At 49.8% G+C, this 70,816-nt stretch overlaps 2 protein-coding genes and 2 gene segments (V, D, J or C); 1 reads left to right on the forward strand and 3 right to left on the reverse strand.

Moving 5' to 3' along the window:
- Positions 1–312: 312 nt before the first annotated feature.
- Positions 313–37,349, reverse strand: LOC115642246. The gene is made up of 9 exons (XM_030545704.1): positions 37,234–37,349; positions 35,768–35,781; positions 23,215–23,221; positions 15,010–15,137; positions 14,826–14,865; positions 14,224–14,444; positions 1,189–1,321; positions 716–1,006; positions 313–365 (listed from the first exon to the last, which is right to left on the reverse strand). Exons 1-9 carry the CDS (start codon positions 37,277–37,279, stop codon positions 313–315), a joined length of 933 nt encoding a protein of 310 aa, XP_030401564.1. The 5' UTR covers positions 37,280–37,349.
- A 3,641-nt stretch (positions 37,350–40,990) lies between these two features.
- Positions 40,991–41,844, reverse strand: LOC115642247. The segment is given in 2 exon segments: positions 40,991–41,307; positions 41,762–41,844. Coding segments are annotated over 2 exon segments (360 nt in total).
- A 5,570-nt stretch (positions 41,845–47,414) lies between these two features.
- Positions 47,415–48,305, reverse strand: LOC115642248. The segment is given in 2 exon segments: positions 47,415–47,833; positions 48,221–48,305. Coding segments are annotated over 2 exon segments (468 nt in total).
- Positions 48,306–68,337: 20,032 nt separating this feature from the next.
- LOC115642249 (olfactory receptor 6M1-like) lies at positions 68,338–69,336 on the forward strand. The gene has a single exon (XM_030545705.1). The coding sequence runs from the start codon at positions 68,338–68,340 to the stop codon at positions 69,334–69,336; it is 999 nt and encodes a 332-aa protein (XP_030401565.1).
- The last annotated feature ends 1,480 nt before the right edge of the window (positions 69,337–70,816 follow it).

Raw genomic sequence — 70,816 nt, forward strand, 5'->3', positions numbered from 1 at the left:
TCAGTAGACAGATACTAGGCTAGATGGACCTTTGGTCTGACCCAGTACGGACGTTCTTATGTTCTTATGTTCACCTGGCACAGGCCTAAGTGTGGACAGAAGGGAGAAGGCAGGGGAACCAGGATTGTGCACTTCAAAACTGCTGCGTGGGGTGAAGAGATTCCTCTGGCTAGGCAGAGCACAGTACAGGCAGGGGCCCTTGTGTAAGGCCTTCCACTCGGGGTGAATTTCACCCACACAGAATTATCCATGGGCTGAGGGAGGAGGTCACCTCTGGATTAGTGACCCCCCCTTCCAGTCAATCATCTTCATTCAGGGATCTGCACTGCCATTGACCTTCCCTCGGGGCTCAGCTTCTCCGTTCACTGGGAGACGGAGGGAGCCTCGCACTGGAGACTGGCTGACCAGAAAGCCCTGGTGAGTCAGTGGGGGCATCGCACAGTGAGGGTGGATGCACCTGCTCCTTCTTCACTAAAATAGCCACTGAGCATCTGCTCCCTGCGCTCCCCGGGGCAGATGGAGTCAGCAGAGCCTCTCCCTCCCCTGGTAGTTGTGTGAGATCCCATCAAGGGGAGATACTTTGTGTCTCTCTCTCTTTTCATTGCTATGGAGCGACAGCGCCACCCCCAGGAAATTCCTTCCTTGGTCTCTCCAGGGCTAGATTTTTGTCTGAGCCTAGGTCGGTTTCCCCCTTGCTGTGTGTCTCGTCTCGCACAGTAATACATGGTGGTGTCCTCGGGTCTCAGGCCGGTCATGTGCAGGTAGAAGTTGGAGCTGTCCTTGGAGACTGTGAATCGCCCCTTGATGGTGGGAGAATAATACTCGCTCTGCCTTGGTTTCCAGTAGTGGACCAGCCACTCCAGCTCCTTTCCCGGCTCCTGTCTGACCCAGTCCATATAATAGTCGGTGATAGTGAACCCGCTCGCGGAGCATTTCAGCCGAGTGGATTCTCCGGGCTTCTTCAGTTCTGGACCGGACTGGGTCAGAGCCACCTGTGACCGGGCCCCTGTGGGAAAGGGGAGGGAGAAAAGCGACCAATGAGGGAACCGGTCACATGAAACCCGATTCCCCGTCATTTAACAGGAGACGAATATCAATAAAAGCAGGTTACAAAATACGTTTTTAGCTCAGTGCAGAAAACCAGGAACGCTCGCCCCCTTCCCCAGTGCATCTATGGGGAGAAAATACCTTCCAGAGCCGCCGCAAGGAAAAGTAAATGAAGCCAAAGTCTCATTTTCCCTGGTGCTGGAGGGGAAAGTCCTCGGTGGAGAGTGGCTGGTAACTGCAGAGACCCAGGGGCTGCGGATTGTCTGTCCGGGGCCTGCTGGGACAGAGAGAGATTTAAACAGGAAACCCTCGCCTATTTGCATATCCCTCTCCCTATGAGAGACAAACTTCTTCCTGAGCCGTCTCGTTATCTTTTCTGGGGTTCAGAGAAAACGGACGAGTCCTTTGTTCTTGCTCTGGGCCTGACCCAAAGCTCATAGAACTCGGTGGGAATCTTTCTGTTCTAAGGCCATGGCTACACTTACAGTTTTGCAGCGCTGGTAGTTACAGCTGTGTTCGTACAGCTGTGTAGGGCCAGCGCTGCAGTGTGGCCACACTGACAGCTACCAGCGCTGCAGTGTGGCCACATTTGCAGCACTTGCAGCGCTGTTGGGAGTGGTGCATTGTGGGCAGCTATCCCAGAGAGCACCTCGTCCCATTTTGGCGCTGTGGCTTGTGGGAAGGGGAAGGAAGTGTGCGGGTCTTTCCGCTTCCTGTTCCAATGCCGCGTGGTGCTTTGCTACACATTCCGAGCAGTTTGGCGGCATTGTGAGTCTGCAGCGCGATTTCTGAGATTTCTGTTACAAATGGAGCCTGAGCTGCTGAGGACCTTGCTGATGAATGTTGCCAGCACATCACGCATGGCAGTGGAGCTATTCCTTCATCTGCAAAGTGACAGTGAGGAGTCAGACGATGATATTGAAACGCCTGATGCTCAAGACACTCAATTGCTTGTGGCAGTTACAGACGTGCTCAGCACCATGGAACGGTGCCTTTGGCCTCGGAAAACCAGCACTGAGTGGTGGGATCACATCGTCCTGCAAGCCTGGGATGACGAGCAGTGGCTGCAGAACTTTAGGATGAGAAAAGCCACTTTCATGGGACTGTGTGCTGAGCTCGCCCCTACCCTGCAGCGCAGGGACACGAGATTGAGAGCTGCCCTGCCAGTGGAGAAGCGGGAGGCTATTGCAATCTGGAAGCTGGCAACTCCAGACTGCTTCAGATCGGTGGCGAACCAGTTTGTAGTGGGAAAGTCCACCGTTGGAATGGTGCTGATGCAAGTTTGCACAGCCATTAATCGCACCCTGCTAAGAAGAACTGCGACTCTGGGGAACATGCAGGACATTGTGGATGACTTTGCAGAAATGGGGTTCCCTAACTTTGGAGTGGCAATAGATGGGACGCATATTCCTATTCTGTCACCACCCCACCTGGCATCAGAGTACGTGAATCGCAAGGGGTATTTCTCCGTGGTTCTGCAAGAGCTTGTGGATCACCGTGGGCGTTTCACTGACATTTACTCAGGATGGCCTGGAAAGGTGCAGGATGCACGCATCTTTCGGAACAGTGCCCGGTTCAGGAAGCTGAGGGCCGGGACTTTTTTCCCAGACCGCAAGATCACAGTAGGGGACGTCGAAATGCCCACTATGATCCTTGGAGACCTCGCTTACCCCTTAATGCCCTGGCTCATGAAACCATATACAGGGAAGCTTGACAGGAGCAAGAACCGGTTCAACTACAGGCTGAGCCGGTGCAGAATGACTGTGGAGTGTGCTTTTGGCCGTTTGAAAGCCCGCTGGAGGTGTCTTTATGGGAAGCTAGATTTGGGGGAAAGCAGCATCTCCGCTGTTATATCCGTGTGCTGTACCCTCCATAATATTTGTGAAGGGAAGGGTGAAAGATTCAGTGAGGAATGGACCTCCGAGGTTCGACGCCTAGAGGATGAATTTGCACAGCCAGAGAGCAGGGCTACTAGAGAGGCCCAGGAAAGGACTTCAAGGATTAGGGATGCCTTAAGGGAGCAATCTGATGCTGAGAGCCAACAGTAATGTTTGGTGCTTTTCTGTGCTCCTTTCTACCTTGGGGTACAGTATTTACCACTTCCTGCAATAATAAAAAGTATTGTAAAAGCCATAAAATCCTTTATTCAAAGTACAGTACATAGAAGGCCAGGGGGGTTAGGGTGGTGGACTGTACATTCAGAGGTTTGAATATGTCCTGTTTGGATTGCTGTTCAATGTCTGCTGCACTTCAGGATTACTATGCTGCAGGGTAATGGGGGTGGAGTGCACAGGGTAAGAACTGTAGTTATCAGGTCTGGAAGGTGATGGTACAGGTGTTGGGGGCAGCTGGGGGTAGTAAGAAACTGGCTGCTGGAGAAAGGTGTTTTGTGCAATACTGGGGAACAAGAAAGAGAGCTTTGGGCGGGGTGTGGGTTACCACGGTACAGATCTGCCTGCATGGCTACGAGAGACTCGAAAGAGTCAGTTTGGCGAGCCAGGAGGCTTATCAGGTGCTTTGAGGTTTTTTTGGTAGCCAATTCCTTTCTCCTGCTTTCTGTTTGCCTCCACTCATACATTTTCTCTCTCCATTCTTGTGTCTTCCTACTTTCTCTGTTGTAGTGAATCATAACTGCTTTGATCAATTCTTCTTTTGATTTTCGCGGATTTTTTCTCAAGTTCTGCAAGCGACGTGAGGCCGGTGATCCGGCTGCATTAGTCAAGGTCACTAAAAAAAACATAGATAGAAACATGTAATACACAGAGGCTACATTGTTTATTATCACACAGTGAAGGAGTTTTTAGACTTTTTGTAGCATCCTTCCCACATACCTAACATAACACAGAGAGGCCAGGGAAGCGAAGGCATGGCGAGCAATGGGGTGAGAGTTTCTGCCCCGACTTCACCTGGGAGGGGGAACTGACTGGGAGGGGGAACTCACTGGGGTTTATCTGCACTGGGTACAGGAGGTAGCCAGTGGCCTGCACAGGGGACAGTAGGGAACATGAAGCTGGCGAGCTGCTGGCGGGGGGGGAGGAGGGTGGTCCGCGGAACTGCTGGCCTGCTGCTGGTGGTGGTGGGGGAACGCACTGCGGTGCTGGCTGCCTGCTGTTGGGTGGGGGGAACGTACCGTGAGGCTGGCTACCTGCTGGAAGGGGGTGGGGAGACCGGAACACACCGTGGGGCTGGCTCCTGCTGGAAGGGGGGGGAGACCGGAACGCACCGCGGGGCTGGCTCCTGCTGGAAGGGGGTGGGGAGACCGGAACGCACCGCGGGGCTGGCTCCTGCTGGAAGGGGGTGGGGAGACCGGAACGCACCGCGGGGCTGGCTCCTGCTGGAAGGGGGGGGGGGGGGGAGACCGGAACGCACCGCGGGGCTGGCTCCTGCGGGAAGGGGGGGGGAGACCGGAAACGCACCGCGGGGCTGGCTCCTGCTGGAAGGGGGGGGGAGACCGGAACGCACCGCGGGGCTGGCTCCTGCTGGAAGGGGGGGGGAGACCGGAACGCACCGCGGGGCTGGCTACCTGCTGGAAGGGGGTGGGGGAGACCGGAACGCACCGCGGGGCTGGCTCCTGCTGGAAGGGGGTGGGGAGACCGGAACGCACCGCGGGGCTGGCTACCTGCTGGAAGGGGGTGGGGAGACCGGAACGCACCGCGGGGCTGGCTACCTGCTGGAAGGGGGGGGGAGACCGGAACGCACCGCGGGGCTGGCTCCTGCTGGAAGGGGGTGGGGAGACCGGAACGCACCGCGGGGCTGGCTACCTGCTGGAAGGGGGGGGGAGACCAGAATGCACCGTGGGGCTGGCTGCCTGCTGGAAGTGGGGGGGGACCGCGAACCTGGCGTCCTGCACTCAAGTATCCCTAAATTCTCAACAGAGTTTCCTACTGTCAGATATATCACTGCTGCGTGTTACCTGGGAAGAGAGGGAGGGTCTTCTACAGCAATGTGGATTCCGCCCTGGCCCCTATGCAGCTTGCCTGTGTGCAACCATGGTCCCCCCACCCCTCGCTGCACAGTGGATCGGACAAGTTAGCCTGACCGGGACAAGGACCACGGTAGCTCTCCCTATAAACTTGCGAAAGCACATTGCCCACGCCCTGGCTGCAACTTTTCAAGAGATTACTGAGGCCGATTACAGAGACGTGATAGAGCAAATCAATGGGCTATTCCACGTTTAGGCATGCATGCAGGCAGCCATAACCCCAACCCTCCTCTCCCAAAACATAAAATCTGCTTACCCCGAGCACGTTCTTCTGCTTCTTCCTCACCAGCAACTTCCAGCTGCTGCGACTGGCTAGCCTCCTCCTGGCTTGAGAAGAGCTCCTGGCTGCATGCCTCCTGGGACTCCGGGGTGTCTCCCTCCACGCCAGTAGCCTCACTCTCGGCTTCCTCTACACCCTCCTCCACTTCTCCCTGCTCTGAACTCTCCATTGTGCTCCTAGGATTGGCAGTGGGGTCACACCCAAGTATGGCATCCAGCTCCTTGTAAAAACGGCAGGTCGTGGGGGCAGCTCCTGAGCGGTGATTTCCCTCACGGGCTTTGCAGTAAGCACTGCGCAGCTCCTTTACTTTTACCCTGCACTGCAATGCATCCCGTTCATGGCCCCTTCTCAGCAAGGACTGTGATATCTCCCATAGGTATCATAATTTCTCCTGCTGGAGCGCAGCTGTGCTTGCACAGCTTCCTCACCCCAAACACTGATGAGGTCCTGCAGCTCGGAACTGTTCCATGCTGGTGCTCATCTGGGGCGTGGAGGCATGGTCACTGATTGATTGATTGATTGCACTCCACACCTGGCTGGGCAAACAGGAAGGGGATTTTTAAAATTCCCGGGGCATTTAAAGGTGGAGTCAGCTGAGCCCAGGGCAGTGAAGTGTGCAGGATTACCAGAGAGGCTTAAAAGGTATGCTGGGATACCTCCTTATACCCCGGAGGTCAATAAAAGTGCTGGTGGGTGTCCACACTTGCTGACCAGCGCTGGATCACCAGCGCTGGAATCGCTACACCCGAGGTTCGACCGGGTGTACAGCCAGCGCTGCAACCAGGGAGTTGCAGCGCTGGCCGTGCTTTGCAAGTGTGGCCACATCCTAAGTTGCAGCGCTGTAACCCCCTCATCAGCGCTGCAACTCTCTAGTGTAGCCATGAAGCATTGGATGTGACACTCTGCTAACAGCAATGCTCGAAATAGCTAGAGTCATATTTTCCAGCCTGTTTTAGGTACATCTGGGTGCACCCCTCACCACAGCATCTCAGCTCCTCACCAGATTCAGTATATTCAGCCTCACCATACTCCAGCGATGTAAAGAAGTGCAATTGTGTTAAAGCAGGGACCCAGAGTCAGTGCGGGAGATTTTGAAAGGTATTTGAGTGTCCTCAAATGCAGGAAAACACCTTGTGGGATCTACAGAAGTGACTAGGACTCTAACGCCTCTTGATTTCAATGGAATTCAGGAGAAATTTTAGGAGCCTTCATAGTGTCATTAGGGATCAATGTCCTTCTTTGGGAACCTAATTCACTTTTCAATCTGGCTGTACGGGACTTGCCCAAGCTTCCAAAGGCAGACAGACCTATAATAATAACATGGTTCCAACGGAACAGGCGGACCTTAATTTCAGCTTCATCTCATGTTGATTGGATGACGCAGGGGTTGGATCTGAGGGGAACCTCAGGGTGCAGTTTTGTGGCTGCTTTTCTTTGAAAACTGTTACCCGTTATTTTTCTCACAGATTTCAGGGGGATTGATGGGGTTAAAGTGCAAACGCAGTTTGTGTGTGTAACGGAGCAGGGTAGGTAGGTAACCCACCGCCCCTTGTCAGTCTTGTCCCCAAGGCCCTGCTGTGCCGCATTCCTCATTGCTGCCCCCTCGTGGTACATGGGAGAAGCGGACTCTGCAGCCCACCCCCCTCTCTGTTTTCACTTTTTGTGTTATTAGTCATATTAAATCCGAAAACGAATGTTTTGAGCCATCTGTTCAGTTATTCTTTTAAACCAGGCTTTTTTTTCTCCTAGGAAAATGGCCCTTGTGCCAGAGCCACATTTGGTAGAAAAAAACATTGAACTGGAAAACAAATAAAGAAGCAAACAAACAAGCTAGTGCCCAAAGCTGAGAGATCGGTGTCTTGCTGCTGGAATGTGCCACTGGCCGTGGTGACACTGGGTGGAATCCCAGCGCGGTGAATTAACGAGGGTGATAGCACCAGAATGAACCAGGTGGAGGATCTATGGCCTGTGCTATGCAGGAGCCCAGACTAGGTTGTCACACTGCTCCCTTGAGGTTTATGAATCTGTGACTATCTGGGAGGCTTTTGTGTGGGCTCCGAATTTGTTCCAGGCAGAATAATAAGAATTTCCCTGACACGACTTCAGGGCCCGATTGCTGTCAGTTTGTGTGTCTGTGTGTGTGTGGGGGGGGGTAAGAAAGATTCGCTTTCCTGCTCTCTCTGCCCAGCATGTATCCCCAGCCAGGCGCCTAGCGGATTTCGGTCCTTACAGGGTGCCGGCTTTCAGGGTCTCGCTGGCATGTCCGATTTAGGCACATCAGGCGGCAGGTAGGTGCTGAATTCACCTTGTGGATCTAGCCCTGAACACACATGGAAAGCCCCTGGCAGGTGGCTGTCCAGCGCTCCTAGGATCCATCCGGAATCCAAACCTGTCTGCCCAGGCTGAGATTTTCTAGAGCTCCCGAGGGGTTAGAATAGGCACGAGGTGTCCGGATCTCTAGGGCAGCCTGGGGACCCCCCGCCTGGCTGCTGGGGGGGGGTTGAACTAACGTGTTTTCATTCACTGTAATGTCGCTTCTGTCAGTGAATATTGGGGGGTGGGGGGGGGCTGAGGGGCGGAGTGAGGGGCACAGAGTGTCCTGGGGAAAGGGGGAGTTGCGGGCTGGTCTCTGCTAACAGCGCGGTGTCACAGAGTGTGGGGGAGTCCGGCCCTGCACCCCTCTTCCTGGGACCCTGTGATGCAGTAGGGACAGTCTGTGTGGGGAGTGGGAGAGCAGGGGAGGACTTTAGGGGATGGACGATGCCAGGGCCTGCAACCTGAGCTAGGTAAGGGAGGGGAAAGGTCAACACCTTTGCCCGGGAAGGGGACAAAGGAAGGGAGTGGCAGGAGGGAAGCAGTTTGAGTTTGGGCTTGGGGCTGTGTGGGCGGAATTCAGGGTATCCTAGCTAGGATCCAAGCACCTTGAAAGCCCAGAAGGACTCGGTGGAGGGGTCCTGACTGTGCCTGCAAGCTCTGCTGTAACCGGTGTTCCTGTTGTCCAATAAACCTTCTGTTTTACTGGCTGGCTGAGAGTCACTGTGGGTCCCAGGAGGAGGGGTGCAGGGCCGGACTCCCCCACACTGCGTGACAACTGGTGCCAGCGGTGGGATATACTGCACCCCGTGGACGGCGCTTCCTGCAGTAAGTGACTGGGGAGCAGTAAAACGAAGGGGTGATTAACCCCTGGGAGTGTGTGCCCAGTGAGAAGGACTTTGCAGTAACAGGGTCCCCAGGGGGATTGCAGCGAGCGGTCCCAGGGGCGAAGGAGTCGGCAGCTTGACCCTGGCAGAGAGGTGGTGACCTCATGAAGGGCTGGTGCACTAGGGGTCCCCCTGGAAACCGTGGGGAGCGGCGAGCACCCCGGCCTGTGAGTGGCCAGCAGGAAGATGTATGCCAAGCGGCGCAAGTGTGACCTGGTGGAGCTGTGCAAGCAGAGGGGGTTGCGCCCAGGGAGACGCACCAAGGACGAGCTGATTGCCCAGCTGGAGCAGGGAGACCGCATGAATGAACGGAGCCCTGTCTCTGAGGGAAGCAGCCGAGCAGATGCAGAGCAGGCACCAGTGTCTGTCCCCACTGGGAGTGGTCAGCCAGCGGACGAGGGCTTCCCGAGACCCCCCCTTCCTAGGCGAAGGGGAAGGGCGGGGAGGAGCCCAGTGTATACCGAGGGCACCGTGACACCCCCGGCCAGCAGGGGATCTGCCCAGCGAAGCTCACCCCCCAGCAGGGGATCCTCCCGGCAACGCTCGGCATCCGTGGAGCAGATGCGGCTGGAATATGAAAGGGAGCTGAGATGGAAAGAGCTCGAGTTAAAGAGGCGAGAGCTGGAGGAGAAGGCGAAACAGCGTGAACATGAGGAGAACCAGCATAAACATGAGGAGAACCAGTGCCAGCGTGAGTGGGAGGAGAAGGAGAAACAGCGTAAACATGAGCTGGACCTGGCCCGGCTGAGGAGCAGTGAGGCTCCGGCTGTGGTGAGTGAGGGGGGGCCCAAGCCTACAAAGAGCTGTGATAAGCACTTGCTGCCCCGGCGTAAGGAGGGGGAGGACATAGATACCTTCCTGACAGCCTTTGAGAATGCCTGCGAGCTGCACAGGGTTGACCCTGCAGACAGGATCGCAGTTCTCACCCCCTTACTGGACTCCACAGCCGTGGAGGTGTACAGCCGACTGAAAGGGGCGGAGGCAGGGGACTACGAACTGTTCAAACAGGCCCTGCTCCGCGAGTTTGGGCTGACTCCTGAGATGTACCGGAAAAAGTTCCGGAGCCAGCGTAAAACCCGTGAGGTCACATACCTACAACTGGTCAACCGGGCGCAGGGGTATGCCCGCAAGTGGACAGCTGGGGCCCAAACTAAAGAGGACCTGCTTGACTTATTCATACTGGAGCACCTAGTACGAGCAGTGCCCGTCCGACCTTGAGGCTGTGGTTGATGGACCAGAAGCCGGAGAACCCGCAGCATGCACGGTCAGCTGGCCGACCAATTTGTGGACAGTCAGGCAGGGGATGGCAGGGAGGAGTCTCGAAGGAGCAGGCCTGCCTCAACGCAGAGAGAGAGACATCATGGGACCTCCCAAAGGGGGCCTATGGAGAACCCCCCCAAAAGGGGAACATCCAACGGCAGGTCCCTCCGACCCACTCAAGGGGACCCACGAGACTATGGGCTGCTATCGCTGTGGCCAACGAGGTCACATACGGGCCCAGTGCCCCAAGCTCAGGGACAGACCAAGCAGACCCAACCCGCAGAGGGTGGACTGGGTAAAAACCCAATCGGAGGAGGGGCTACATTCCCAGGAAAGGGGGGTTGGCAACATACCACCTGTGGATGCTCCAGGTTCCGGGTTTTTGGTTTACCGGGTGGGTGCGGGGCTGCCCCTCCGGAAAGAGTGCATTGTTTCCCTGGAAGTGGATGGGAGGAAGGTCACTGGGTACTGGGACACAGGTAGCAGAGGTGATGCTGGCCCGGCCCGAGGTGGTGGCCTCAGATCGGATGGTGCCCGACACCTACCTGACCCTGATGGGCGTGGGCGAGACCCCATTCAAGGTACCCGTGGCAAGGGTACACCTGAAATGGCGGGCCAAGGAGGGCCCCAAGGATGTGGGGGTACACCAATATTTGCCCACCTGACGTGTTAATGGGAGGGGACCTTGAGGACTGGCCTAGTAACACCCAGGGTAGCCCTGGTCAGTGACTCGTAGTCAGAGTCGGCAAATGGCACTGCATCCCCGACAACGGGGAAGGTACTCGACCCTGAGGTGCAGGACCCTAACTCAGGGAGTGGGGAACGCCCAGGGGCACGGTGCAGAGAGGCTGCGGCCTCAGACCCAGCCAGCAAAGAGTGAGCCGGTCCCCATCCCTGTCCCAGCTGCTGAGTTCCAGGCCGAAGTTGCAGAAAGATCCCTCCTTGCGGAAGCACAGGGACCGGGCTGACCTTAGTGCGGTGCAGACCATGAGGAAAGGTTGCAAGGAGAGGTTCCTGTGGGAGAAAGGGGTTCCTGTACCGAGAATGGGCTCCCCCAGGGGAAGTAGAGTCATGGGGAATCAGGAGGCAGCTGGTGGTTCCCCAGAAGTTCGTCACAAGCTGTTGTACCTGGCCCATGACATCCCTCTCGCAGGGCACCAGGGAATCCGGCGCACCAGGCAGAGGCTGCTACAGAACTTTTACTGGCCTGGGGTCTTTATCCCATGTCCGACAGTACTGCCAATCCTGTGACCCCTGCCAGAGGGTGGGGAAGGCCCGGGACAAGGGGAAAGCGGCTTTGAGGCCTTTACCTATCATAGAAGAACCTTTCCAGAAGGTGGCCATGAACATAGTGGGACCCCTCAGCAAGACGACCTGGTCAGGGAAGAAATACATCCTGGTGGTGGTGGACTTTGCCACTCGCTACCCCTAGGCGGTGGCCTTGTCCTCTATTGAAGCAGACACAGTGGCAGATGTGCTGCTGACAATTTTCAGCCGGGTGGGGTTCCCACAGGAGGTCTTAACGGACCAGGGGTCCAACTTCATGTCGGCTCTGCTCCGGTCCTTATGGCAGAAATGTGGGGTCCAGCACGACTGGGCCTCAGCGTATCACCCCCAGTCCAACGGGCTGGTAGAAAGGTTCAACGGGACGCTAAAAAGGATGCTAAAAACATTTATGAACCAGCATCCGCAAGATTGGGACAAGTACTTACCTCACCTGCTGTTTGCGTACAGGGAGGTACCCCAGAAATCTACCAGGTTTTCACCTTTCGAACTGTTGTATGGAAGACGGGTGAGGGGGCCCCTAGACCTGATGAGGGACGAATGGGAGGGGAAGGCCGCTCCCGAGGGAGAGTCAGTGGTGGAGTATGTCCTGACCTTCTGGGAAAGACTGGCCTGAGCTCATGGGCCTGGCCAGGGAGAATCTGGCCCGAGCCCAGAGGAGGCAGAAGGTCTGGTATGACCGCACAGCACGAGCCTGTGCCTTCGCCACCGGGGATCAGATGATGGTTCTTATCCCCGTGAGGAGAAACAAACTCCAGACCGCCTGGGAAGGGCCCTTCAAGGTTATCAAGCAACTGAATGAGGTAAACTATGTGGTGGAGCTGTCAAACTGGGCACATCACCGTCGGGTGTACCATGTGAACATGATAAACCATACTATAACAGGGGGAATGTGGTGTTGGCCAGTGTGTGGACATTGGGAGGGGTAGGGAGATGACCCCTTAGTGAATCTATTCCCTGGGACAAAAGCTGGTTCTCCCCTGGAGGCGATTCCCCTCTGTGATCAGCTGACCCCGGGCCAGCACGCTGAGATCAGAGGGGTGCTGCATCTGTACCGACAGCTGTTTTCCAACCAGCCTGGACGCACTAATTTGACTGTCCACCGGGTGGAGACCGGGTCACATGCCCCTATAAGATGCTCCCCTTTTCGGGTCACTGGGAAAACTGCCCAGGATCTTGAAAGAGAGGTCAGGGACATGCTGGCTTTGGGGGTGATCCAGCCGTCTTCCAGCCCTTGGGCCTCGCCAGTGGTGCTAGTCCCCAAGAAGGATGGGTCAATCCGGTTCTGTGTGGACTATCGAAAGCTCAATGCCATCACCGTATCTAATGCCTACCCTATGCCCAGGCCTGACGAGCTCCTACACAAGCTGGGAGGTGCTCGGTACCTCACCACCATGGATCTTACCAAAGGCTACTGGCAAGTGCCGCTGGACGCAGATGCCAGGCTGAAATCGGCCTTTATCACCCCTCTGGGGCTCTATGAGTTTCTGACCCTGCCCTTCGGCCTCAAGGGAGCACCGGCCACCTTCCAGCGCCTGGTGGATCAGCTACTGAGGGGGATGGAGAGTTTTGCCATGGCGTATATTGACGACATCTGCGTCTTCAGCCAGACCTGGGAGGACCACATGTCCCAGGTTAAACAAGTCCTAGACCAACTCCGAAAGGCTGGGTTAACAGTAAAGGCTGAGAAGTGCAAGATGAGCGTGGCTGAAGTATCTTACCTGGGCCATCGAGTGGGGAGCGGCTGCCTGAAGCCGGAACCAGCCAAGGTGGAGGTGATCAGAGACTGGCCTGCTCCGCAAACCAAAAAGCAGGTCCAGGCCTTTATTGGGATGGCGGGGTACTATCGAAGGTTCATGCCCCACTTTAGTGCCATAGCCGGCCCCATCACTGAACTGTGCAAAAAGGGGAAGCCAAACAAGGTGATCCGGACTGAGCAGTGCCAGGAGGCTTTCCGAGCGCTGAAGGAGGCTCTGGTTAGTGGCCCAGTTCTGGCAAAACCAGATTTTGACAAACCCTTTATGGTGTTCACTGATGCCTCAGACACGGGACTGGGGGCAGTGTTAATGCAGAAGGATGAAAAGGGGGAGAGACACCCCATCGTGTACCTGAGTAAGAAGCTGCTACCCCGGGAACAAAGCTACGCAGCCATCGAGAAGGAATGCCTGGCCATGGTGTGGGCCCTTAAGAAGCTAGAGCCATATCTCTTTGGGCGACACTTCACCGTGTACACCGACCACTCTCCCCTGACCTGGCTGCACCAGATGAAAGGAGCCAACGCCAAGCTCCTGAGGTGGAGCCTGCTCCTGCAGGACTATGACATGGACGTGGTCCATGTGAAGGGAAGTGCCAACCTGACAGCGGATGCATTGTCCCGGAGAGGGGGACCCTGAACTTCCCCAGGTCACTGGGCAGAGTGACCCCTGCTCAGTTCAGTCTCGAAGGGGGGAGAGATGTGATGCAGTAGGGGCTGTCTGTGTGGGGAGTGGGAGAGCAGGGGAGGACTTTAGGGGATGGACGATGCCAGGGCCTGTAACCTGAGCTAGGTAAGGGAGGGGAAAGGTCAACACCTTTGCCCGGGAAGGGGAACAAAGGAAGGGAGTGGCAGGAAGAGGGGTGCAGGGCCGGACTCCCCCACACTATGTGACAGACCCACAGTGACTCTCAGCCAGCCAGTAAAACAGAAGGTTTATTGGACAACAGGAACACCGGTTACAGCAGAGCTTGCAGGCACAGTCAGGACCCCTCCACCGAGTCCATCTGGGCTTTCAGGGTGCTTGGATCCTAGCTAGGATCCCCTGAATTCTGCCCACCCAGCCCCAAGCCCAAACTCAAACTGCTTCCCTCCTGCCACTCCCTTCCTTTGTTCCCCCTTCCCGGGCAAAGGTGTTGACCTTTCCCCTCCCTTACCTAGCTCAGGTTACAGGTTCTGGCATCATCCATCCCCTAAAGTCCTCCCCTGCTCTCCCACTCCCCACACAGACAGTCCCTACTGCATCACAGTGAGGAAAGGCGGTGAGGAGCGGAGTGAGGGGCACAGAGTGTCCTGGGGAAAAGGGGGAGTTGGGGCTGGTCTCTGCTAACAGCGCCGTCAGTCCGTGTCTGTATCTGTGTGTGTGTGGGGGGGGGGTCACAGGCGGGCAGCTGCGGACAGGAGTTTTCTCGCTCACGGTCTCTGCGCTGCGAGCTGTAGAACTGCAGCGCCCCCCAGCGGAGAGTTTGTGCTTAGCCAGAGAGGGCGGGTTTCTGTCTGAGCTCAGCCCGGCGCCCCGCACTGTGTGTCCCGCACAGTAATAGCGGGCGGCGTCCTCGGGCTTCAGGCCGATCATGTCCAAATGCAGCAGGTTGTTGGGGTTGTCTCTGGAGATGGTGAATCGGCCTTTCACTGAGTCTGCGTAAAACTGTTGGCTCCCATCAGCAGGCCCGGCTTTAGAAAGTGCCGGGCCCAATTCAAACAGTTTTGACTGGGCCCCGGCAGGGGTGACTTAAAAAAAAACACAAAGAAAAAACACGTGGGGCTTGGGCCTTCCCTAGCTAGAGATGCCTTTTTAATTTTTACTCACTCAGCAGTGCTCTTAGTCTTTGGTGACACTTTGGCAGTGGGTCCTTCACTCATTCCAGGTCTTCGATGGCACTGAAGGACCCACCACCGAAGTGCTGCCAAAGACCCAGAGCGAGCAAAGTACCCGCCACCGAAGTGCCGCCGAAGACCCGGAGCGAGCAAAGTACCCGCCACCGAAGTGCCGCCGAAGACCCGGAGCGAGCAAAGTACCCGCCACCGAAGTGCCGCCGAAGACCTGGAACGCCGCTGGCTGAGTAACAATTAAAAAGGCGCCTCTGGCCAGGGAAGGGATTCTCACTGGGTGCGGGGCCCTCTTCGATGCGTGGGCCGATTCGGAGGAATTGGTGGAATAAGACTAAAGCCGGCCCTGCCCATCAGTGTAAATGAGAGAGACCCACTCCAGGCCCTTCCCGGGCGCCTGCCGGACCCAGCTCATGTGGTAGCTGCTGAAGGTGAACCCGGAGGCTTTGCAGGAGAGGCGGAGAGATCCCCCAGGCTTCTGAATTCCACCTCCGGACTCCACTAGAAGAACCTGGGATCGGACATCTGGGGGCAGGGGGAGGAAGAAGGAAAAAAGCTACTAGGAATCCCTGTTAACACGCGACCTGAGCCAAAGCTCACAGAAGCCGTTGGGAAGTTGCCCATTCATTTCACTGCGCTTTGGGTTGGGGCAGGAATGTGCAAACTTCCCTGGAGTCTCTCACCAGTATTGAGGGCGGGGGAGGGGAGAATTACCTGGAAGGGCCGCTAGAGCAAAGAGAAGATTCAGCCACAATATCATGCTGCTGACGCTGGAGGGGTTTCTGATGGTAACTGCAAGATCTTGGCCTGCTCCCGTTCATACTCTGCCGTCCAGGAGAACACTAGATTTATGCAGGGCCCTGAGACACTGAATTTGGATCTCCCCTCTTTAAAAATCACACCCCAGACCGCAGCCCTCATTAAACTCAGGCCTCCTGGAGACGGGTTCGGAGGAAGAAGATATTCGGTGGGAGAAGGAGAGTTAGAGTCTCTCTGATAGGCTCATTTCTGCAGTGACCTCTAGGGATGCTTGCTGCCTCTGAGAGCACGTCTACACTACAGGATTATTCCGATTTTACATAAACCGGTTTTGTAAAACAGATTGTATAAAGTCGAATGCACGCGGCCACACAAAGCACAATAATTTCGTGGTGTGTGTCCATGTACAGAGGCTAGCGTCGATTTCTGGAGCGTTGCATTGTGGGTAGCTACCCCATAGCTATCCCATAGTTCCCACAGTCACCCCCACCCATTGGAATTCTGGTTGAGATCCCAATGCATGATGGTGCAAAAACAGTGTAGCGAGTGTTTCTAGGTAAATGTCGTTGCTCATTCCTTCCTCCGTGAAAGCAACGACAGACAATCATTTCGCGCCCTTTTTCCCTGGATTGCCCTGGCAGACGCCATAGCACGGCAACCATGGAGCCTGTTTTGCCTTTTGTCACTGTCACCGTATGTGTACTGCATGCTGCTGACAGAGGCAGTACTGCAGCGCTACACAGCAGCATTCATTTGCCTTTGCAAGGTAGCACAGTTGGTTACCAGTCGTTCTGTACGGTCTGCTGTGCCATTGTAAATTGGAGATGAGATGAGATGAGGGTTATCAGTCGTTCTGTACCATCTGCTGCTGTCATGGATGCTCCTGGCTGGCCTTCGCTGAGGTCGGCTGGGGACGCAAAGACAAAAATGGGAATGACCCCCTGGGTCATTTCCTCCTTTATGTTGTATCTAAAAATAGAGTCAGTCCTGCCTAGAATATGGGGCAATTATACTAGAGAACCAGTGTATCAGAGAACCAGAAAGCACAGCCGCTCCTTGTCAGATCCCACAGAAATGATGAGCTGCATGCCATTCTAGGGAGAGTCCCTGCAACAACCCCACCCGTTACTTCCCTCCTCCCCCAACCCTTCTGGGCTATCATTGCAGGGTCCCCCCCATTTGTGTGATGAAGTAATAAAGAATGCAGGAATAAGAAACACTGACTTTTAGTGAGATAAAATGAGCGGGAGGCAGCCTCCAGCTGCTATGGTAGTCCAGGCAGCACATGTAGGACTCCCACATCCTGGGTGAGTGCCCTAGCTATTAGGATAAAGATTATGCGGGAGGTGGCTGCTGCTTCCTCCCCCAGCATGTCTTAGGTGCCTAGCTCTAGAGAGTTCATGACTGAGAATCCCACCCTCTGGCCTTGTCACGCAGCACTATGCTGAGTCCCTGCTGGGGCCTCTGTCTGGAGAGTTTTTCAAATGCTTTGGCATTTCGTCTTCTGGAACGGAGCTCTGATAGAAGAGATTTGCCTCCCCATACAGCGATCAGATCCAGTATCTCCCGCACGATCCACGCTGGAGCTCTTTTTGGATTTGGGACTCCATCACCACCCGTGCTGATCAGAGCTCCATGCTGAGCAAACAGGAAATGAAATTCAAAAGTTCGCGGGGCTTTTTCTGTCTACCTGGCCACTGCATCCGAGTTCAGATTGCTGTCCAGAGCGGTCACAGTGGTGCACTGTGGGATACCGCCTAGAGGCAAATACCGTCGCTTTGCGGCCACAGTAACCCTAATCCGATATGTTAATACCCATTTCAGCGCTATTCCTCTCGTCGGGGAGAAGTACAGAAACCGGTTTAAAGAGCCCTTTATATCGATATAAAGGGCCTTGTTGTGTGGATGGGTGTAGCGTTAAAATCGGTTTAACACTGCTAAAATAGATATAAACGCGTAGTGTAGACCAGGCCTGACAGGCAAAATGCACCATCGATTGTTCACCTGCCTCTGAGCTCTGTATGTTCTTCATCTGTGAGTCCTTGCCACTGTGTGTCCCAGTGCATAGAGCGCTAGGCTGGGCCATGGGACACTGGCTGTTTATTCCTTGGTCTGCTGGGTTTCCTTGGATAAATCATTTCTCTCTGTAAAATTGGGACAGAGACCCTGACCCTCCTTTGTGAAATGCTCTGAGATCTCCTGCTGGAAATCGCTATATAAACGCTAGGGGTTAGTGCTATTACCAATGTCTGAAACATCTTTTTCTGCTTCTATAAGAAGGAGGAGGCAGGCATTGGAAAGCAGGGGTTCTGGAACAATTTGTGTAGTGCGGGTGCTGAGAGACATTGAACCCAGGGCTGGGGCTTCCATTTAGGCAACCTAGGCGGTCGCCTAGGAAGCCAGGATTTGGGGGGGGGTGGTATTTTGCCACCCTCGGCGGCAATTCGGTGGCGGGTCCTTCCACGCTCCGGGTCTTCGGCGGAAATTCTGGGGCAGGTCCTTCACTCGCTCCGGGACAGCTGCTGAAGTGCCCCGAAGACCTGGAGCACGGAAGGACCCCCCCACCCAGGGCTGGCTCTAGCCGTTTCGCTGCCCCAAGCACGGTGGCATGCCGCTGGGAGAGCTCTGCTGCTCACCTGTCCCACGGGACCAACGGACCCTCCGCAGGCAAGCCTGCGGGAAGTCCACCGGAGCTGCCTGCTGCCCTCCCGGTGAGCGGCAGAGCACCCCCAGCGGCATGCCACCCCAAGCACGCGCTTGGCGCGCTGGGGCCTGGAGCCGGCCCTGCCCCCGCCGCAGAATTGCCGCTGATGGGGAGAGCGGGAAGGACCCCCAGAGCTGTGGGACCAAGCGGACCCTCCACAGGGACACCTGCGGGAGGTCCACCGAAGCCTCGGGACCGGCGAGTGGCAGAGCTTGGGGCGGCGAAATGGCTAGAACTGGCCCTGCGCCTAGGGCACCAAAAACCCTGGCGCCTCTCCTGATTGAAGCCAACTGGAAACCCTGATTATCATGGAAACCACTTCAAGCCCGGATTGGAGCAACACCCCTAGTTCCACCACCTATGTTTGAAACTCTTCCTTGCAATGCTGGACACCCAGACAGAATTATTATTAGTTTAGCACCTTAAAATGAATGGGAGTTGGGTGTGGATACCCCTAGCCCGCTTTGAATATTGTAGCCCAGAAGCCCTAAAGAGCTAAGCTCTGCTAAATCATATAGCGAAAATGGACAGTCGGTACCTGAAAGAATCTCCAGCCTTGGATTATAACCGGGCACGTATTTGTACGCGTGTGTAACTGTAAGTGACAGAGAACTCCCGTTGCTTTGAGTGGGACTAATTGTAAAAAAATCTGTTGCACAGAAGTTATTTCACTTTTCTCCTTCTTAGTATTAGTGTCAATATGATTTTCAACACTCACTGTATATAGGGAATGATACAGATAAAAATGTCAAAAAGCTAAAGGAAAGTCTCTGTGGGAACACTGGATAAAATAATAAAAATTAACAATAATACATAGACCTTAGAAGCTGAGCCCTGCCGCTGTGTTGATGCATTCTGTTACAAGGGAGCTTTAAAGGGTCTTAATTAAGCAATGTAACTTCTCAAATCCCATGAGAGTTGGAAACCTCACAATTTTGGGTTCCTTTGAAAATCCCAGGCACACTCTCTAATGGGCGGAGGACCTGTTGTTTCTCAGGGGAAATATAGTGCGCTCAGAGGCACAGCTCAGCAACATTTCAGTGTGGGCAATCTCTTCCAAATGCTATTATGTAAAATCCCACAGCAGTCTGGGGTTGGGCTATTCCAAACAGTTTAAGGGAGATAGTAGGTCAGGGGATGAATTTCAAGGATGCAAGTTAATTCGTGATTTCATGTAGACCCTAGAAGAATTTCGTAGGTCTTGATTCAGGAAAGCACTTAGGCATTTGCGTAACCCCATCTCTGTGCAGGACACCACTTCCAGTTCAGCACAATTCGTGGTGCCATGGATTTAACTTCACACTTAATTCTCGGTAATGCCAGTGGCTATTCAAGATCTGACAGAATATTTGTCTCATATCACTAAAACATATAGAAGCAGCAAAGAGTCTTGCGGAACCTTATAGACTAACAGATGTATTGGACCATGAGCTTTCCTGGGTGAATCCCCACTTCGTCGGATGCATATAGACACCTCTAAATATTTACATGCTGGTAGGAGCACAAACACGCTCTTTAATACTAATGCCTTAAATGATTTAATATAACAGCATTTAATTGTAGTTCACTGCTGCCCTCTGCGGAGTGTTGGTAAAGTGGCATCATTTCAGCTCGGTTTTTGTTCCTTATTTATTAGCTTTAATCTGCTCACTGTGTCTCTAGCACAGTAATACCGGACGGTGTCCTCGGGCTTCAGGCCGGCCATTTGCAGATACAGCAGGTTGTTGGGGTTGTCCCTGGAGAATGGTGAAGCGTCCCTTGAAGGGCTGGGCGTAGTTGATGGTAGTTGAAGTTGGGTGTATTTCCCTGATCAACTCCAGTCCCGTCTCAGGGGCCTGGCGGACTCAGCTCAGCCAGTAGCTGCTGAGGGTGAACCCGGTGGGTTTGCAGGAAAAGCGGACAGAGTCTCCTGGCTTTTTCACATAAACTTGGGGGTCCAGGCGCTGGAACTGCGACCGGGCACCTGGGAAAAGAAAGATATTATAAATCATATTAATATTAATAGCTATAATAGACTGCTCTCTTGCCCCGAAGATGCTTTCCAGGGAGAAGATACCTTCCAGAACTGCTACAAGAACAGTAAATGGAGCCAAAGTCTCATTATCCCCGGAGTTGGAGGGAAAAGCTCTCAGGGGATTAGCTGATAACTGCACAGACACAGGGGGCTGCGGATTGTCTCTGTGCGTGCAGCCTGGGCAGAGAGAGAGAGAGAGATTTAAATAGGAAGTGTCACCCCATCTGCATATCCCGCTCCTTATAAGAGACGCAAACTCTTTCCCTGAGCGATCAAATTTCTTGCCCTCCGATTCGGAGGGGTGGGCGAAGAATGTGTGTAACGTTCGGACCCAAAACCCCTGGACTGAGAAGGGACGTGGCCTTGACTGTATTGACATCAGATCAGCTCCTACATGGGAAGCAAATATTTAATCCTGGGCTCTTTAATCTGACAGACAAAGGGTGTAACAGGAACCAGCGGCTGGAAGTTGAAGCTAGACACATTCAAACTGGAAACAGTGCAAATATCTAAGTGAGAATAATTGGCCACTGGACCAACTCACCAATGATCCTGGTGTGTTCTCCATCACTGACCATTATTTAACCAAGTCTGCAGGTTTTTTCCCTAGAAGAACTTTCTGAGGGATTATTTTCTGGGAAGTTCTCTGGCCTCTGCAGGTCCGATTAGATATTCGCAATGGTCCATTCTGGCCTTGGAATCCATGAATCAATGAGCAACCAGTCACCTGGATAATGGTGCTGACCTCCCTGCAAAGCGCTTTGAGATCTGAGAGGAAGCGGTGATGGTGTTTCCCTGTCACTTGTCTCTGACAGCAGCAATCAGCGTCACCTGCTTCAGGAAATGGAGCGATACGCGCCCTAGTAGGAAGTTCTGAGATAACTTGCCCAGGGAGAGAGAGAGTTTCCACTTCCCACTAGTTGTAGGTCGCCCTATGCTGTGGGGTTAGTTCCCACAGATTTACAGCATGAGGCTCCGGCCAGAAAAGGTGTTGGAAAGGAGGTAGAGGGGATGGTCAGTTAAGAGGAGATTTTCAGAGGCCCAAAGTGTAATCAGGGGGGACTGAGTCTCATTGAAAGTCGGTGTGAATTGGCTACTGTAACTCCTGTTTGTCCCATTGAAAATCGCCCTTTGAATCTCTCAGTGCCTCAGTTCTCCAGCTGAGATATGGGACTAATGCTTCCCTACCTTGAAATTCACTAGTGATGGTGAAACCCTGAGATACTGCAGGGATGAGGCCTCCGAGTCCTTCCCTTGATCTACTTCAGGGATCGGCAACATTTGGCACGCGGCCCATCAGGAAATCCGCTGGCAGCCGGGATGGTTTGTTTACCTGCAGCAGCGCCTGCAGGTTCGTCCCATCGCAGCTCCCACTGGCCGTGGTTCGCCGCTCCAGGCCAATGGGGGTGCGTGAAGCGGGGGCCAGCACACCCCTCCCACAGCCAGGCGGGTCCCATTGAATGAAATGGTAGTTTGGGTTTTAAATCTCAGCCCCAAAGAGTCAGTGGCGACAGATGTGCTGGCTGTGATTTCCAATGGTGCAGAGGAAAAGCAACAGGACTCGTACTGCTGAGGCTGTTGGGTGTTTCTGAAAACCCCACACCAAGTCCCGTTTGGTGTTATTTGGATTTTGGTGCCTAATTCCCTTAATCTCCATTGACAATTCCGGCCATTCTCTGCTCTGAGAAGTGAGAAATTTCAGTGAAGGCTCCTGTCTATTTGCCTCTGATGTCTTTATACTGGGCTAGATTGTGTATCCTCTACTCATGTGGAAAACACTTACACCGATAGCCCCTGAATACCGCAGGGCTTTAGGGACCGACACAGGTACTCACCTGCCCGACACAGAAGCGGTGGGGAAATAAAGACGGAGATGGAGCAGATCTGTTAAAACGCCAGGGTGTTTATTTCACTGGGATTTCCCTTCCGTCGCTCTGAGTCCCACCTGCCCTCTGAGTTTCCAGGGCTCAGAGAGATTCAGGTCTCTGTCCCTCTGCGGTGTCCGTGTTCTCTGTAAGAAGGGAAGCGCCAGCCCGTGAGCCCAGAGACAGTGTGGCCTTTCCGGGGGCTGCCTCTCTTCCTTCTGACAGCACACAGTGACCTGGGGTCCTTTAGGCCCCCCGCCCCTACTCTGTCCCTCCCTCCTTAGCACTCCCCGGGTCCCCCTTTCCTGGGGCTGCCTCTCTTCCTTCTGACAGCACACAGTGACCTGGGGTCCTTTCAGCCCCACCCCTACTCTGCCCTCCCTCCTTAGCACTCCCCGGGTCCCCCTTTCCCGGGGCTGCCTCTCTTCCTTCTGACAGCACACAGTGACCTGGGGTCCTTTCAGCCCCACCCCTACTCTGCCCTCCCTCCTTAGCACTCCCCGGGTCCCCCTTTCCCGGGGCTGCCTCTCTTCCTTCTGACAGCACACAGTGACCTGGGGTCCTTTCAGCCCCACCCCTACTCTGCCCTCCCTCCTTAGCACTCCCCGGGTCCCCCTTTCCCGGGGCTGCCTCTCTTCCTTCTGACAGCACACAGTGACCTGGGGTCCTTTCAGCCCCACCCCCACTCTGCACTCCCTGGGTCCCCCCTTTCCCGGGGCTGCCTCTCTTCCTTCTGACAGCACACAGTGACCTGGGGTCCTTTCAGCCCCGCCCCCACTCTGCTCTCCCTCCTTAGCACTCCCCGGGTCCCCCCTTTCTGAGGGCTGCCTCTCTTCCTTCTGACAGCACACAGTGACCTGGGGTCCTTTCAGCCCCGCCCCCACTCTGCCCTCCCTCCTTAGCACTCCCCGGGTCCCCCGTTTCCGAGGGCTGCCTCTCTTCCTTCTGACAGCACACAGTGACCAGGGTTCTTTCAAACCCCGCTCCCCCATTCTGCCCTCCCCGGGTACCCCCTTCCCCCAGGGCTCTCTCCTCCCACACACGGAGTTAAAGGCGCCTGTGTCTGGCAGGTCCTTCGGCTCCTCCTATCACTTCAACCGAGGTTCGCTAACAGGTTCCAATAGCCGGGGCTCTCTGCCCTCCCGGAGCTGGGGGTGAAGGCAGGGGGACAACGCCCTGGCAACAGGTCCAATCCTCTGGCAGACACACGTTACCTACCGCTTCTTCCTGGCACACCCAGCTTCTCCAAGGGCTGGGATTATTCCTGTCCCCTTCTACCTCCGGTTAAATTTGACTGTGTCCGGGAACAGAGTCATATCCTAAAAAGTGATATAGGCACTTAAGGTTCACCCTCACAGAGTCTCCAGGCTTCTTGATTTCAGCCCCAGACTGGGTCAGCTGGATCTGGGAGCTGACACCTGAACATGAGTAACAATAAGGAAGGAAAATATGATTAATTTCTCTCCCCTTCCTTCCTCTGCCCAGATTTATCCAGGTCCTTCCATTGCCCCAGCTCCTTAGAATGATGTGATCTGGGGTATTCAGGACGTTATCCCCACAATGCCCCAGTGAGGTAGGGAAGTGCTTGTTATCATCATGAATTCATGAAGTGCTTGTTATCATCACTTCCCTGACAAGAAACCGAGGCAGCAGAGAGGCCCAGCCTGACAATTTCCAAGCCGTCCAAGGGATTTTGACACCAAGTTCACAGGAAACCCAATATGAAATTGGCATCCAAATCCCCTAGGTAACTTTTCACATTAAATGATTAGTTCAAAGAATTATTGAGTCCTGGTTGTATGTCTTAACCCTAAAGCCCGGCTTCCTGTGCTACCCCAGCTGTCCTAACTCACTGCTTGTACCTTTACTCCACTTACCCGAGAAGGCTGCCAAAAGGACAAGGAACTCCAGACATGTCATTTTAATTCTACCCCAGACACCTTGTGCGGTGCAACAACAGCAACTGTCTGGCTGCCCGGCAGATTTCCAGGGAGGATCAGTCGCTCTCCTTTATAGGGACATTTTCCTACTTCATTTGCATGTGGCCATTGCTAAGCATTTAAATAAACCGCAGCTGCACCGACCTTGGCAAATAAATGACCTCAGAGCCGAGACTGACAAACTGATGGGGCCATTGCAGGGAATTCATGCCCCAATTCAGGAACGCAGGAAGCATGTTTTTAAGGTCAGGCTTGACAAAGCCCTGGCTGGCATGATTTGATTGCGGTTGGTCCTGCTTTGGGCAGGGGGTTGGACTAGATACCTCCTGAGGTCCCTTCCAACCCTCCTATTCTATGATTCTATGTTGATATCAAGTGGACTTCGGTTTGAGTTCAGAGTTAACGGAAAGCTGGAATGTTAAGATGCATCATCTCAGGTTAGGACAGTGTAATACCCCTGGGATATGGGGAAAATGCAATAACTGAAGCTATGATGAACATGAGCACTCTCCTTTGGTGAAAGGTGCAGGTGAGCTGTCATTTCCAACCCCCCAGGAGTGAGTGCTGGGTTCTCACTTCCCAACGATTTCACAAGTCTGGTTTATGACCAAATCCTGGCTTTGAAAATCCCGGCCTTATGTATGGGAAGGAGGAGAAAATCCTCTCAGTGTTGCCAGGGTCCCTTGTTATGAAATATTTCCCTCCAGTCTCACACACAACATTTTCCTGCCACCACGTGGCTACAGACTTTCCTTCAGCTTTAGTTCATTCTGAGAGTGTTTGTCTCTTGTCAGCCTAAAAGATGTTCCTCTGGGGATTTCTGTTAATCCCTGGAAAATCTCTTCTCAAAGTCACATATTTTCTCTTTCCCTCTCCCCCTGGTTTATGTGTCTGTCACCTCTCTGATCTGGCAGGCTAGGATCCCAGAGTCCTCCTTGTCACAGCAGCAGAGGAAGAAGGTTGTATCTGAACCCGCAGAAGAGGTGCGGTGCGGGGGATCGGACGAGATGTTCATTTCTCGGTTAGAACGTGGGACTCCAAGAAGTCCTGTTCAGTTTGCTCTGTGTGTACAGACTTGCTCTGTGTTGATTGACTTAACAGACAAAGAAAGCAATTACAAGCACAGCCAGCAATGATAACTTGCCTAGCGGCTGGCCACACACATGAATTTCAAAGCCAATTAATGAAAACGCACTGAGTGGGGCGCTGTCTGACCTCCCTGCTAGGAGATGCTGAGGAAAGGTTGGGTCCTAAGTCCCACCTGTTAAAGGGAGTTAGGTGCCTAACACCAGTTGGGATTCACAGCCCTCTCCTGGAGTCAGGTGCCCCAGCTGTTACTTAACTCCCCACCACGCAAAGTCCTTGTGCCAGAGAAGGATTCGTTGGTGCTTCCCTTAGCTTTTAGCCTAGTGGTTAGAGCACTTGCCTGGGACATGGTAGAGCCAGTTAAATTCCCTCCCTACCCAGCCTGATTTGGGACTAGGGATTTGAGCCCACATCTTCCACTGTCAATGGCGAGGGTGACATCTGGGGTGCAGACACCCCCATTCTCTTTCAGACCTCATGAGTATTAAATTAGTCAGAGTGGAACAGCTTCAAGAGGAGAGATTGAAAGACCCCTCCCCAAAATACCCCATAGCCTGGTGCTTAGGCCATTCACCCAGGAGCGTTTTGCTGCTGTGACAAGGTGACTGGTGTCACAGGAGCCTAATTCATACTTTGAGAAGTGACTTAGGAGACAAAAAAATCTATTTACTATGAGGCTTAAGTGAGTTAGGACCCTAGGAAATTTGAGGGAAATTACCCACAATCTGTTTACATGGGCAAATGATCTCTGGGGTGACTAAAGGCTCCAGTGTTAGGAGGAGACCTGGGTTCTCTCATTGGGGGTTTTTGAATGGCTGTAGATGTGATTTGTGTCACTGTGTGTATCTAGTACAGTAATACGTGGCCGTGTCCTCGGTTCTCAGGCTGCCCAGCTGCAGATAGGCCGTGCTTATGGAGGTGTCCCTGGTGATGGTGAATCGCCCCTGGAAAGCCTGGGCATAGCCAGTGCCACCACTACTGGGATTAATATATCCGATCCATTCCAGCGCTTTCCCGGGAGCCTGCCGCACCCAGTTAATGTTGTAGCTGGTAAAGGTGTAGCCAGAGGTTTTACATGTCACCTTCGCAGACTCTCCAGGCTTCTTGATTTCTGCCCCGGACTGAGTCAGCTGGATTTGGGAGCTGACACCTGTAAATAAACAATAATAAAAACACAGTTAATTCCATTCTTTTCCTTCTCTTCCCAGGTTTATCCAAGTCCTTCCATTACCCTCCTCATGGCAGTATCTGATCTGCTTGTGTGTAATAATGAATTTATCCACACCACACTGCTGGGAAGGAGGGAAGTGCAGTTGTCCCCATTTTGAAGAGGGGAAACTGAGGCAGAAATGCAGCCTGAGATTCTTCAAGCTGTCTAAGGGATTTTGACACCTAGTTCCCATTAAAAATAATGCAAATTGTGTATCAAAATCCTCTTGATGGCTTTGAAATTCTATCCTATGTGATTTCTTTAAAGCAATAGGATTTGGAATCCAGAATTCCTGAATCCCTCTGCTCTGTCTTAGTCTTAAAACCATTTCCCCTATCCTAGCCCAGCTGTCCTAACCAGACACCTGTAGGTTCATCCACTCACCTGAGAAAGCTGCCAAAAAGAAGAGAAACCCCAGACAGATCATTTTCATTCTCCACAACAACCTGGTGGGCTGCAAAGCAGTAACCCTTCGTCTGCTGGCAGCTCTTCGGTGAGGGTCGCCTGCTCTCCTTTATCAGCCATTTTCCCTTCTTCATTTGCATGTGGGTGTTGCTAAATCATTTGACTAAACCTCAGCTTCACCTGCCGTTACAAATAAATGACCTCAGAGTTTAGCGGGACCCAGTCATGGAGGACGCCAGAGCAAATGAATGAAATTTAGGCACCAATCCAGGAAAACACTAAATCACTCTGAGCTCAGTGGTACTTAAATACGGGCTTAAAGATTGTTGGTAAAATCCAATATTAAGATGTGTAATACTGGGCTATCAAAATGTAACACCCAGGATATGAAACTGAAATAACAGAATCAATGAATGTGTGAACACCAGCGCCCTGCACTGGTGGAATACGGACCAGCACTGTGATTTTCAGACCCTCCGAGGAGCACTGGGTACTCAGTTCCCACTGACTGGAAAGGGATTTGGCTGAGCAAACCCTCGCTTTGTCCTCAGCACCTACGGGTGGAATTTTCAATGATTCCCTGTGAGTGTTCCCGGGTTCGGTCTTTGGGAAGAAATGTTCCATAATCGAACTTGGCATTCTGCTGCCCCCATGCGGGTCTGATAAACAGAGAAAAAATTCCCTCCTTTTCTTCCTTTAGGTTAATGGAACTTGCTCGTTTTTGTCTCCTGGCTGTAACCCATGGGGCAGGAGGGCGGGGGTGCGGTGATTTTTCTTTGATGGCTGATTTGCTTTTAGAACTGTTTCCAGGGATTTTCATTGATCTGCGAAAAGTCCATTTGTCCTATTCATAAGAAACTTCTCTCTGAGGCACCTGTCGCTACTGTCGTCTGAACGCTGGCTGCACTAGGAAGGATGGGTGTGCAGTCAATGAGAAGGTTTGATATGAACAGCCAGTGAGCAGGTGTGGTTATGTTATAGATACGTATTATCCACAAACAGGAGGCGAGACTAGATGCTTGTAATATCCTAACCTGACCCTAAATTATATGAATCAAGAGAGTCCTCTTCAATGTATCGAGTATGTAGCAATGTCTGTGTGTGTCCTATGAATAACCAGCCAAACAAACCAATGTTCAGCGTTGCCAAGAATGTCACTTGTCTTGTAGTTGGCCAGTTAGGCTAAGAATCTCAAAGCCACCTAAGTGAGCTGGAATCCCAAATTTTGCATCTAACTCCTGTAGTCAGCTCGGGGGAAAATCTCTTTCTTAACTGTCTCCTGGTCCACACTACAGCGTTAAATCGATTTAAACAGCGTTAAATCGATTTAACGCTGTACCCATCCACACTACAAGGCACTTTAAATCGATTTTAAGGGCTCTTAAAATCGATTTCTGTACTCTTCCCCAACGAGAGGAGTAATCGATATTACTATATCGATTTAGGGTTAGTGTGGACGGAAATCAAAGTTATTGGTCTCATTCTTTTACTGAGCTACCCAGAGTGCACTGCTCCGGAAATCGATGGTAGCCCAGGACCATGGACGCACACCACCGAATTAATGTGTCCTAGTGTGGACGCGTAAAATCGATTTTATAAAACCAGTTTTATAAAACTGGTTTTAATAATTTTGATTTTATGCTGTAGTGTAGACGTGGCCTGTGAGCAAGTGACAGCCTCTGTCTGTGCTGCCCCAGGGATTTGCATGGCTGCAGCCCTTTCCCAGGAGCCTGACGCACCCAGTCCATTCAGGAGCTGCTGAAAGTGAACCCAGAACCTTTGCAGGAGAGCTTTAGGGACTCTCCTGTTTTTTGAGTCATCCACCGGACTCCACCAGCCCCACATCACACGGGACACCTGTGAACACTAAACATACCAGTAATGTGCCCAATGCATAGCACAATATAGACGTAACTGTTTATTGACATAACTCTAGGGAACAAGAATGCGCTTCAGAGAGAGAAGAGAGAGCAAGAGAAGAAATCTCCATGGGGAGAGCATGATGGCAAATGGAGAGAAACAGACCCAGGGGCTGCAGAAAGGGGTGTAGTCTGGAAGAGTCTCTAGGCACCTTGGCTTTAAACAGGTGGCTTCCTCTCTGAATTTGCCTCATGGCTTGTTTGTGGTGTATAAAGAGCAACTGGATGGGCTTGTGGTTAAAGCACTGGAGTCAGTGTTGGTCTATACAAACACCTGCAGGAAAATAATTGTATTTGTTTAATTCACACCTTTGGAAACTAAAGCTTGAATTAGAGCACTTGAACTAAAGGAATCCACACAGAGCCTGGCACGTCAACCTCAAAGGCTTAACGTCAATATAGTGATTGGGGTGGAAAATTCATGGCAAAGGTACAATTTGCAATGGGAAGTCACTTGGGAGCATAGGATCAGCCAGGGCTCGAGTCTCAAATTGATAACATTTTCAGGCCTGTGTTATGCCAGAGCTCAGACTATGTCCTGAAATCCCTGACTCTAAGAAAGTGACCTAAAGGAGTTAGAGACACTGATTTCATTATTATTAATTATTAATTATTATTATTATTATTATTATTATTATATGTAGTGTAGTTTGAACACCTAAACCTTAGGTCATCTGCCAATCCCTGCCTTTATTTATTGGGGCCTGACTATTAAAAATATTGAGGAAAATAAAGAAGCAGATAGGTGCTAAGTACCTAACTTCTATCGAAATCTATGGGAGTCAGGCATCCATCTGATTCTGAAAATCCCAAGAAGGGCCTGTCTGCTTTTTCTGTCACCTAAATACTTTGCCAAACTTGCCTTTAGGTCCAGATTTTTCAAGATGTTGAGACACTGATGTGCTCAGCATTGAAATCCAAAGTGATTTAGGAGACTGAATCTCACCTTCAAATATGTAGATACCTGGTAACATCTGGTCCCTAGTGCTGCCATTTGCCACCTGTAAAAAGGAGAGAATGATACTTCTCCCCACTGCAAGTGTCAAAGCCAGATTCAGGACTCACAGTTCGTCAGACCACTCTGTTTATTAGCAAAGTGCTCTGCTAATACACCCAGATAATGTGAGCACCATGCCAAGACTCAAACTATCTAATTTATACAGATAAAAGGATGCAAACTGAACAAGATAACAAAAGGAAGCAGAACTGATAGGTTTACCTGGGCTAGACATGCACATCTTACTTCCTTACTAACTATTACTGGTCTCCTGTTAATGTCCCACCATTAGCTTGAGTGGACTCATTGTTTCATACTTCAATGTTTCTCTTCCTGAGAACTATATTTCAACATTCCTTAGTCCTGCTTAAAGGCGCATACAGCATTTCTTTAATCCATTCTATTTTTACAATCTAATTCGTTCTACTTTCACAGGGTTTCGTGGATATGAGCAGGCATTAAAGTTACTTACAGGACTTACCCGTCCTGCCGGAGTCCTGAGGGGAGCGTGACCTCTTCTGGAAGGCGCATGGCCTCTCAAGATTTAAAGGACCTGGGGCACCAGCTATGGCTGGGAGACCCAGATCCTTTAAATCAACCAAGGGCTCCCAGCTGAAGAGGTAGGTGGGAGGCTCCTGGAGCTCAGGGGAAAATTAAAGGGACTGGGGCTCCGGCCGCCACGGGGAACCCCAAGTTTTGCGGGGCTGTGACCGAGATTTAAAGGCCAAGAGCTCCTGCCACTGCGGGGAGCCCCATCCCTTTAAATCCTGGCCCCAGCCCGGCCACCGGAGCAACGGGCGCGGGGGGGGGAAAGGGTTCTGGGCTGACTGCTGCTGTGGCAATCCAGATCCCTTTAAATCCGGCCCCAGCCTGGCCGCTGGAGCTGCAGGCGGGGGGTTTAAAGGGCTCTGGGCTTCCAGCTGTGGCGGGGAGCCCAGAGCCCTTTAAATCCCCACAGCGAAAGACGGTGTGGTCTGGCATGGTGTACTGGCTCTTACCGGTATGCCGTACTGGCCTGTACTGGTTTACTTTCACCTCTGTGTGTATGTGTATGAATGTGTCACAAACAATGCAGCTGCAGCCTGCCACCGACCAGCAGCGACCCCAGCAACTGGCCCCTGTGGGCTGCTGCCTGCGGAGAGCCAGCAGGTACCTCTGGATGGGGTTTACCAAGGAGTAAGTAACCAAGGTAAAAACCACAGCCAGCCAGCCAGGGAGGGAGCCAGGCGGGGGGGCTAACTCAGAGGTGAATGAAGGACAACTGGAATAGCCTTCATGAAATGTACAAGATATTTAGAGAAAGTTTTGTCAATTTCAGCCTCTGCACTCTGCAGACAGGACAAAACAAAAAGATCTGAGATTGTACCCGATGTCCTAAGGATGTTTCAGGTGTTTAAATCAATATAGAAAGAGGGTAGATTGGAATGAAAACTACTATTTCTTTAAAAGGAGGCACAATAATTTCCCTGAATATTCAGTTTTCGCCTCTAATCCCTTTGCGGTTTTGTCTATGGGGACTGTTTGCTTTCCCTGTAAATCTTTAGTTGCTTTAGCAAAATTGCTTTGCCCAAAATAAACCCTAATCATCATGACACATCTTTCCACCATGGTCTCCATTTTTGTGTGTTTTTTTAAACAGTAATATTTCAAGGAGGATCTGCAAGCAGTGTGGACATCACAACCATGATCCTCTGCCGGGGAAGGGAATGGGATACATTTAAACTTGGAAATGGTTCCTGATTTTGATTGTGTTTACGAGATCCCCTCATCCCAGGGACAGAAAAGAACTGCCCCTGACATGGTCACCCACACCCAACAGCAACTGGGAGTGAAATTAACAAGGATGCCAGAAACGGCTCCTAACTCTGGGCACTGAACTGCACAGGGAACAGCTGAGTTTAAACTGTTCTTTTGCAGGCAGCAGCAGCAGGCATCTCAGCCAGTCTACTGCAAGCTGGAGCCTAGAGGAGACCCCCTGCTGAGGGGAGGGGGGAGGAATGGGGAGGAATGCAGAGCCTTGTCTGCAGCCTGGCTGGAGGAGGGGGAGGGAGGAGCCGAGTAACCAATGTGACAGTGAGTTTTCCTCTTCCACCTGCTTTTATTAGCTTTGGATTTAAGCTGCGCAGCCAAATTCTTGTATTTGTTGTGTATATTAGTAGGAGAGATCCTCTCATCCCGGGGGCAGACAAGGACTGCCCCTGCCATGGTCAAACACATCCTCCTCTCGACTCCCTCCCCCCAGCTCCTGTGAATGAAATTAACAAGGATGCCAGAAACCTAGCCCTGGAGGCTGAACCATCAGGGAACAACTGAGTTTAAACTATTCTGATGCAAGGAGCAGGCTTCTCTCTCCCTCTCTCAGTCAGTCTCCTTTTCTTACTGGTCCTCCGTACTGGCGCATACCAGCTTACTTTCACCTCTGGATATGAGGATAAATTCGTGTTTGAGGTGCTGCAGTGCTGGATTGGTGGGGATAGTGTAACTATCCAGCTAGAAAAAGTGGATTCAGCCCTTGAGGCTGAGTTTAGACTGGTGAATTTCCACCTGTCATGTCACTGATAGAAAAGGTTTCAGGCCAATATTGTTTGTGTTACAATAGCACCAAGAGGACCCAGCTGAGTTTAAGGCCTTGTGCCTGTGAGACCATGCTGTACACAAAACTCTTACAGCCTATAGCTGAGATTTTTTTCAAAAATGTCTAGTGCATGAAAAGCTACTTTAATCCTTGTAAGACCTGATGCAAAAGCCCTTTACAACTCAGTGGACGCCACCCCACTGAGTACAACATCATTTGTGCCATGCCTTGTGTTCATAAACCTGATGCTGGAAACTTTTTGTCTGTTGCTCAAAATATCAATGTAAATGTCTTCACCAGTTGGCAATGGAGTTATCTCTAAACCGGAGCTAATTATGGTGCAGAGGATGCTTCCCTTATAGGGTGGTCAATTGTGATCGATGCTGAAATCTCTCAGAGCAATCAGATTAGTAGAAGAGCCCTGGGCAGGTTCCTAGATAAGGATAAAATACCAAATCTGACTAATTATAGTGAGACTATTGGCAGGATTGAGGAATGAAGGGTTTTGTCCAATATTAGTGAGATCATGGACCTTCGCCTGTCAAAGACTCAGTGTCATTTCTGCATGATCAACAACAGGCTGAGCTGGTGCAGAATGACTGTGGAGTGTGCTTTTGGCCATTTAAAGGGCCGCTGGTGCTCGCTTTATGGGAAGCTGGACCTGGCTGATGACAACATCCCCGCAGTTATAGCAGTGTGCTGTACCCTCCATAACATTTGTGAAGGGAAGAGTGAAAGATTCACTCAGGCATGGAACTCAGAGGTTCAACACCTGGAGGTTGAATTTGAACAGCCAGAGAGGAGGGCTATTGGAGGGGCCCAGCACGGGGCTGCAAGGATCAGGGATGCCTTGAGGGAGCAATTTGAGGCTGAAAGCTACCAGTAAAGTCTGAGGTCCTGTGTGGGAGTGAAGTGCAGTGGTTCCAATGTTCGTAGGAATCAGTGTTTGCTACACTGACTTGCAGTGCCTGGTGCTTTCCTGGGCTAAGGTATCTTCTACTTTATGCAATAATAAAGAATGTTTTCAAAGCCAAAAAATCCATTTGTTGAAAAGAAAATTCATTTATTGAAAAGAAACACAACTGCTTGGGAAACAGAAAGGACATGACACATCTGTGCTGTGTGGAATGAGGGAAGGGGGTGGGATGGGGAATGGTACAATCACACATTTGTGTATGTCCTCTTCTCATATTCAGCCGTCAGCTCTAGAGTGCTGTGCAATGAGTGCTGCACTTCAGGCTGGCGAATTCATGGTGATGGAGGTTGAGTGCAGTGGGTAAGGGTCGTAGTTTGCAGGTCTGAGTGGTGACGCTACAGGTGTTGGAGGCAGTTGGTGGTGATAAGAACCCGGATGTTGGGGAAAGTGGGTTGGATGTGACATGGGGGCATGAGGGAAAGAGTTTTGGGACAAGAGCTGCAGAGGGAGAGGTAGTGCCCTGCCTTCATGGCTATGAGCGCCTGGACCGAGTTCGCTTGGTGCTCCATGATGCTTACCAGCCACTCCGTGCTTTTCTGCCGGAGCACCGTGCTTTTCTGCCAGCACTCCTCACTCTGCTGGTGAATTCTCCTTTCACTCGCCCTCCACTCCTGTGCTTTTAGATTCTCATTAAGGGACTGCTGCATTACTTCATGCAGCATGTCTTCTTTGCATCTACGTGGCCTCTTTTTAATTCTTAGTAGCCTCTCGACTGGTGATAACACAGACAACTGATGTTTCAAGGTTGCATCTGTAAAGGCAAAATGCAACTCTTAACAGAGGCAGCATTGTTCACATCGGACAGAGCAATGATTCCCCCATACTTAAGGTCAAGCACATTCTACACTATAACATAATTTGCTCATCCCAAAGCGAGTGCACATAACCCACAGGAGCCCCAAAATGGTGAGTAAGCACAGGGTGAAGGGGGATTGATTGTTTCACAGCCGTACTATCCTCTGGGTTTCTGTGCCATGGGGAGAGCCAACAGTGGCAGGTGGCCCCTATACTGAACACTGTCTCCACATTTTTCACAGGATGAGTTCACCCGGGAAGATATCACGCGCTGAGCGTGACTTGGGAAGCAAGGGAGGATCTTCTACTGCAATGTGGCTTCCGCCCTGGCCCATGTGTGGCTTGCCTGTGTGCAGCAGTGGTCCCCCTGCCCCTCACGGCACAGTGGCCTGGACGCGTTAGCCTGACTGGGACAAGGAGCACAGTGGCTCTCCCAAGAAACCTGCACAAGCGCATTGCCCAAGTTCTACAAGAGACCTTTGAAGAGATCACTGAGGCCTATTACCGCGATGTGAGAGAGCACATCAAAACCCTATTCCACATCTAGGCATGCATGCAGCCCTAACCTTCCTCACCCCAAGAGCCCACACTGAACAACTTCCTTCCCAAAATAAAAGACGCTTACCAGGCACCTCCTCTGGTGTTTGTTCTTCCCCAAGCACTAGACACCGTGACTGGCTACCTTCCTCCTGGTTTGAGAACAGCTCCCGGCTGCATGCATCTAGGGATGCTGGGCTGGCTCCCCCCTCCTCGGCACCCTCACTCTCGCTTTCCTCCTCCTCCCGTCTTGTTGCACTGGGCTCTGAAGTGTCCACGGTGGTACTTGGAGTGGAGGTCGGGTCACCCCCAAGTATTGTGTCCAGCTCTTTGTAGAAATGGCAGGTTGTGGGGGCAGCACCAGAGCAGCTGTTTGCCTCGTGGGCTTTGTGGCAGGCATTCTGCAGCTCCTTCACTTTAATCCTGCATTGCAGTGCATCTCGGTCATGGCTCCTTTCCATCATGGCCCTTGATATCTGCCCGAAGGCTTCGTAATTCCTCTGGCTGAAGCCCAGCTGGGACTGGATAGTTTTCTCCCCCAGACACTGATGAGGTCCAGCACCTCACCATTGCTCCAAGCTGGGATTCACTTGGTGTGTGGAGACATGGTCACCTGGAAAGACGCACTGAGAGCACTCCACACCTGGCTGAGCAAACAGGAAGGGGATTTTCAAAATTCCCAGAGAATTTAAAGGGTGGGTCTGATGGTTGGTCACCTGAGGGCAGGGCAGTAGCATTCAAACTGATGACCAGAGTGGCTTGAACAGGCTTTGTGGGACACTTCTGGAGGCCAATCAGAGCACATTGATAGACCCGGGCATCCACACCGGCTCTGTGGTGCTCCAGTGGGGGCGTAGCAAGTGTTATTCCTCTCGCTGAGGTGGAGAACCAGGAGCACTCCAGCCTTGGAGTCCCAGCGCTCTACGTGCCTTGCCAGTGTGGACGCGTCCTGAGTTAGAGCGCCCGGGCTGCTTTATGTGCTCTACCTCACACGTGCAGCCAAGCTGCAGCTGGGACTTTCTCTACTGGCCGTCGCGGGAGGTTCTTGTCTGAGCTCACTGTGCCCCGCACAGTGATACCAGGCGGTGTCCTTGAGCTTCAGGCCGGTCAGTTGCAGATACAGCAGGTTATTGGATTGTCTCCTGAGATGGTGAATCGGCCTTGGACAAGCTGGCGGAGTTTACAGTACTGCCAGGCCAGTAGCTTACATGAGAGATACACTACAGGCAACTGCCAGGAGCCTGATGGGCCCAGCTCATCGGGTCCTCTCCGACGGTGAACCCGGAGGCTTTGCAGGAGAGGCAGACAGTCTCCGGGCTTTTTCACATCCCCTCCGGATTCCCCAGCACCTGGGACCGGACACCTGGGAATACAGACAGGTTACAAACACATTGGTATTAGAGTCAATAACTCAATATACTGCAGGGTATTCAGGGGAAAACATACCTTGCAGAGCTGCTACAATGAAAACTAAGTGCGTGCAAACTCTCATGTTCCCAGGGGCTGGAGGGGAAAGTTCCCAGGGGACTAGCTGGTAACTGCACAGACCCAGGGGCTGTGGATTGCGGGTACACCTGGGCAGAGGGAGACACAGATTTAAACATGAAACTCCCACCCTTATTTGCATATTCCCCTTCTTATAAGAGACACGAACCCTGTCCCTGAACGCTCGGAGGTATTGGGCCTGGGGCTCTAGGAGAGGGAGTCGGACTGGTGCTAACTTAGTGAGTGCGGGGCCATCGGACCACACAGCCGCTGGTGAGAAACCGCTCCCATCCCTCCAGGCGTAAGGGCCGAGCTACGGTCTGCTCCAGGGACTAGAAAGACTAGAGCCTTTGGCAGAGTTTGGATGAGGTCTTTGGAGAGGAGGCTATTCGGTCAGCGAGCAGGGCAGCCTCGGGTAAAAACCTGTTTTGTATTGATGCCAGAGGGGTTCGGAACCTAGCGGTGCTTTCACAATGTATTAGAGCTACAGTGGCAGTGGGTGATTTGTCAAAGGAATGTAAGACCGTTAGTGCCCAGTTCCCAACACATTGCAATAGAGTTTCTAACACCCAGAACAATTAGGCACTGTGGAAAATCCAGGTCCTGGTTATTACACCTAGAACAGTTGATCCCCAAATAGTCCTCTGCTGAGCTGCGCATTTTCACTTCAGTGCCTGCTAAGGGCCACACTGGAACATGTTAAAGTCAAGAAGCCCCCGTTGTTATGGACACATGGTCATGTCTGTGTGGATACCGCGATCTGAAACCTGAGGACAGATCTGTTCCTCGCTCTGGTTGCAGCTCCCGTGCCCGTGCCCAGGGCCGGATTGTCTGGGGAAGTGCTGCCCCCGCGCGGCGCACGGCGGAAGGGCGGTTCTGCCGCTCGGGTTTTTGTACGAGCCCTGTCGGGGTTCCCCGCACTGTGTCTCTCGCACAGTAATAGCGGGCGGTGTCCTCGGGCTTCAGGCCGGTCATTTGCAGATACAGCAGGTTGTTGGAGTTGTCCCTGGAGATGGTGAAGCGTCCCTTGAAGGGCTGGGCGTAGTTGATGGTAGTTGAAGCTGAGTTTATTTCCCCGATCCACTCCAGTCCCTTCCCGGGAGCCTGCCGGACCCAGCCCATCCAGGAGCTGCTGAAGGTGAAGCCGGAGGCTTTGCAGGAGAGGCGGAGAGAGTCTCCGGGCTTTTTCACAGCCCCTCCGGACTCCACCAGCTGCACCTGGGACTGCGCACCTGGGAATGAAGATGAATGAGGGGGAACATGAGTATCTAGGGCAGCAGAATAACAATCTCCCGACTGACGCTACGACACACGGGAAGGGGGAAAATACCTTCAAACGCTGCTGCAATGAGAACGAGATACAACCAAAGCCTCATTGTCCCGTGTTTGGAGAGGAGAGTTCTCAGGGGGGTGGTCTGGTGACTGCCCAGAGACAGAGGCTGCAGATTGTCTGTCCGGGTGCAGCCGTGCAAGTGAGGGAGTCAGATTTAAAGAGGAAACTCTCAAGCCTATTTGCATATTCCGCTCCTTATAAGACACATTCATTATTTCCTAGAAGGAACTCAGTTACTTTGTGTGGCTCATAAGGGCATGTCTACACTACAAAATTAGGTCAATTTATTTAATTTGACTTTAAGCATCCCGTTTAACAAATCCGATTTTGCAACTCCCTGCTAGGCGACTGTGATCGAGGGAGCACATCCTCACTGCCAGGGGCTGCATCGACTCAAGGAGTGATGCACAGTCCCTACAGCAGACTGGAATTCTGGGCTCGGATCCCATTGCCTCATGAGGGTGGCTATGGCTGCATGTCATCAGCCTCCCATGTCTGTGGCTCAGAACAAGAGCGGCTGTTCGCCAGCTTGTCCTGTGGTAGGCTTGTCTAAGCTCCTTTACTTTCACGCAGCATTGCTGTGTGTCACTGGTGCAGCCTTTGTCCACCAACCCCTGTGTGATTTTGGCATAGATCTCAGCGGTTCTTTTGCTGGTCCAGAGCTCTGCCTGTACAAACTCCTCCCTGCACACAGCAATCAGATCAGTGTCTCCCTCTCCACGAATCTAAACTCTAAATTTAACCCTATTAGTGATCTTAAACATTAACTCGAACTCTAAATCTAGAACGAATCTTAATTCTACATTTAATTTATGGTGGGACATTCACAGAAGGATCAGGGGAGTATAGAGCCCTGTCTTATTCAGTGAGAGCTGCGCTTGCAAGAAACAGCTTCTGTGAAAACATGCTACTTTATTTGTACATGCTTGAAAACTGTTATCATAGTTCTGCCATTATCTCAGTCATTATGATTTTGAATAGAAACATATCCAGAACAGATCCCTGGGAACTCCAATTGCTATGCCCATTTTATTTATCATTATGTCCATCTAGGTTTCATTTCCATAGTTTGTTTATGAGAAGGTCATGGAAGACAGTATGAAAAGCCTTACCGAAGGCAAGATATACCACAAGTACTGCTTGTTAGCTTGTTACACTGTTAAAGAAAGCTATCAGGTTGGATTTACATGTGAGACTGCTTGAAATACCCTTTTTAGCAAAGTAGAACCTCTTGCTGCTGTGGGTAGCAGAGGGCCTTTTTTTTTAAAGCAAAGTAGGACCTTGCACTGCCGCGGGTAGCATGGTCCTACAGGCTGTATTTTTACACACACATATATGTATGAAACTGCAAACTATAGGGATGTGCTACCTGTAACACTGCAATGTGATGAAGCTGATTCCTCTGTAGGAATCAGCTACATCCCATGGCCTTTTTTTCTAGCAAAGTAGGACCTCTAGCTCCTGCAGGTAGTGAATTCTTACCATTAACGGTTCCTGAGAAGGGCCAGACCTGTTAGCCTTGTGGGTGGACAGTGGGAGATCTATTCATGGTGCACCTCACTCTGAATCTATACAAGTGCTTCTGGTGAGGACCCAGACTGCTGAGGCAGGGAGTCCAGCACACCAGTGACATAGTAACTGTAGTGACTCCATGGTGACATAACTTGAATTAACCCACACTTAAACTGTAGATATGGCCTCAGGTCTGTGAAATGTTTGGGAGTGTGAGGGCAGACTATGATTCATTCAGGTGTTTCGGCTCTAGGCACTGGAACTGGCCTTACTGCACCCACCCTACGGGCTCAGGAACAAAGCGGCATAAAAAAGATCTTATTTATTTATTACAGTGTCTTGACTCGAGGGTGTATAACTCATGATTTTAGAAGTCTTGTGGTTGTCAAGGTATCTTGGGGTTGCAGATGTATGTTCATTAGATTTTGAAAGGAAAAACTATGAGTGGGTTGAACAAAGAATTAGACCAGTCCCTCAGGATAAGTACATTGGCTATTATCCAAGATAATCAGGGATGCAGGCCCATGCTCTGCAGGTCCCTAAACCGTCCTCTGACTGCCAGATGCTGGGAGTGGACAATGGGATGGTTCAGTGAATCATTGCCTGGTCTGATCATTCCCTTAGAAGCACCTGGCATTGGCCATTGTCACAAGACAGGATATTAGATTAGGTGGACTATTGGTCTGACCGCCAATATTTCCACCATTGGTGGATTGACTCAAAACAAAGTTTTAACACTAGGCCAGACATTCAGTCAGAGTGGAAGTCAGATGATCCAACAGAATAAACATCTGCTCTAAAAATAATAAGAAGAAACTAAAATAAAAAATCCAGGGAATGCCAGAAGCAGATAAGGGAACTTGGGAAAGTGCTCGGAGACTCTATGCACTCAGATACAGTGATGGGGGATTCTTTGGTTCTGAGGGGATCTGTGTAAAATGTTTCACTGAATTCGGTCTCAGGGATTATCTACACTGGCAAGTCAAAGAGCTGTAACTTGCTGACTCAGGGGTGTGAAAAATCCCCCCCTCCAGCGCAGCAAGTTGGAGCGCTTTAAAGTGCTCGTGTGGACAGGCTCGGCTCCCAGTGCTCAGAGCTAATCCCCAGTCAATTTCCATCTCCTGCTCAGATCTTGGGCACCCCCTGCTCTGATTCGCCCCCTTTGCCTTGTTTTAACCCCTCTAAATAGCAGTCAGCAGATTTTCACGGCTAATGAGGGCAGGGAGAAGGGCAGTGGCTTTAGCAGCCGTTACTGAGCATACTCAGTTCATGTGACCACACAAAAAAGCCACTTTGCTCAAATAAAAAAGCCTCTGCCCCCCCCAGCTATTTTGCCAGGCTGTGGTGTCCCAGTGCCAATGGGGTAACTGCTGCCCCCTCTGCCCCGGCCTGTGCCAGGTTTTCCCTCTGCCACTCTCTGCCAGCACCTCCCTCCTTGGCTTAACTCCGCCCCCTCCCCCATTCCTGATTTTACCCTTTAGCCCCTCTCTTAGTGCTGCCTCCAGCTGCTTGGCCCCCCAGACCAGTCAATTTCCTCCCCCTGCTCAGACCCTGCCCCCTCTCCTGCGATTTGCCCCCTGTGCCACTTTTTAAGTCCTGTCAAAAGCAGTCAGCAGAATCCTACGGGTATAAGGGCAGCGGAAGGGCAGTGGCTTCAGCAAATGAACTGAGCATGCTCAGTACGTGGTAAGTAGCACAATTCTACCAGAGCAGTATCCTTCACTCCACCTGCTGGGCCCCAAGGTGCTGGCACTGCTCCCCAACGCAAACCATAGTGACCCCAGGGTGCCCCCTGCGTAGGACACGCTGCTGCTGCCAGGGCCGGCGCTAGGCTTCTGCCACCCCAATAATTAAAAGAAAAAGGTGGCCAGAATGCCCCTGAAAATGTGGCTCCCCAAGCACATGCTTGGTTTGCTGGTGCCTAGAGCCAGCCCTGGACACACGTTTCCTACAGCTTCTTCCTGGCACACCCAGCTTCTCCAAGGGCTGGGATTGTTCTGGTCCCCTTCTCCTCCAGTTACATTTGACTGTGTCCAGGAACAGAGTCATATCTTGAAAAGAGATTTAGGCACTTAAGGTTCTAAATCCCATTAGCTTTCACTGACCGTAAGTCACTTGGGGATAATTACCCAGAGTCTGTTCACATAGGTAACCAATCCCAGGGTGGCTGAGGGCTGCAGTGTTAGCAGGAGACCTGGTTTCTCTCACTGAGGGTTTTGAATGGCTGTAGATGTGGTTTGTGTCACTGTGTGTATCTAGCACAGTAATACGTGGCCGTGTCCTCGGTTCTCAGGCTGCCCAGCTGCAGATAGGCCGTGCTTATAGAGGTGTCCCTGGTGATGGTGAATCGTCGCTGGAAAGCCTGGGCATAGCTAGTGCCACCACTACTGGGGGCGATATATCCGATCCACTCCAGTGCTTTCCCAGGAGCCTGCCGAAGCCAGTCAATGTTGTAGCTGGTAAAGGTGTAGCCGGAGGTTTTACATGTCACCCTCATAGACTCTCCAGGCTTCTTGATTTCTGCCCCAGATTGGGTCAGCTGGATCTGGGAGCTGACACCTGAACATGAGTAACAATAAGGAAGGGAAATGTGATTCGTTTCTCTCTTTTTTCCCTTCTCCTCCCAGATTTCTCTTTCTATTGCTCCCCTCAACCATAGAATTATCTGAGCTCCTTGTGTGCTTATGAATTTATCCCCACAACACTCTACCACATAGGGATGTGCTGTTATCCACATTTTACCAATGGGAAACTGAGTCACACAGAGTTTCAGCCTGGGATTTTCCAAATGCCTAAGGGATTTCGATACCTAGCTCCCAGTAAAACCAACAGGAATTTAGTACCCAGATCCCTTAGGTAATTTTCATATTAAATGACTGGTTTCAAGTCACATGTGAAAGAAACAGGATTCAAACACAGAAGACTGGGACTCAATAATTCTATCTTAGTCATAAAACCATCCGATGCTCCACCTGCTGTCCGAGCTAGCTGCTTGTACATTTACGCCACTTACCTGAGAACGCTGCCAAAAGGACAAGGAACCCCAGACACGTCATTTTAATTCTACCCAGCCACCCTTTCCGGTGCAACAGCAACTGTCTGGCTGCCCGGCAGATTTCCAGGGAGGATCAGTCGCTCTCCTTTATCAGGAAGTTTTTCTGCTTTATTTGCATGTGGCCATTGCTAAAGTATTTGAATAAACCTCAGCTGCACCGACCTTGGCAAATGAATGACCTCAGAACCCAGAGTGACAGACTGATGGGGCCTTTGCAGGGAATTCATGCCCCAGTTCAGGAAAGCAGGAAACATTCTGTTAACAATGGGATTTTGGTGTGAGTTTAGATGAAAATGGGAAGCTCCAATGTGAAGATGCATGAGATTGGGTTACTAGAATGAAATAACCCAGAGTATGGAAAATACTCACTAACCGAAGCTATGAACATGAGAACTGTACTGTGGTGAAATGTGCGGGTGAGCTGTGATTTCCAGAACCCCTAGGAGTGCTGGGTTCTCACTTACCAATCTTTTCACAGGTTCGGTTTGTGACCCAATCCTGGCTTTGAAAATCCCGGCCTTATGTATCAGAGTAGAAAATCCTCAGGAGTGTTTCTGGGGTCAGTGTTTATGAAACAGTTCTCCCTGTTCTCACACATGACGTTTGCTGCCACTGACCTTGCTTTGGCTTTATTTAATGCTGGAGAGTGTTTTGTGTCTTGTCAGCCAGAAAATAGCCATTGTTTTTTTCTTTGAAGGCTGATTTAGATGTTGAATGTGACTCTGCAGATTTATATTAAACCCTGGAAAATCCCTCTCTAAAAGTCACATCTTTTCTCTTTCCCTCTCCCCCTGGCTCATGTGTCTGTCACCTCTGTGATCTGGCAGGCTAGGATCCCAGAGCCATCCTTGTCACAGCAGCAGAGGAAGAAGGTTTTATCTGTCTGCACAGTGAGTGGGAGAGCAGGGGATGACTGTAGGTGATGGACAGGACCTGAGCCTGTAATCTGAGCCAGGCAGGGTGGAGGGGGAGTCAACACCTCTGGGATCTGGACAAAGGAAGGGGGCCGGCTGGAGAGGGTTTTTCAGTTTCGGTTTTGGGCTGGGTGGGTGAATGCAGGGAATCCCAGGGTGGGGTCTAAGCTCCCTGAACCCCCAGAAGGACTCGATTGAGGGGTCCTGACTGTGCCTACAAGCTCTGCTGTAACCTGCATTTCTATTGTTCAATAAACCTTCTGTTTTACTGGCTGGCTGAGAGTCACTGTGAGTCCCAGGAAGAGGGGTGCAGGGCCCTGACTCCCCCAAACTCTGTGACAAGGGGATCGGAGATGTTCATTTCTTGGTTAGAACGAGTGACTCCAAGAAGTCCTGTTCAGTTTGCTCTGTGTGTACAGACGTCTTGCTCTGGTCTGTCTGAATTACCAGACAAAGAAAGGATTTACAAGCACAGCCAGCAATGAGAGCTTGCCTAGCAGCTGGCCATGCATATGAATTTCAAAGCCAATTAACGGAGCTGGAAACTCAAATTGTGCATTTAACTCCCTTAGGGAGTGTGGAAATCTTACTCTTAAGGTTAGCCAGTGAAAACAACTCTCTGTGCTGCGCCTGGGAGTTTGGCTGTGGGTGGATTTCGGCTCATTTTGTCTCTAGCTCAGTAATACAGGGTGGTGGCTTCAATCTGCCCACTTGCAAACAGAGCAGGGTGTTGGGATTCTCTCTGGAGATGGTGAATCGCCTTTGACTGACTCTGTGTCGTACGTATCCTACTTAATGGCAGATAAGCACTGCAGCCTGTTCCCCGGAGTCTGGGTACCCATTTCAGCCAGCAGCTGCTGAAAGTGAACCCAGAGCCTTTGCAGGAGCCTCCTGTTTTTTTGAGTCCTTCACCAGCCCTACATCGCATTAGATATCTGCAAACACCAAACATGCAAGTAATGAACCCAAGGCATCCGTACAATAAATACATTGTAACTCTGTTTCTGGAAATATTTTGCTGGAAGAAGAACAGCCCTGAGGGAGCTAGGAGGAAAAGAAGAAATCCAGAGAAGTTGCTCCTGCTAATGGTGATGAATGAAGAGAAATAGATTCAGGTCTGCAGAAAGGGGGAGGTAGTTTGGAAAGTGTGGGTAGGAGCTCAGGTTTCAAATAGAAGACTGGATTTGAATGATTTTGTTTCCAGCACACAAAGGGGGACTAGATGGGCTGGCTGGCTCACAAACTTACAGCAAAATAACGACATCTTCTGTTGAATTCACGCCTCCCAAAAGTGCAGTAAGATTGAAGCTGGACACACTTTGAATTGGGAATGTGGGACACACACCCAGACCGGCACTGAAATCATAAAGCTTTAGAATCAGGTTAGATGTTTGGGTGAAAGTTCATGGTGAGATTTGACTTTCAATAGGACCTGTGTGCTCCTAAATCATTTAGGACCATTGGCTCTGTAGCGGGACAGTCATCCCGCTTCGGCCCTGAAAGGGTTAAAAGCCAGCGCTTGGCGAGGGCTGGGGCTGAGAGTAAAGGTTCGGCTGACTGGGGAAGCAGTCACAGCTGGCCCTGTAAAAGGGCTGTGAACCAGCAGCTGAGCCAGTCTCTCTCCAGCTCTTGAGAGAGAAGGATTTGGCTGCCTGAGAGATGGGTACTGGAGATAGAACAGGGCTGGGGAAAGGCATGAGGAGCTGGGGAGCTCCAGCCTGGCGAATCTCCAGGCTGCAGGCCTGGTCAAAGGTACTGGTCAAAGGCCAAAACAGGTACTGGGGTGGCAAAGGTGCAGCCCAGGGTTAGGCAGAGGCAGCAGGTCCAAACCCCCTTGGCTGGTGATGAGTAGCCATGACAGACTGTTGTCTGACAAAGTGAGTTGGGGGCTAGATGAGGACTGGCAGTAGCCACTGAGGCAAGGCGGGGATAGAGGATAGGGGGTTCCCTGGGAGGGGAGACCCAGATTGTGGGGCACTGCTGGGGGGCAGAACCCTGAGGTAAAAAGGCACCGGGATCTGGGAGGGATGCGGAGCCAGTGGCAGGTGAGACACCGGCCAGGAGGAGACGCTCCGTATGCTGGAGAGCTAATTCCCAAGATAACCAGCAGGAGGTGCCAGGCCAGGGAGTCCTCCTGTTGCTACAGGCTCAATCACCGGAAAATCCCTGGAAGAGCCTGTCTGCCTCTGTAGGTGCTAGACCCACCAAGGGGAGTTAGGCTGAGGCCTGGCATTCCTACCTGTAAGACCCTTCCACCCAGGGCAATCCCACCCCCTGAGTTAGGTGCCTCCGGCCCCTATGAAACACGTGGGCAGATGTCACGGGCTGAGGGGCCTTTTGAGGCAAGCTGGGCTCTGCCTGGCCCAGGACTTGGCAGCTATTCCTTAGCTGCACGGGTGAGCTGGGAACATAGCAGCTGGTTAGTGACCCCAGCTGGGTGTAATGAGGGTTCATTAGCCCAAGTCCTGAGCCCAGCTGTGGTGGTGAGGGAGGGTGAGCATTGCTCCCATAGAGCTGGGAGCTCAGTGGTGGGGAGAGGCCTAGAGCGAGGGGATCCAGGCAGAGTTGCTGGAGGAAAGTCTAGGTAGTTTGAGACAAGCTGTGGCCAGAAAGCAGAGCTATGGGAGTGGGGTGAACTCCTGTGCTGGGGCTCTCATGAGGGAAGGGTTTGTGAGGACCAGGAAGTGAGCTAGAAGCCCACGAAGGGTGGAAGGCTGGTTTACGTGGCACTTGGACTCCCAGTGGGAGAAGCCCAGGGGCCCTGTACCCTCACAAAAGGGAAGGACCGAAGTGAAGCCCAGGAGAGGGAACGGACCTTTGGTAGGGGGCTGACCTGTTGTGTGATGGGCTGAGGCCCAGTGGGAGACCCTGGAGACGACATTGGCTGGGACTGGCCCTTGTGGCTGAGAAGGGGCTACCAGGGGTGTGTGAGAGGAGAAGTCCCCTGCAACTCGCCATCTGGGCAGGGGGGCTGCCCTAGAGGTAACACGCATGTGTAGAGGAGAGTTAAGGGCTTTATAGGGGGATCTGCAGAAGCCAGCACAATGAGTGGGGAGCTGCCTGACCTACCGCCTAGGAAATGTTGAGGAGGGGTTGGCTCCTAAGTCCCACCTGTTCAAGGGAGTTAGATGCCTAACTCCAGTTGGGATTCACAGGCCCCTCCTGGAGTCAGATGCCCCAGCTATTTACATATGAAAATGTGCCCAAACCCCCTTGTGCCAGAGAAGGATTTGTTGGTGCTTAGCTTTTAGCCTAGTGGTTAGAGCACTTGCCTGGGACATGGTAGAGCCAGTTTAATTCCCTCCCCTACCCCGGCCTGATTTGGGACTGGGATTTGAGCCCACATCTTCCACTGTCAAGGGAAGGGTGACATTGGGGTGCAGACACCCCCAGTGCATCCCATTCTCTTTTAGACCAAATGAGTATTCATTTAGTCACGGTGGAACAGTATGAACAGGAGAGATTGAAAGACCTCTCCCCAAAATACCCCATAGCCTGGTGCTTAGGCCATTCGCCCAGGAGCATTTTGCTGCTGTGACAGGTGACGGTGTCACAGGAGCCTAATTCATATTTTGAGACGTGACTTAGGAGACAGAAGAAAAATCTACTTACAACGAGATTTACATAAGGACGGCCACACCGGGTCAGACCAAAGGTCCATCCAGCCCAGTATCCTGTCTACCGACAGTGGCCAATTCCCGGTGCCCCAGAGGGAGTGACCCTAACAGGCAATGATCAAGTGATCTCTCTTCTGCCATCCACCTCCACCCTTTGACAAACAGAGGCTAGGCACACCATTCCTTACCCATCCTGGCTAATAGCCATTATTGGACTTAACCTCCATGAATTTATCCAGTTCTCTTTTAAATGCTGTTATAGTCCTAGCCTTCACAACCTCCTCAGGTAAGGAGTTCCACAAGGAGTTCCGCAAGGAGTTGACTGTGTGCTGTGTGAAGAAGAACTTCCTTTTATTTGTTTTAAACCTGCTGCCCATTAATTTCATTTGGTGGCCCCTAGTTCTTGTATTACAGGAATAAGTAAATAACTTTTCCTTATTCACTTTCTCCACCTCACTCATGATTTTATATACCTCTATCATATCCCCCCTTTGTCTCCTCTTTTCCAAGCTGAAAAGTCCTAGCCTCTTTAATCGCCCCTCATATGGGACCCATTCCAAACCCCTAATCATTTTAGTTGCCCTTCTCTGAACCTTTTCTAGTGCCAGTATATCTTTTTGAGATGAGGAGACCACATCTGTACACAGTATTCGAGATGTGGGCATACCGTGGATTTATATAAGGGCAATAATAAATTCTCAGTCTCATTTTCTATCCCCTTTATAATGATTCCTAACATCCTGTTTGCTTTTTTGACTGCCTCTGCACACTGCGTGGACGTCTTCAGAGAACTATCCACGATGACTCCAAGATCTTTTTCCTGACTCGTTGTAGCTAAATTAGCCCCCATCATATTCTATGTATAGTTGGGGTTATTTTTTCCAACGTGCATTAATTTACATTTAACCACATTGAATTTCATTTGCCATTTTGTTGCCCAATCACTTAGTTTTGTGAGATCTTTTTGAAGTTCTTCACAGTCTGCTTTGGTCTTAACTATCTTGAGCAGTTTAGTATCATCTGGAAACTTTAAGTGAGTTAGGAGCCTAAGAAGTTTGGGGGAAATTACCCCCTGTCTGTTTACATGGGCAAAAACTCTCTGGGGTGACTAAGGGCTCGAGTGATCTCCAGAGACGTGGGTTCTCTCACTGAGGGTTTTTGAATGGCTGTAGATGTGGTTTGTGTCACTGTGTCCCTAGCACAGTAATACGTGGCTGTGTCCTCGGTTCTCAGGCTGCTCAGCTGCAGATAGGCTGTGCTTATGGAGGTGTCCCTGGTGATGGTGAATCGCCCTTGGAAAGCCTGGGCATAGCCCGTGCCACCTGTATTGGGATTGATATATCCGATCCACTTCAGTGATTTCCCGGGAGCCTGCCGTACCCACTGCATGTTATAACTGGTAAACGTGTAGCCGGAGGTTTTGCATGTCACCTTCACAGACTCTCCAGGCTTCTTGATTTCTGTCCCAGACTGGGTCAGCTGGATCTGGGAGCTGACGCCTATAAATAAACAAGATAAAACCCCAGTTAATTCCATTGTTTTCTTCCTCGTCCCAGGTTTATCAAAGTCCTCTGGTGCCCTCCTCACAGCAGTTTCTGATCTGCTTCTATGTAATAATGAATTCATCCATACCACCCTCCTGTGAAGTAGGCAAGTACAGTTATCCCCATGGTTGAGATTTTGACACCTACTTCTCATTAAAGATTAATGAAAATTGAGTATCCAAATCCACTAGGTGGCTTTAAAATTCCACACTGTGATTTGTTCAGAGTTAGGATTTTGAATCCAGAATCCCTGAATCCCACTGCAACATCTTTGCCTTAAATCCGTCTTTCCTGCCCTAGCCCAGCTGTTCTAACCAGACACCTGTAGGTTCATCCACTCACCTGAGAAAGCTGCCAAAAAGAAGAGAAACCCCAGACAGATCATTTTCATTCTCCACAACAACCTGGTGGGCTGCAAAGCTGTAACCCTTCGTCTGCTGACAGCTCTTCAGTGAGAGTCGCCTGCTCTCCTTTATCACTCAGTTTTCCTACCTCATTTGCATGTGGGTGTTCCTAAATCATTTGACTAAACCCCAGCTTCACTCGCGGTTACAAATAAATGACCTCGGAGTTTAGAGGGACCCAGTCATGGAGGACGCTAGAGCATGTTAATATAATTTGGGCCCAAAGCAGGAAAACACTAAAATCACTTTGACGGCAGGGGGGACTTCAATGTGAGCTTACAGATACTGGTGAACTCGAATGTTAAGGTGCCAAATTGTGGGTTACCAAAGTGTAACACCCAGTGGATAGGAAGCAGAAATAACCCAGAATCTATGAATGTGTAAACACTAGCACCCTTCACTGGTGAAGTACGGATGTGAGCTGTGATTTCCAAAACCACCGAGGAGTGCTGGGTACTCAATTGCCATTGATTGGAAAGGGATTTGGGTGAGCAATCCCTCACTTTGAACATTCCAGCCTTTGGTTCTGTGGTCAGTAATTCCTTGGGATTGTTCCCAGGTTCAGTCTTTGGGAAGAAATATTTCGTAATCGAACATGACACTTTGCTGCCACCATGTGGGTCCGTCCCTTTGGTAAACATAGAAACTATTTCCCCCGGTCTTCCTTTAGATTAATGTAACTTGGTCATTTTTGTCTTCTGTAAACCATGAAGTAGGGAGGTTTATTTAAAGGCTGATTCGATTTTAGAACTTCTTCCAGGGATTTTTCACTGTACTACAAAAAATCCATCTGTCCCTTCATAAGAAATCATAGAATCATAGAACATTGGGGCTGGAAATTTCTCTCTCTGGAAGTTTGGCTTCACATCCATCCTCCTTAGTGTAGCAATGAGAAGTTTTGATGTGAGCATTCAGTGAACAGGTGATAGATGTTATATGTTCGTGTTATATAGATAAACAGGAGGTGACACTAGATTCTTGTAATGTCCTGACCTGGCCCTGCTTGTATGAATCCAGGGAGTTCTCTTCAACATATTAAGTATGTAGGAATGTCTGTGGGTGTCCTAACAATTAACAGAAAAACAAGGCAATGTTAAGCATTACCAAGAATGCCAACTTGTCTGGTAGTTGGCCACTTAGGCTAAGAATTTAAAAGCCACCAAAGTATCTGGAATTGCAAATTGTGCAGCTAAGTGAGCAGTTCACAAACTGTGGTTTGGGACCCCAAAGTGGGTTGTGATCTCATTGTAATGAGGTTGCCAGGGCTGACATTAGACTTGCTGGGTCCTGGGGCCAAATCCCTGGGCTGAAGCTGTAGGCCAAGCCCTGCTATCTTGTGTGGAGGTGGGGGGGTCCTCAGGCTTCAGCTTCATCCCTCAGCAGCAGGGCTCAGATTACAGGCCCTCTGCCTTGGGCTGAAGACCTTGGGCTTCAACTTTGACTCCCCTGCCTGGGGCAGCTGCGCTCGGGTTAGCTCAGGCTTCCCTCTCCCCCTCGGGAAGTGTTGTAATTTTTGTTGTCAAAAGGGGGTTGCGATGTTTGAAAACCCCCGATAACTTCTTTAGGCAGCTTGGAAAAATTTCAAGTGACAGCCTTTCTCTGTGCTGCCCACAGGGGTTTTTGCATGGCTGTGAGTGGATTTCATTTCACTGTGTGTCTCTCGCACAGTAATACCGGGCGGTGTCCTCGGGCTTCAGGCCGGTCATTTGCAGAAACAGCAGGTTGTTGGGATTGTCCCTGGAGATGGTGAATCGGCCTTTGACCCAGTCTGCATGGTAGCTATCTCCCCCGTCCTGCCTAATGCTGGCTACCTACTGCAGCCCTTTCCCAGGAGCCTGACGCACCTAGTCCATCCAGAAGCTGCTGAAAGTGAACCCAGAGGCTTTGCATGAAAGTTTTAGGGACTCTCCTGGTTTTCTGAATCCACCACCAGATTCCACCAGCTCCACATCACACCGGACACCTGTGAACACCAAACATACCAGTAATGTACCCAGTGCGTAGTACAATATATAACATAACTGTTTATTGACATAACTCTAGGGAACAGGAACACACCTGAGAGAGCAGAGAGCAAGAGAAGAGATCTCCATGGGGAGAGCATGATGGTGAACGGAGAGAACTGGACCCAGGGGCTGCAGAAAACGTTGCAGTTCAGAAAATGTCTCTATGGCCTTGTCTTTAAACAGGCAGTTTCCTCCCTGAATTTGCCTCATGGCTTGTTTGTAGTGTATAAAGAGCAGCTGGATGGGCTGTGGTTCAAGCACTGGGCTGAGGGCTGATTCACACATACACTTGCAGGAGAATAATTGTATTTGTTTAATTCACACCTTTACAAACTGAAGGTTTGAAATAGAAGACCTGGCCTAAAGGAATGCACAGAGCCTGGCATGTCAGCCTCGATGGGTTAACACCAGTGCAGTGATGTGGGTGAAAAATTATGTCACAGGTATAATTGCAATGGGAAGTTAATTGTTAGCATAGAACCAGCCAGGCTGAGAGTCTCAAACTGGTAAAAATCCTCTGGTCTGTGTTATGCAGGAGCTCAGACTATGCCCTGAAATCTCTGACTCTAAGAAAGGAACCTAAAGGAGTTAGGGACACAGATTCCTTTCTTTATTGTTGTTTTAGTGCAATTTGGACACCTAAATCTCAGGTCATCTACCACTCCCAGTCTTGATTTACTAGGGCCCGGACCCAGCTATTAAAAATATTGAGGCAATTGAAGAAGCAGATAGGTAGTTAGTTGGATTTTTAAGAGCACAAAGGCACCTAATTTCTATTGAAATCTATGGGCATTAGGCACCCAGCTGATTCTGGAAATCCCACAAGATGCCTATGTGATTCTTCAGGCAGTGACAGACCAGAGTGTTCAAGGTATCTAGGCTGCGAATTGTCACGGTGTGGAGGCACTGCTGCGTTCAGCGGTGCGATGCCTAATCGATTTAGGAGCCTGAATCTCATGGCCAAGTATGGAGATGCCTTGAAAAATCTGGGCGCTAGTGCTGCAGCTTTCCACCTGTAACAAGGAGCTATCGCGTCACAGGGGTTCAGGGATGGAAAGAAAAGTTACTATTTGAGGTGCTGCGATATTGGGTTGATGGGGTCTATATAATGATCTAGATAGAAAAAGTGAACTTAAGGTTGAGCTTACAATGTGGATTTCCACCTGTCATGTCACTGATAGAAAAGGTTTCAGGCTAATATTGTTTGTGTTACAATAATACCAAGAGGACCCAGCTGAGTGTCAGGCCTCGCCCCTGTGAGACCATCCTTTGCACAAAGCTCTTACCAGGCTGAGATCTTTTCCAGAGCCCCTTAAGGGATTTGGAGGCCCAAATGAATAAGAATTGAGAATCCCAATTTTTTACTGGGCTTTGAAAATCCCACTGTAACTAAGGAAAGGGGCGCAGGGAGAAATAGAGGCACAGATCATGGCAGGGCTTGGCCCAACAACAGGGAAGTGACAGGCTGGGGAAAAATCCTTGGCTCCTGGCTCCCAATCCAGCAGCCTAACCACAAGTGCACACAGTGGAATTTCAAGGAGAGCCAACTGCTTTATGTAATAATTCCAGTTAGTTTCATTTCTATCATTTGAGTTTGTGTGTGTGAAGGTGGAGGTGGGTGGGGGCTGGTGTTCCTCCGAGGATTTAATAGTCATTCAATAGGAGGAGAATACAGAATTCACACTTTCCTTGTACCATGGTGTTTGCATCTGACACACAAGCACGTGACCCTGGGAAATGCCCAGTTGCTTTTCTTTTGCACATAGTGCACTGATACTCAGAGCTTTTCTAAAGCTTTAGTCAGCCCAGCTCCAGGATGTCCCTCTGGGTATTGGCTTTGGTGTCTACCACTGAGCCCACCTCTGCACAGTGATACAAATCCAGACAGAAATATGCAGCTGCACAAACTGCTTGTAACTCATGCACAATCTTCCTCTTTCCTTTTCAGCGTCAGCTTCTCAGTGTGGAACCAGGAAATTGGTCAGAGCAGGACTTAGCCAGGCTGTAGTATAGAAATGTCTCAATCTTGATTTTCTTTTTCTTTTTAATTTCACCCCACAGTCAAAATATCTTGAAACACAAGATCAAGCTGAGAAAAGTGCCTCAATTGGTGAAAACCGGCACAAATCCAGTTCTGCTGATTTACCCGCTGCCCCCTGGACTCCAGAGGAGCTCTGGTTGATGACACTGGCTGCATGGCCACCCCGCTGGCATTAACTGGGCTGTGCTGAGTTACGCTGAATGGGATCTGGCCCATTTACATCAATGAAGTCACACCTATTTACATCTTTAGAGCTCTTGGCCTGTTGGCACCAGGAAAGTTGAGCTGATTCACACTGGCTGTGGATCAGGCTTTCTCTGCCTCCTGGCACAGGCTACAGGGGCACAGTATTGGGGCAGGTAAGAGCTAAGTGGCTGTAATGGTTTGTCCCACAAGTGCATTAAAAGGCTCAATTCTACAAGGGTCAAAATGTCTCCCCTTCAGTCGGTGTGAGTGGGATGGAGGTGTCTGAACTGCTCCTTTGGTGATGTGTTTTGTAGCGTGTGCTTTGCGGGGTGGGTTGCTCAGAGGAGGTTCCTGTTTTTGTCCCAGCCCTCACTGGTTTCTATTCAGTGTGTCTCTCGTACAGTAATACGTTGCAGTGTCTTCATTAGTCATGGAGCTGAGCTGTAGATAGTAGGCGTTCTTGGCTGTGTCTCTGGAGACAGTGAGCCGGCTTGGGAAGGACTGGGCGTATACTACACTTCCGTCATTCTTGATAAGCCCCAGCCATTGCCATGCTCTGCCTGGACGCTGCCTTACCCAGTGCCACCAGCAGCACCCATCAATGATGGAGACCCCAGAAACAGCACAGGTCAGTTTGAGAGACTCTGACGGTTTCAGCAATCCCTGGCCGGACTGAACGAGTGTCACTTGAGAAGAGACACCTAGTGAACAAGAGAGAAATGAATTCGACACCGTATAGTCCTTTAACTAAATGAACACAATACTGCAGCACTCCCCATAGCCTTACTTGTAGGGGAAACCAAAGCAAGAAGAGAGATGAGCAGCAACTTCATAGCTGGGTGAGAGTCCAGGCACGAGTGTCACCAGATAAACGTCCTCACTGAAGGAACAGGGGAGCAGAGCTCCGTATATGAACAGGGAACGAGGACTGGAGATTTGCATGTAGCATTTTGATGTCACAAAGGACACAAAAGGCCTCATAGGATGATGATCGCCCTGAGCATAAGGTGAGCACAAGGCATATATATATTTCTGCCTCTACAAATATTGCAATTGCAAACAAAAAGAATTCTCTTTTATCAATCACAGGTTTTGTTTTGTTTTTTGTTAAGTTTTTTTTTAAATTTGTTATTCAAAGAAAAAATGTAAGGGGAAACCTCAACATTAAGATAAAAATAATATTAACAAAATGTTAATTTTTTGATTGGGCTTTTTATAAACTTGTTTGCGCTTTTAAATATAGTTAAAAATGTCATAACCAAAATGTTTTAAAATAACAATTTATACACAAAGTTGACCAAACAATTTTAACAGGTTTCCACCTTTCGCTCCCAAACATAACAAAGCATCATGAGAGTATCCCTCAAATACCCTCAAAGTATTTGCATGTATCTATATTTAAAATTTATTTTGGTTTAATTTTATAGTTGGTTTAATTTGATATGCTTTTCTTTTATTATGTTATGTTAATAGGAAGCAACGGTTGTTAAAGTTTGTGCTTCTAAACAGTTAACTGGTAAAATTGGTATCACAAGCAAATCACTCTAAAAAGCTTGTTAAAATTATGTTACTAAAAACAAAGCGTTCAGCAAGGGAAGCAACACACTTTCTCATGGAAGATTGTGAGCATTTCTTTTAGCCGTTAAGCAGTACATTTAGTCTTAAATATCAGTAATGCACCCAAATGAAAATGAATGTCTAGACAACGACTGCAAAAGTACAGCTTGTGTTCTTATTACATTGCAAACAAACTAAGTTAAACTGCGTATTAAGTTTGGGTTACTGAAAACAAAAACACAAACACAAACAAACAAACAAAACCCACTTTTATTATGTTAACTAACTAGCTGTTTAAGTTGCCTCCCACAGACCAGACACCAGAAAATATCACACCCTGAAGACTCAGTATATAGTGAAGAAACCCCCAAGCATCAAGAAAAGAGAAATGAAGTGCTTTATAAATAAGAGACTGGTCAAATACACCTCTACCTGCCATATATGGACCATTAAGTTAACAATCAGCTAAAAACCAGAAGCTGGACCAGGAAAACTATCATTTAATTTTAACTTGGTTACTGTGTAAAAACAACTGTATTATCACTGTACTCCTGTATTATCATTGTACTGATGTATTATTGCTGCATTGTATTATTGCTGTACAGCATGTACAATGTGTATAACCTTGCTAAACTGTTTAACCAACCCACAGGTAAAAATCAACAAACGAATGGCAGCAAACCACATGAAGGCAAGGAAAAAACAAATTAGTAAAGAAACTAAGTTACATAGTAACTACAAATTGGGTAAACAAATTGCCTGTTAGTACCAGTCATAATTTGGATCAGTGACACTGCATCCTAACTGAGGCACATGTTAGTCAAAACAATCTTGTTCAGCGTCTGGGTACCAATAGTAAAGCCTGACACAGCAATATTTGATAAATTGGTTACTGTCCATTCCGTAGGTTATCTGGAAGACAGCAGCCATAAGAAACAACTGAATCTACACCAACTACTGGTGTATCACAGAGCAGTTCAACCAGTGGAACAGAGGAGCGCTAATAGCCACTTCTGTTTCCTGCCCAGTACAGCTTACCGGAGGGTGACAACCATCAGTAAGGGTAACCTATAACATGAATGGACAGTACTGTGTAGTAACTAATTACAATATATTTATATATAAAGGCCTCAGTGGTAGTGTCACTACTCCAAATTTCTGTTTTATTTCTCATATACACACCACTGGGGGACACACTGTCACAATCCTATCCCAGTATTTCAAAACCCTCAGCCTGCTACTAATGATGAGACAGGTGATAACTGGAATTGTCCTAATAAGAGTGTGTTTCTATCTGTGTCACCAGAGTAAAAGGGCCAGAGTACAACACCAGACTGGAAAAACATGGTTATGCTTGGAGATATGGTGGTGTCATATGTACACATACATACTATACATATATGCCCATACACACTATAAATATATATATATATGCCATATCCATATAATTCATATATATTAATTATTTGGGAGTTCCTCTAAGTCTCAATCATAATATTACATTCCTCAGTCATGGTCCTGGGCCTAACATTCCCAGGCCCACCATAAGGGACTAAAAAATAATTGGATAATAAAATCTAGCAGTTGTACGTGGAAATGTGCAGACTAAACCAGCAGATGGGGCATGAGTGAATGGATGGTAAAATAAGGTAATCACATAACAGTGTTTAGCCCACTGGGTTATCTTTAGTCCATGCATTATGCTTTTCTGGGATGATGGGTAAACATCCTCCCCATAAAAAGACAAAAGGTGGGAGAATATAGTAAGAGGAGGCCCTGAGATATAAACCTTGGTATCAGAGGCCTGGTTTGAGGCCTAAGACCTGAACTAAGGTAATGGTCAAGGCTTTGCTAACATAAAGCAAAGTGAAGCTGTGAGCCAGAGGCAGGCCCTGCTCACAGAAGCTGCCAAGGAAAGGGCTGATGCTGCAGAAAGAGACACACCTAAAAGGTGCTGGACACCAGAGATCAGAACATTCACATACTTGTACACTCCACACAGATAACAAGGAACAGACTGACCCATCCCAATGACAGGCCAAAAGGGTAATATGATGGACAGAGTTGTTTTGTTCGAACCAACTTATACAAGGTGAGAGGCGGCACCTTACTGCATAGAGGGGTTGCACCTTCCTACGTGGAAGGGTTGCACCTCGGTACGTCAGGAGTGATGTGTAACTTGTTTGTACCTGTGTATAAGAATGCACCCCGGGGCGGTGTCTTTGTCCAGCCGAGGGGGCAGTGGAAAGTCCTGCCACTGACTGAGCTGAGTCCATTGCCAGGGAGCACATAAGTACTGGCTAGCTGCACCTTAGCAGCACCTTGGACTTCGTTTGCCAGGGAGCTGGAGACTGTGTTTCTCTTAGACAATAAACCAGGTCCGAAGTGCCTTCATACCTTACTAGAGTCTGTGGTCACTGGGGGTTCTCTCGGGGTCTGCTGTGTCAGCTATCTGTGCAGAGCTGGGGCAGCACACAGAGGGAACACACGCACGCAGCTGATTGATATCAACACTGAACAGAGCAGAGCAGCACACCGGTAGCCTCTGACAACAGGTGCCTCTGAAAATCTCTGCCTCTCAGATGTGCTCAAGGCCTCTTTAGGTTTGACATTAGTGCTGGGTGGGGACTGGAGTTCTGTTTCATGAAACAGCCCGTGAATCTGAATTTCTTTCCATTCTGAAACAGAATGAAAACAAATTTCAAAATTTGTCCATGTCACAATTTAAAAAAAAATAAAATAATATTTTGGGGTCAGTCAGGATGTTTAATTCTGATTCTGGCCTTTCAAAAAACTTACTTTTTTTTTAATTTAAAGCAATAGTCCTTTCCAAATGAAACTCAGTTGAAATGCTGTTTAAATGGGATGTAACAAGATTACCAAAATGCTTCCTTTAATGTTCTTGAAAACATAATTTCACATAAATCAACATTGGTTTTGAGCCACTTTGATTTCCACAAAAGACGACATTTTTCATCAAAATTGTTTGGTTTAAAAATTTCCCCCAGACACATGGCTGACAATCCTCGTGTCATTAGCTCCAGCCCTGAAGTTTCTCTCGAGCCACATACCCAGACAGACAGACATGTTCATGAGCGTTTCAGTCACATGAGATTTTAGATGCTCAATTCTCATTCAAATGCCCCCAACTGCCATGAAAATAAATAGGTATTTGGGTATCTATATCCCAGAAGCAAACTCAGAAATCCCAGCGTCTATCCCCTCTCGGTGAAAAGACCAAGAGAGACTCTCATTGATATATCAGGATATTTTGGTACTTGCCCTGAGGTTACCAGCACTTACTGGTGTGTGTGATGCTATGGGCTGTTCTCCAAAACTCAGGCTTAATGATTCCAGACCAGCAATGTGCTTCCAAATTGCTGCCCTGGAGAAGACAGAATTGATTAGGCCTGGGGATAGAAATTAACGCTGCATTGGTGAAAGCACAGTGATGTCTCCATAACTCGCCTTCAGTAGCAGTATCCTAATGCAGGTGCTCAGGCACTATGTTACTGGGAGTCACAACAATACACAGAGAGAGACAGGGGAGACTCTAGTATACTGGAGAAAATCTCTTGATGTGGGTGGATGGACAGACAGACAGACACTGCAGCGAGAAGGATGGATGGATAGAGAACATGGAAGAAGGAGGCCTACTGAGGAAGACTAATAGATTTTTAAGGCCAGAATGGACCATTAGAACATCCAGTCTGACCTACATGGAATTTCAGTGGGTATGGGGCACCTAATTCCCTTAGGCTGGTTTGAACTGTCTGCTTCTCCTCCTGAATCTAGTCCCACAAATGAAAGCAACAGATCAATAAAAAGTGAGGCATCTGAAGAAGGCTGCCAAGTAATTCTACATAGAAAAAACATCTTTTGCTGCCCTCACCCTTGTCACTTACTTGGCCTGACAATCAGTTTAGAGCCAGATCCAAAAATCAACCTGTTTGCTGCTCCTGTATATGGCACAGTGATTTAGAGCCAAGCAAAAACTCCCCTCTCTTATTCTAGCCTCAACAGGGCTTACAAGTGTAAGCAGAATCAGGATAAGCTTTACCCTGACATCTGGTGGAAAGAATTTCAGAGAGTGTATTTGCATAGGCACGCTTACCCTATCCCAGACTGCCGAGCTGTGGGACTGCTTGGTGACAAATGACTCACCCTCAGTTGGGTGGTACTTGCTAGACAAGGGACATGGGTTCCAAAACCCAGTGAATTGAGCAAGTGAGCGAGCGAGGGGGCGGGCGGGCGGGCGGGCGGGGCCGGGGCACGGGCATCTGTGCCTGGTGGGGGCAGTTTCCTTGTGGAGCCAGAAGCACCAGTTCTCCCCCCTCTCTCCATTGTGGAATGTCAGAGTTGATTTTTTTTATCCCCTCAAGAATCTAAATACAGGTTACTGAGCTGAACTCACTTTGGGCTAATGGTGCACTAGCACTGGGGCTCCCCTACTAAGAGCTGAGATCACTAAGAGTTGAAATCACTGAACTGAGAGCACTGAGTACTGTGCTAACTAGTGGGGGAGCCTGAAGCTGTACTGTGGAACAGAGCAGCTGGCGGAGTGGAGCAGTTGTGGGGACGGCTGGAGTGGATCATGGGACAGCTGGTGGAGCGGAGCGACTGGCAGAGCGGAGTAGCTGTGGGATGGGTGGAGCGGCCCACAGAGCGAGAGGAGCCGAGCAGTTTTGCAGAGCAGCTCATGGAGCAGAGCAGCTGGTGGAGCGGAGCAGTTTCTGAAGACGGCTGGAGGAGCAGAGTGGAGCGGCTGGTAACGCGGAGCAGTTCGTGGAGAAGGCTGAAGCAGAACCCACGGAGAGGCAGGGCAGTTGGCCCTGGACCACGTAAGGTGCCCCTTTCTACCCAGGCTGGGGGGAGGGACCTCTACAGATAAACTCTCGAACTCTGGGGTGGCATTGACCAGAGACTTTTGGGTTGTTGGACTTTGGGGTGATTGGACTTAAAACTCTAAGGGGAAAAAGGACATTGCCAAACATACTTGGAAGTGGGTTTTTGTTTATGGTTTGTGTTATAATCCTGTTTGTGGTGTTTCTCCAATGGGATGCCGCATTGATTCCTTCCTTTATTAAAAAGATTTTGCTACACTCAGACTCCGTGCTTGCGAGAGGGGAAGTATTGCCTCCTAGAGGCGCCCAGGGGGGTGTGGTATGTGAGTGTCCCAGGTCACTGGGTGGGGGCTCGAGCCGGTTATGCATTGTGTTACTGAAACGGAACCCCTGGATACTGAACCCGGCCCTTGTTGCTGCCAACTCAGAGGGGCAGAAGGGTTACACAAGTTTGGAGGAAAAGTAGGAGCCTGATGATTTTGGAGAAGCTCTTGAGCTCATGTGAACTGGCACTTGTGCATTGATGTAACACCACTGACATCAATGGCTCATCTGCTGGGATCCCATCCCATTGACTCCAATGGGACTATGATTGGTTTATACCAACTGAGGATCAGGTCCCATTGACCGTGGAGCTATGGCTGATTTCCATCAGCTGGGGAGCTGGCCACTCACCCCAGTGGAGCTCAGCCCAGGTTACACCAGCTCCAGAGATTCCTGCCAATAACCCCACATGGCTGGAATCTTTCTTGACCAAAATGGCTGCAGGTACCTACCGAGTTTGATCCGCAGTTTAGTTCCTTTTCCAAAGATGAGTTTGTTCATGTTTCCTGAATACGCACTGTGAGGATCCCCCTTACAAAAAGGGTCTTTACTGAGTCACTGCTCGTTTCCTAGTCCCTCCAGAAACCTGCTGTGCACCTCACACCAACTCCTTGGTGATTTCTCGATTGTCTAGCCACAAACCAATTGTGTACCATGAAATCATACACATTAGATTTGGAAAAGACCTCTCTCTCTCTCTCTCTCTCTCTCACCAAATGGTCAGACAACCTTCAGTAACTCAGCGTTCGAATATGAATGAGATATATTACATTGTACATACTGTGCAGTACAAAACCACTTACTTGGTTTAACAGAGAGGTTGGTTCCCTTCCCAAAGATGAGCTTTGTGCTGCTCCCCCATAGTTTCCACAGCAATACATGACATTACAAGAGCCGTATATGGGAGAGCGAGAACCTTTTCCGCCACAGAGAAAGTCTTCCTACCTTTACATCTTTGCTGCTTTTGCATAGGACAGGGTTTCTCAAATAGGGGTCACCGCTTGTGCAGGGAAAGCCCCTGGTGGGCCGGGCTGGTGTGTTTACCTGCCCCATCCGCAGATCCGGCCGATCACGGCTCCCACTGGCCACGGATCACTGCTCCCATTGGCCAGGAGCTGCAATCAGCAGGACTTGTGAATAGGGCAGGTAAACACACAGGTCTGGCCCACCAGAGGCTTTCCCTACACAAGAGGTGACCCCTGTTTGAGAAACCCTGGCACAGGAGATTAAGGGCCCAGGGATCATGAACTTCCTTTTTTCCCTAATAAAACTGAGTTTAGGCCCATACAACAATTACTGCCGTATCCCCCAATTGATTATAAATTCAGTGTTATGAACATTACTCTTCCTTAAGATTTGCCACAATGACGTGAAGTCCTAAGTTAGTACACATGGAATGATCTCTGTTATTTGTCCATCCTCTCTCTATCCCCACTCATCATCCATGTATACATCTAAGCAATGGTACAGCCATCAGAACAGTATCTGAGCAACTCTGGAAATGGATATATTGCATTTGCAGAAATTCTATTAAAACCTCACTGCTCACTTGGTTTGACAGTTTCATTCCCTTTCAAAAAGTTAGCTTAGCGCTGAATCCTCCAGAGTCCCCACAGCAGCTCTTAGTTTTACAAGAACCACAGAGCGAGAAGAAGGAACATTTTTCTGTCCAGTGGACGGCTCCCTGCACTTCCATCCTTGGTCATGTAATACGGGAGGGTTAAGGATCTAGGGCCAGAAGTTTAAAGGTAGCTGAAGATGCAGATAGGCACAGAGTTGGAATTTCAATACAACTTTCTTGCCTAATTCAAAGGTAGTTGGGTACTGAGGTGCTTTTGGAAAGATGTCCTGTCAGCACCTTCAGTTAGGAAATTCTTCCTAATGTCTAAACCTTCCTTGCTGCAATTTAAGCCCAGAGGTTAAGGAGGACACATTTTCTCCCTCCTCCTTGTAACCCTTTGTAACCCTTTTCTGTACTTGAATCTGTTATGATGTCCCCTCTGTCTTCTCTTTTGCAGAATAAACAAACCCAATTTTTTCAATCTTCCCTCCTAGGCCATATTTTCTACACCTTTCACCATTTTTGTTGCTCTTTTTGGGATTTTCTCCAATTTGTCCACATCTTTGCTGAAATGAGGTGCTCAGAACTGGACACACTACTCCAGCTGAGGCCTAATCAGCGTGGAGTAGAGCAGAAGAATCACTTCTCTTGTCTTGCTTACAGTACTCCTGCTAATGCCTCTGTAGCTCCTGCCTGAGAGGGCTGGAAAGCAGCCCTGGAGATGGCTGCAGCTCTGAAAGCCTGGGCTGATTGGGGAAGCAGCTGCAGCTGGGCCACGCCTCACTCAGGCCACAGCTGGCCTGTATAAAAAGGCTGTGAACTAGGAGCTCAAACAGTCTCTTTCTCTCTCTTTGTAGAGGGAGATGGGCCTGGCTGCATGGAGCTGGACACAGGGTACCTGAGTGGAGCAGGGCTGGGGAAAGGCAGAGGAGCTGGGGAGCTCCAGCCTGGAAAGCCCCAGGCTGTGGCCCAGCATAAGGCCTACAGGTACTGGGGGTTGCGGAGGGCAGCCCAGGGATAGGCCAAGGCAGCAGGTCCAAACCCTCCTGACGCTGCAGTCTGTCCCGGGGTGCGAGGGCTAGACAGTGACTGGCAGTAGCCATATACTGAGGTGAGGTGGGGATAGTGGGAGGGGGTCTCCCAGGGAGGGGAGACCCTGAGAGAAAGGGGTTACTGCCAGGGGGTATCACCCCAGCTAAGAGGGCACCAGAGTCCAGAGAGGGACATGGGGGGCCAATCGGTAGTGGATCACTGGCCTGCGGAGGGCGCTCTGGGCTGGAAATGGAGCTAATTCCCTGAGACACCAGCAGGAGGCGCCGCAGGGGTGAATCTGCACCTTTACAACCTCCCAGAATCACGTTTGGTATTTTTGCAATGGTGTTACACTGACTCATATTTAGCTTGTGATCCACTTTGACCCCCAGATCCCTTTCCGCAGTGCTCCTTCCTAGGCATCATTATGTGGCACCAAGCCCGATGGGGCCTGGGGTAGCTCCTGTGCAGTATAAACAACAGTCATGGAGGCCAAGGCTGGGATTCTCAAATGAGCCAAAGGAGGTTCGGCACCCACAGTTTCTGGGGCTGAGAGCTTCTAACGAGTTATTTTTCCAGGACGCAACGTGCATTGGCAGTAATTTGTCCCTGGGTTGTTCCAATGTAAATACAGGCAATATCACACCACAACTGTCTGTGCGGTTTTGTATGTAGGTGCTTTTTAAACTAGTGCTTCCATTCCAGGCTCTGTGAAAGTTGTTAAAGTCCCACAGGTGAGAATCGCGTGAAGCACTGATTTCATTCTCTCACGAGCTTTTCCTTTAACCCTCTATATAGGGCCAGGTTTCTAGAGAGGTTCCGCTTGTGAGGTTTGCACACTGCAATATCCGTGTGTGAATCTGCACCTGGGAAATGGGTCAAGATGCAGAATCTGGATTCCAGAGATGGGCCTAGTGACTTCAGTTTGCAAATCAGCACCCAGAACTGACTGTTTTAATTGGGAGGGGGGGCAAAGAAAACACCTTTTCAATGGAAAATGGCTCTTCACACCAATCATTTTCACGTGGTGCGAAATGTGGGTTTTTTTCTTCTTTTCTTTTTTAGTCAAAATGGAATGAATCTAAAAATTTCAGTTCAGTTCAAGTTGAAGTTAAATGAAAAAAATAAAAAAATCAGGTTTTGATTTTTCATATCCTTCCTGCACCTCCTTTCCCCTCCCTCCCATTGGACAACGCAGTGGCTGGGCAAAAGGGAGGAGACCATTTGTTTGGAAACAAATTATTAGCAGACTTTAAATTTTTTTATTGAATCCTCAAAAAAACAATCACAGAAAATACTTAACATTCTTGACCAGTTCAGCCAAAAAATAGCAGTATAAATAAACACTACGATTAAGGCTCTGTTTTCATTGCAGAGCTCATGGACGTCACAAATTCTGTGACCTCTGTGACTTCTGCAGCAGCCTGTGCAGCTGGCCGGGGAGCTGCCTGAGCCACCTGTCTTGGGTGCCTCCACCTCCCAGCAGTAGGAGTTTGGGTATGCGGGGACTCAGGGCTGGGATGCGGTGCAGTGCTTACCTGGGGGGCTCCCCTTCCTCAGCTCCTAGCTCCATGTGATGCCTCTGCCAGCAGGCACCGCCCCCGCAGCTCCCATTGGCTTTGGTTTCCAGCCAATGGGAGCTGCAGAACTGGGGCTTGGGGTGGAGCAGAGGCAGCAAGTGAAGCCAGGAGCTGGAGGTCAGCACTGCCCTGGAGCTGGGTTGGGAACCTGCCAACTCTGCCTCCCGGGCCAGCATCCTGGCGGCCCCTGGACTTCCCCTCCCCCCGGAACTTCCCCCTCCAAGTTTTAGTCAGAGGTGTATAGTACAAGTCATAGACAGGGCCGCCAAGAGTAGGGGCCCCCGGGGCAAATTGCCCCACTTGCCCCCCACGAGAGTTTTTCAGGGCCCCTGGAGTGGGGTCCTTCACTTGCTCTGGGCCCCCTGGAAAACTCTTGTGTGGCCTGGGTCCCTGGAGCTGCTTCCGCTTCGGGTCTTTGGTGGTGTGGGGAGGTCCTTCCTCCCCGAGGTGGAAGGACCCCCTGCCGCCAAATTACCGCCGAAATGGGACCTGCCGCCAAAGTAGGACCTGCCACTGAAGTAATTTGGCGGCAGATCCCAGAGCATAAGGACCCCCCGCCTTCGAATTACTGCCGAACCAGAGGCCTCCCACTGCCGAAGACCCCGGGGCTCGTGAATCCTCTGGGCAGCCCTGGTCATAGGTCACATGCTGTGAATATTTGATTACTGCCCTTCACCTGTTAATGACTAAAATACGTGTGACTAAAAGGTAGCCTTAACTGTGATTACTGTATTTCTTGTGAGGCTGGTTATCCACTGAAACAAACCCCAGAGGGCAGTGGTGGAGGAGTCTTTGTCTCTCAATGTCCTCAAATAGAGATTTAACGCTTTAGTCAAACACAAGTTCTCAAACTCACGGCAGGGCTGGCTGGGTGAAGGTTAATGACCTGTGATGTATACGAGAACAGAGATGGTCTCATGGTCCCTTCCCTCTGTGTCTAGCTCTCGCCATGTGTTCTATGGCAGGCTGGATTTCCTAGCTCGGGGTTCAATATTCTACTGGGCAGCAGGGCACCTTGGCTTGGGGTGTTGCAATGCTGAGCAGAGCAACATCTACACACCTTTATGGACCTGGGCCAGGCAGGTTGCAGACTGTCAGAAGGGGTCCGCTCCCCTACCTCTGCTCCCATTAAAGTGAGTGCAAACTAGGTCAGCACAGAGTGCCTCTGAAAAATCCCACCCTAAGTGATTTGCCAAAGGTCGCATGCAGCACCTGTAGCAGAGGTAGCATTTGAATGCAGACTTCTGAGTCCCGGTCCAGTGACTTAACTGTAAATCTGCCCTCCCTATCAATCCCTGTTGCCCATCGTTGTAGTATCTGACTGCTTATTAAAAAGTGGAAATCGGCCCTGAAGTTCATGGTGGTTAATGATTACTGCTGATCCCATAAATCATTCCCTAGGCTGGCACGTGAGCATCTGCCCTGCGGTACACTCTCCTGAATTGCTTCCCCAGAGAAGAGAGAAGAAATTAGCCCCTGGAGGTGTGTTTGCTGGGTTAAAATGACCCACCTTAGCACAGTGGTCCCTCTACAAAGCACCTGAGATTTGCCATGAAGAGCAAGAAGAGATTTCTTAAATGTAGCAAACTCTCTTTAAGATCACCATGGCAGCACAAAGTCTGTTGCAGGGTAGAGTCTGGTATCTCTCTCGTTAACCCGTGTAGTATCTCAGCAGCCTCCGTAGAGGTTCCAAGATTTCATTTACCCAGCTTGGGTGAGACTTGTTCATCAAATTGCATCTGAGGAAGTGGGTATTCACCCACGAAAGCTCATGCTCCAAAACGTCTGTTAGTCTATAAGATGCCACAGGATTCTTTGCTGCGTTCATCAAATTTTAATCTGACAATTTGCTCAGTGAAATTTATGATCTTTTCTTCAATTAATGCATTTTTTCCCACTATTCTTTCAGTTTGGAGGAAAAGGGACAGACACATTTTGTGATAATTTAGTCAATGGATATAATGAGATTTTTTTTCAAGAAAATATTAGATGCTTAATTTATTTTGTTTCCATCACACAAAGACGGCTAAGAATGCTGAGTGACTTATTCTGATCTATGCAGCGGGGTGCAGAGGAGAAGGTGACTGGGGTGCTGTACTGCTCGTATCTCGAGAAGTGAGATGTTTACACTATTGCACTCAGTGTCATGTTGTTCATGTGTCTAGACTGGCATTTTCGGATGAGTCTCAAGGAGTTAGACACTCAAATCCACTGAAAGTCTTTGGGAATTGGACACCTACCTCCCTTAGTTACTTTTGAAAATCCTCATCTCCATCGTCTAAATTTTCAAAAGCGTCTGTTCCTTTTGGGTGCCTCATCTTTTGGCCACCTTATGGCATCTTCAAGGAGCCTGATCAGCAGAGCGTCCTCAGGATTTTCTGAAAATCAGGCTTACTTGGACACTTAAGGCCAGATTGTAAAGTTGTTAAGGTGTGTAAAGATGCATATAGGCATCGAGTGGGCTTTTCCAAAGTGCTCAACTCCGATAGATTTCAATGAGAGTTAGGCACCTCGTCATTCTGGAGAATGCTATCAGGTACCTAGGTACTTCTTTAGGTACCTAAATACATTTGGCTACTGAGAGTGTAAATGACTTGATATTGGGACCATGTTTTGTTTTGTGTTTCACTTCTTTTCTGTGTGCCTCAGTTTCTCCACTTGTCTCACAGGCCTAACAATACAGCTCTCCTTTGTGAACCACTTTGAGATTAAAAGAGGAGGGTGCTACATTGCTCTTATTTATTGTTGTTGTATAGCCCCTAGCACATTGGGTCCCCGGCAGCAGCCCTGTGTTTCAGGACAATTAATTATAATCAACATCTCACCCCAGAAACCAATGCAACCACATCACACTAGTCATTGGCCTGGTTCCCCTGCAGGGATAAATCTCTATGGCAGAGCTGAATTCAACAGGCCAGATCAACAGCTGGTTTGGAACATGATGATGTAGCTCCACTGATTTCATACAAGTTTTTATCGGCTGAGGATCACACCACGTCCTCACCTCTCAACCCGCTGAGGCCCAAAGAAGAAAAACAACGTGTGGCAAACACCGCAGATGAGTGACACACAAATTATTCAAGCAGGCAACTTGATGATGTGCAGGGCCGGCTCTAGACATTTCTCCGCCCCAAGCATGGCGGCGTGCCGCGGGGGGTGCTCTGCCGCTCACCGGTCCCGTGGCTCCGGTGGATCTCTGGCAGACGTGGCTGTGGAGGGTCGGCTGGTCCCACGGCTCCGCCTGCAGATGCTCCACTAGAGCCGCGGCACCAGCGGACTCTCCACAGGCAACCCTGCGGGAGGTTCACCGGAGCCGCCTGCCACCCTCCCGGCGACCAGCAGAATGCCCCCTGCGGCATGCCGCCCCAAGCACGCGCTTGGCGCGCTGGGGCCTGGAGCCGGCCCTGATGATGTGGGATTCCTGTGTAATGGCCTCTTTGTCTCCCCACGGTTGGATGTCTGTTTCCGAACATCAGTGCTGGGGTTCAACAAGAAGCCATACATTTGGTGAAGGGATTCCTGAGCAAGGTCCTTTGGATGCTGTGCACAGGAGGTCAGACTAGATGATCATTATGGTCCTGGATCAGAGGGTAGCCGTGTTAGTCTGGATCTGTAAAAGCAGCAAAGAATCCTGTGGCACCTTATAGACTAACAGACGTTTTGGAGCATGAGCTTTCGTGGGTGAATACCCACTTCCTCAGATGCATGTAATGGAAATATCCAGGGGCAGGTATATATATGTGTGCTAGCAAGCAAGCTAGAGATAACGAGGTCAGTTCAATCAGGGAGGATGAGGCCCTGTTCTAGCAGTTGAGGTGTGAAAACCAAGGAAGGAGAAACTGGTTCTGTAGTTGGCAAGCCATTCACAGTCTTTGTTCAATCCTGAGCTGATGGTGTCAAATTTGCAGATGAACTGAAGCTCAGCAGTTTCTCTTTGAAGTCTGGTCCTGAAGTTTTTTTGCTGCAGCATGGCCACCTTAAGGTCTGCTATAGTGTGGCCAGGGAGGTTGAAGTGCTCTCCTACAGGTTTTTGTATATTGCCATTCCTAATGTCTGATTTGTGTCCATTTATCCTTTTCCGTAGAGACTGTCCAGTTTGGCCGATGTACATAGCAGAGGGGCATTGCTGGCATTATGGTCCTGTAGAATCTAGAAATCGATGAACCTCAGATTCATGATTCTCCGCATTTCTGATGAGAGTGAGAAATATCCAATCTGTGTGGAATGTAAGTTACTGTGAGTAAAACTCATTAGATTTAGAGCTGGTCATAAAATTTGGGGTGTTTTTTCTGACTAAGGAAAATGTTCAATATTTTCTTCAAAAACTCGGAAACTTAAAACGTTCACTCCAAACTTGTCAGAGACCATTTTTCCCCCCTGAAAACTGTCAGAAACTGAAAATTGTTTAGTTCAAATGTGGAAAATATTCAGTTATCACATGTTTCTTTTCTGGTGAGATATATATGAGCCAAAGAGAAATGTAGGGCCAGCTTTTCAAAGCTTTTTAAGCATCTAAAGAAGATGATAGGTGGTGGGTGGGATTTTTTTCTAAGTGCCTAAGCATATTAGGCATATAATGTCTATTGATATCAATGGGATTTAGGTACTTATGTGCCTTTGAAAATCCTTTACAAATACTTTTAAAAATCTATCCCTAACCTATGTAGATGTTTTTGAAAATCTCACATGGCTGCATCTTTTGGTGCCTGAATTCCTTTGCAAGTGTGATCCATGGACACTTACCACCATATTTTCTTTTAGTCAAAAACCAAATTTTCTGGGGCTTTTTCAGTTTGTTTTTTGGAAATTTCTAACAGCAGAATTTCACCCAGATGTAGAGATGCCCCCTGACATGAAGGACACTTGAGAGGATTTTACAAACCCTGCTGTATAATTTTTTCGTTATTCAATAGCTCAATGGGGAATGGAGAACCACACTTCAACTGTGGAAGAATTCATCCTCTTGGGGTTTCCCATCCGACAGGAGACAGAGATCCCGCTCTCTGTGGTGCTGCTATGCTTGTACCTTTTGACATTATTCAGCAACATGGTCATTCTCTGCATTGTCTATGCTGACGGCCGCCTACATACCCCCATGTACTTCTTCCTCTGTAATCTCTCAGCATTGGACCTATTTTTTACCTCGGTGACTGTGCCCAAGATGCTGCAGAACCTCCTCTCGGGAGATAAATCCATCTCCTTCGCTGGCTGCATGGCCCAGTCCTACTTCTACTTCTTCCTGGGCACGGTGGAGTTCTTCCTCTTGACCTCCATGTCCTACGACCGATATGTTGCCGTATGCAGCCCACTGCATTACCCCATCCTCCTGAGTAGCCATGTCTGTGCCCAGATGATGATGACCTGTTGGCTGGGTGGGCTTCTCTCCATCCTCTTCCCAACCATCATGATTTCCAGGTTGTCCTACTGCCGTTCCAATGTCATTGACCATTTTTTTTGTGATTCTGGCCCCTTGCTGGAGCTCTCCTGCACTGACACACATCTGGTTGAGCTGATTGACTTCATGTTATCTTCTCTTGTCATCCTCGGCTCATTAACCCTAACGATGATCTCCTATGTCTTCATCATCTCCACCATCCTGCGCATCCCAACCAACACTGGCTGGAATAAAGCCTTCAGCACCTGTGCCTCCCACCTGACCCTGGTTCTCATGTCCTGCAGTATCTCCATCTTCATGTATGTGACACCGTCACAGAAGTCCACTTTGGAGATGCACAAGATCCCTGCCGTGCTCAGCAGCATAGTTAACCCACTGCTAAATCCCTTTATCTACACCTTACGGAACAACATAGTCAAGAAGGTTTTGAGGGAGACTTTCAGCCACAGCAAAGCACTTGTATTTCGTAGTGTGGGTGGATTATTTTTGATTTGTGCTGCTCCTTGCAGAAAGAGAAGTGTAGCATAGGAATGAGCAGATCCATGGGTCAGACCCATCGTCCGTCTAGCCCAGTATCCTGTCTCTGAAAGTGACCACCACCAGATGTTACAGAGGGAGATGTTGTTATAACCTTAGTCCCAGATCTGGACCTTAGCGTCCAAAATATGGGGGTTAGCATGAAAACCTCCAAGCTTAGCTACCAGCTTGGACCTGGTACTTGCTGCCACCACCCAAAAAATTAGAGTGTTTTGGGGCCCTCTGGTCCCCCTGAAAAACCTTCCCTGGGGACCCCAAGACCCAAATCCCTTGAGTCTCACAACAAAGGGAAATAATCCTTTTTCCCTTCCCCCCTCCAGGTGCTCCTGGAGAGATACACAGACACAAGCTCTGTGAATCCAAACAGAGTGACTCCCCATCTCTGTTCCCAGTCCTGGAACAAAAAGTACTTTCCTCTTCACCCAGAGGGAATGCAAAATCAGGCTAGCCACTTCAACACACACAGATCTCCCCTGTTTTCTTCCTCCCACCAATTCCCTGGTGAGTACAGACTCAATTTTCCTGAAGTAAAGAAAAACTCCAACAGGTCTTAAAAGAAAGCTTTATATAAAAAAGAAAGAAAAAATACAAATGGTCTCTCTGTATTAAGATGACACAATACAGGGCAATTTCTTAAAAGAATATGAATAAACAGCCTTATTTAAAAAGAATACAAATCAAAGCACTCCAGCACTTATATTCATGCAAATACCAAAGAAAAGAAGCCATATAACTTACTGTCTGATCTCTTGGTCCTTACACTTAGAAACAGAAGATTAGAAAACAGAACTACTTCTCCAAAGCTCAGAGAAAGCAGGCAGCCAGAAAACAAAGACTCAGACACAAGCTTCCCTCCACCCAAAATTGAAAAAATCCGGTTTCCTGATTGGTCCTCTGGTCAGGTGTTTCAGGTGAAAGAGACATTAACCCTTAGCTATCTGTTTATGACAGATGTGAGAAACCTCACAGCAGCCAGATGTGGGATAACTTGCTCCCCATGAAGGACTCATCCCAATCCCTGTTACTTAGAGAGTGAAAGCAGAAATTTTTATCTCCCTGCTTAAACAAAAACTGCCCTTTTTTCTATTAACTATTTTAACTTTGGATATTTTTGTCATCGATATAAATATCTAGTCCCTCTTTGAATCTTGCTAAATTCATTTTTTGTGTAATTTAAGGCCATATTAGGTCATCTAGTCTGACCTGTCCTGTATATCCTAGGGCATTAAATTTCACACTGTTACTTCTGTACCTTTTTGGCCTCTAATATCCTGTGTTGTATGGACAAGCATTCCCTTTTGTCAGGTTCTGCATTTGCCACTTTTCAATCTCATTGACTTCCCCTTTCTGATTTTGTTAAGAGACAGTGAACAGAAATGCCTGATTTACCTTCACTATTTTATTGCCTGTCATCATGTCATAAGAACACAAGAGAACATGAGAGTGGTCATCCTGGGTCAGACCAAAGGTC

The sequence above is a fragment of the Gopherus evgoodei genome, unplaced genomic scaffold, assembly GCF_007399415.2.
Source record: "Gopherus evgoodei ecotype Sinaloan lineage unplaced genomic scaffold, rGopEvg1_v1.p scaffold_39_arrow_ctg1, whole genome shotgun sequence".
Lineage (NCBI taxonomy): Eukaryota > Metazoa > Chordata > Testudines > Testudinidae > Gopherus > Gopherus evgoodei.

Coding starts and splice junctions, on each gene's coding strand:
- LOC115642246 (XM_030545704.1), bottom strand. CDS start 37,279: ATGAGGCTTTGGTTGTATCTCGTTCTCATTGCAGCAGCGTTTGAAG. Junction 1,007..1,188: donor CCTTGCGGCGGCTCTGGAAG/GTATTTTCTCCC, acceptor CCTTTCCCACAG/GGGCCCGGTCACAGGTGGCT. Junction 366..715: donor GGACACCACCATGTATTACT/GTGCGAGACGAG, acceptor TCCGTCTCCCAG/TGAACGGAGAAGCTGAGCCC.
- LOC115642249 (XM_030545705.1), top strand. CDS start 68,338: ATGGAGAACCACACTTCAACTGTGGAAGAATTCATCCTCTTGGGGTTT.